Source organism: Sminthopsis crassicaudata, chromosome 5 (assembly GCF_048593235.1).
Source record: "Sminthopsis crassicaudata isolate SCR6 chromosome 5, ASM4859323v1, whole genome shotgun sequence".
Classification (NCBI taxonomy): domain Eukaryota; kingdom Metazoa; phylum Chordata; class Mammalia; order Dasyuromorphia; family Dasyuridae; genus Sminthopsis; species Sminthopsis crassicaudata.
This window is the reverse complement of record NC_133621.1, coordinates 36,986,887-37,058,975: the sequence shown is the minus strand read 5'-3', so window position 1 is coordinate 37,058,975 and position 72,089 is coordinate 36,986,887. Positions and strand designations below refer to the sequence as shown.

The 72,089-nt window shown below is 40.6% G+C and overlaps 8 pseudogenes; all 8 read left to right on the top strand.

Moving 5' to 3' along the window:
• Positions 1-3,650: 3,650 nt before the first annotated feature.
• On the top strand, positions 3,651-7,294 carry LOC141543813 (RNA polymerase II elongation factor ELL2 pseudogene; annotated as a pseudogene).
• A 6,220-nt stretch (positions 7,295-13,514) lies between these two features.
• On the top strand, positions 13,515-15,488 carry LOC141543812 (RNA polymerase II elongation factor ELL2 pseudogene; annotated as a pseudogene).
• Positions 15,489-21,753: 6,265 nt separating this feature from the next.
• LOC141543810 (RNA polymerase II elongation factor ELL2 pseudogene) lies at positions 21,754-23,703 on the top strand (annotated as a pseudogene).
• A 6,254-nt stretch (positions 23,704-29,957) lies between these two features.
• Positions 29,958-31,913, top strand: LOC141543809 (RNA polymerase II elongation factor ELL2 pseudogene; annotated as a pseudogene).
• Positions 31,914-38,144: 6,231 nt separating this feature from the next.
• Positions 38,145-40,097, top strand: LOC141543808 (RNA polymerase II elongation factor ELL2 pseudogene; annotated as a pseudogene).
• A 4,524-nt stretch (positions 40,098-44,621) lies between these two features.
• LOC141543807 (RNA polymerase II elongation factor ELL2 pseudogene) lies at positions 44,622-48,265 on the top strand (annotated as a pseudogene).
• A 6,219-nt stretch (positions 48,266-54,484) lies between these two features.
• Positions 54,485-56,461, top strand: LOC141543806 (RNA polymerase II elongation factor ELL2 pseudogene; annotated as a pseudogene).
• A 14,449-nt stretch (positions 56,462-70,910) lies between these two features.
• The window catches only part of LOC141543805 (RNA polymerase II elongation factor ELL2 pseudogene), a 1,950-nt pseudogene continuing 771 nt past the window's right edge, over positions 70,911-72,089 (top strand).

The window sequence follows — 72,089 nt, the reverse complement described above, 5'->3', positions numbered from 1 at the left end:
ATTCTTTCACAACTCCACCAGCAAGGCCTCAGTGTCCCAGTTTTCCCGCATTCCCTCCAACATTCATTATGATCTTTTCCTGTCATCTTAGCCAAAATGACAGAAGTGTAGTGGTATCTCAGAGTAGTCTTAATTGGTATTTCTTTGATCAAGAGTGATTTGGAACACTCTTTCATATGAATGGAAGTCGTTTCACTTTCATCATCTGAAAATTTTCTGTTCCTATCCTTTGACCATTTATCAATTGGGGAATGGTTTGATTTCTTATAAATTAGAGTCCGTTCTCTATATATTTTGGAAATGAGACCTTTATCAAAATCTTCATCTGTAAACATATTTTCCCAATTTGTTACTTCCCTTCTAATCTTGTTTGCATTAGTTTTTTTTTGTTTTGTTTTTGTTTTGTTTTTTTTGTACAAAAGTTTTTTAATTTCATGTAATCAAAATCTTCTATTTTGTGATCAATAATGATCTCTAGTTCTCCATTGGTCCTAAATTCCTTCCTTTTCCACAAGTCTGAGAGGTAAACTATCCTATATTCCTCTAATCTATTTATGATCTCATTCTTTATGCATAAATCATGGACTCATTTTGATCTTACCTTGGTATATGGTGTTAAGTGTGAGTCCATATCTAATTTCTGCCATACTAATTTCCATTTTTCCCAACAGCTTTTTTCAAATAATGAATTCTTATCCCAAAAGTTGGTATCTTTGGGTTTGTCAAACTCTAGATTGCTATAGTTGTACACTATTTTGTCCTGTGAACCTAAGGTGTTCCAATGATCCACTAATCTATTTCTTAGCCAATAGCAAATTATTCCCTTAATCTGTTTCACGACTTTTATTGCCGAGGCTAGCATTTCTAATACATTATTGAATAGTAATGGTGATAGTGGGAAACCTTGTTTCACTTCTGATCTTACTGGGAAAGGTTCCAGGTTATCCCCATTACATATGATGCTTACTGATAGTTTTAAATATATGCTCCTGACTATTTTAAAGAATAGTCCATTTATTCCTATACCCTCAAGTGTTTTTAATAGGAATGGATGTTGTCTTTGGGGGATAAAGAAATATTTGATCCTGATTATTCTAAGGAATAGTCCATTTATTCCTATACTCTCAAGTGTTTTTTAGTAGGAATGGATGTTGTATTTTATCAAATGTTTTTTCTGCATCTCCTGACAAAGTCATATGGTTTTTATTAATTTGATTATTAATATGGTTAATTATACTAATAGTTATCCTAATATTAAACCAGCCTTGTATTGCTCGTGTGAATCCTACTTGATCATAGTGTATTATCCTGCGGATGATTTTCTGAAGTCTTTTTGCTAATATCTTATTTAAGATTTTAGCATCAATATTCATTAAGGAGATTGGTCTATTGTTTTCTTTCTGTTTTCAACCTTCCTTCATCCCCTCTTTTCCCAAATAGTTTATATAACATTGGGCTAATTGTTCTTTAAATGTTTGGTAGAAGTCACATGACAAAAACTGCTGAGAAAACTGGAAATTAGTATGGCAGAAACTAGGCATGGACCCACATTGAACACCCCATACTAAGATAAGAACAAAATGGGTCCGAGATTTAGGCATAAAGAACGAAATCATAAATAAAATGGAGGAACATGGGATGGTTTCCCTCTCGGACTTGTGGAGGAGGAAAGAGTTGTTGTCCAAGGGAGAACTAGAGACCAGTATTGATCACAAAATAGAAAATTTTGATGACGCCAAATTAAAAAGTTGCTGCACAAGCAAAACTAATGCCAACAAGATTAGAAGGGAAGTAACAAATTGGGTAAACATTTTTACAGTTAAAGGTTCTGATAAAGGGCTCATCTCCAAATTATACAGAGAATTGACTTGACTTTATAGGAAATCAAGCCATTCTCCAATTGATAAATGGTCAAAGGATATGAACAGACAATTTTCAGATGATGAAATTAAAACTATTTCCACTCATATGAAAGAGTGTTCCAAACCACGATTGGTCAGAGAAATGCAAATTAAGACAACTCTGAGATATCATTGGACACCTGTCAGATTGGCTAAGATGACAGGAACTAATAACGATGAACGTTGGAGGGGCTGTGGGAAAACTGGGACACTGATGCATTGTCGGTGGAGTTGTGAAAGAATCCAACCATTCTGGAGAGCAATGTGGAATTATGCCCAAAAAGTTATCACAATGTGCATACCCTTTGACCCAGCACTGCTACTACTGGGCTTATATCCCAAGGATATACTAAAGAAGGGAAAGGTGTGCCAAAATGTTTCTGGCAGCCCTTGTCATAGTGGCTAAACCTGGAAAATGAATGGATGTCCATCAATTGGAGAATGGTTGGGTAAATTATGGTATATGAATGTTATGGAATATTATTGTTCTGTAAGAAATGACCAACTGGAGGAATACGGAGAGGCTTGGAGAGACTTATATCAACTGATGCTGAGTGAAACGAGTAAAACGAGGGGATCATTATAAACTTCAACAATGATACTGAATGAGGATGTATTCTGATGGAAGTGGATATCTTCAACATAGAGAAGAGCTGATCCAATTCCAATTGGTCAATGATGGACAGAATCAGCTACACCCAGAGAAGGGACACTGGGAAATGAGTGTAAACTAGGAGCATTGGTTTTTGGTTTGGTTTGGTCTGGTTTGGTTTGGTTTCTCTTCCCAGATTATTTATACCTTGAGAATACAATCCTTCCTTTGCAACAACAACAGAATGGGGTTCTGCACATATATATTGTACCTAGGATATACTATAAGATATTTAAGATGTATGGGAATGCCTGCCATCTAGGGGAGAGGGTGGAGGGAAGGAGGGGGAAACCCGGAAGAAAAGGTAGGACAGGGGATAAGGTTGTAAAAAAAAAATTACCTATGCATATGTACTGTCAAAAATGTTATACTTATAAAAACTTAAGAAACAAAAAAGAAGATGAAGATCTTCTTGATCTTGAAAAAAAAATAAATAAACCCATATTCTGGCTGGGCACTTAGGGTAAGGGGAATAGAGAGATTAGCATAATGGCTCCTTCCCTCAAGGAACTTGCATCTAATAGGAGAAATAAGCCTGAATAGCACAACTTGTTGGGAATAGGGTGAAGAGAATTCCTATTCTGGTAACAGTATGACTTAATGCCCTATAAGAACCCTTGTACTGAGATCTGGGGATTTTGTAAAGTTCAGATCATCTCATACATGCCATTTTTGACAAGTGGATGCCACTCATCAATTCAACGTGTATATACTAAGGACATACTTGTGTGCTAAGATTTGGCAACCCAAATTGAACATTTATCAAAAGTCTTCTAGCATCACATAGCATCACAAAGTTCTTTAAGCCCGGAGGGAATTGGAACAGCAAACAGCAGTGAAGCAAACTGCCTCTTTATTGGCACTTCATTGTGGAGCTAGCACATTTCCTTTTCTGTTCAGTTAGCCTAGTCCAAGATATGTCTTGTGAGAAAACTTTACTCAGTCAAGGGAATTGGGGGAAATCTCATTGCATTGTCTGAATCTAGACCTGCATGATCAGGAAACTAGATTATTAAGCCTAGACCTTAACTGAAAAGGTCGGTTATGTTGACCAGGGAACCTGGCCCATCACAGATTTATGCAAGGACTTTTCTCACATGGGTTCATCTTCATCAACCGGTATGTTTTATCTGAAAACTGGCCCCAATCTGGTCAGTCAGTTATCATTTCCATGTTTTTTGACTGTTCACAAACACTTGGAAGGGAGGAAGAGGACATCTCTTTTTCTGATTTTAGGGAATTGTATTTGTTAAATATCCCCCCCACAAATTGGAACATCCTTACTCTTTACTCCAATTAGAAATCTGATTGCCTAATTTTGTATCCTGGTTAAGTGTTTAGTTTTTTTTTTTTATTAATTCATCTTATTTGATTAATTGTTTTTAATCTGTCTCACTCTGTATTCAGGATCTATGGGCTGACTGATCAGTGGGGGATCCACTGACCTATTTATCATGCCTCATTTTATTTGGCTAATAAATCATACAGCTCAGCTTGACCCCTCAGCTATTTAATTAGCTTTCATAGACAGTTAAACATTTTCAGGTGTGGCCCACAATTACGACTGTCTGTTCCCTTCCTTTGAAGCACAGAAGAAAATATTGGCCAAAAATCATTTTATAATAGCAAAGAATTAGAAATTGAGGGGATGCCCTTTAGTTGCGGAATGGCTGAACAAGATGTAGTATAGGGTTGTGACAGAATACTATAGTGCTAGAAGAAATGACAAACACATTAGTTTGCAGATAACTTGGAAAGACTTCTATGACCTCATACAAAGTGAAGTGACTAAATTCAAGAGATCATTGTACACAGTAACAGCAATATCATGAAAAAAGATCAGCTGGAAAAGATTTAGCTATTCTTGAAGAAAATTGTTTTTGTACATTTTGTAACATTCCTTTAAAAAAATGGAGTCGTAATTCTCTTCCTCTTTCTAAACCCTCCCCCACCTGTTGTGTTATCGATTATATATGTAACGTCATAGAATACCTATTAACCGTGTTGCCTCCCCCCAAAAGAAAAGGCAAGTATAATAATAAAGTAAAACTAAACATACTTTAATCTTCACTCAGAGGTGGATAACATTTTCCTGAGGGGATCTTCATAGTCCTCTTTGATCATTGGATTGATTAGGGATCAATGATAAAAATGATTTTAAAAAAAGATTATCTATTTCTTTCATTGTTGACCATTCTGGCAATAATGCTTACTATGGATAATTTCTTCAGGTTCTGCTCATTTCATTTTTCCTTCCTTCATATCAGAGTGATTCATACAATGAGCGCTATCTCCTCCCTCTATTTCCCGTTAGGTTCCTTCCTGGGGGCTAAGTCAGTACTTAACAGTTCTCTAGCTCAGAGTTGACACCTTTAGTTGCCACCTCTAAAGGAGTTGACACCTTCGCAAGAGCTTGCTGATTGGTCTGTAAGCCCATTCTCCGGGAGTATTTAAGGAGCCAGGATTCCGGAAGAAGGGAATTGCAGATTCTGCGGTGGAGCTGACTGGGGACGCTTGGACAAGAGAAGATTCGCAAGAACGGAAGGAAAAGCAGAGAAAAATCCTCCTCCCAGAGAAGGCTTATAATTGAGAGCAGACAGGACACTCCAATTTAGCGCCCAACGCGGGGAGCTGTGCTGGAGGCAGCAGCAGCAGCAGAGGCAGCAGCAGCAGCAGCAGCAGCAGCAACAGCGGCCTCAGAAGCAGCGGCAGCAGCAGCACTAGCAGAAGCGGCAGCGGCAGCAGCAGCCTCCTGAGGAGCTTAACATGGCGACGGGGGGGGCCGGCGGCGGGGGGTCTGCGCGAGCAGCGGCGCTACGGCTTATCTGGCGGGAGCCTGGGCCAGGACAATCTCACCGTGGTGCACGTGAAGCTCACGGACACGGCGATCCGGGCGCTGGAGACCTACCAGAGCCACAAGCATGGAACTCCTTCCAGACCTTCCATTCAGTTCCAGGGATTCGAGGGGCTGCTCAGAATTCCCAAAAAGGATCGTCCAAAGGAAGTGCAGAACTTTAGCTTCTCCCTGTCAACCCCTGGCAAAGATCACCCTCAGGAAAGCTTTGAGTGCGTCCGCCAAACTGTCTCCACTTCTGGGGCCTCACAGCTCCACTGCCTGGGAGTTATTCAAGATCAAGTTACAGTCAGGGCAACAAAGGACTCCTCTCAAGTGCCAAGAGAAGGCAGGAGGCAGGCAGGAGAGGAATCCCGGAACCCAGGGACAAACGTTAGCAAAGCCGGCGGACCCATTGCAGGAAGAAGAGAAGAAATTGGGAAAGCGCCTCCAGCTGGGCCACAGGCAGCCCCCGAGAGAAAAAGGGCAGCTCCTATTGAGCCTGCACCTACCCTCCGGAAGACCCAGCTGAAGGACAGTGTTTCTGGGCGGCCCTACAGGGCCAGGGTGATTCACCTCCTGGCCCTGAAGACTTACAAGAAACCAGAACTCTTGGCTCGATTACAGAGAGATGGCGTTTCTCCAAAAGACAAGGACTCCCTCGGAGCCATCCTTCAACAGGTGGCCAAGCTGAATCCCAAGGACCTCTCTTATTCCTTAAAGGATTCTGTATTTCAAGAGCTCCAAAAAGATTGGCCGGGATACAATGAGACAGAGAGAGAGTCCCTGGAGTTAGTGCTATCGAGAAAATTGAATCCATCTCCCCAGAATGACTCGAGCACCAGCGCTTCAGAAGCTCCTCAACGTTCTAGGAAAGAGGCTGCGCCTTCTGCTTCTCAGAAACGCCTCTTGGATTCAGATTTCATAGATCCTTTAAGGAATAAAAAACCTCGGATATCTCACCTGACAAAGAGAGCTCCTCCAACATGCAACGGTCATTTGAATTCTACCCTTCAAAAAAATGCTGGGGCTCCACCCCCACCCCCATCACCTCCTCCCTCTCCTCCTCCTCCTCCTCCTCCTACTCCTCCTCCTCCTCCTCCTCCTCCAACTGCTGCCAGCGCAACTCCACCACCTCTTCCTTCAACCCACCTTCCAGTTTCAAATCCTCCTCAGACTGCAAAGTCTAGCTCCAAGTCCCCTAGCACTCCAGAAGGCAGGGGGACTCAAGATCTACCTATGGACAGCTGTAGTCCAAATGGTAGCATCTTTGAGCGCCAGCAGGACAAAGATACCTCTAGGACTTCTTTGGAAATCCCACCCCCTGATTCAATCCTGTCGAAGGGTGCAAAGCCCATGGAAGACAAGCATTCAATGGCACATAAAAAATCTAAAGAAAAATCTAAAAAACATAAGGAAAAGGACCCAATTCAAAAACAGCCCATTGAGGAAAAGGGGAAAGACCTTAAGACGAAAGAGGAAATTGCCAAGCTAAATAGCTCTAGTCTGGATTCAAATGATGGAGTTAAAGAGGTTGGCCCTACCTCCACTGACCCTTCATCAACTATTGAACTGCCAGATTACTTAATAAAATATATTGCTATTGGCTCACATGAGCAACGCCAGAATTATACAGATGACTTCAATACAGAGTATGATGAGTATAGAACTTTGCATGCCAGAATGGAGACGGTGGCCACAAGGTTTAGGAAACTTGATGCAAAACGTCAGCGTCTTTCTCCAGGCTCCAAAGAGTATCAGACTCTTCATGAAGAGGTCTTAAAAGAATATCAGAAGCTCAACCAGGCTAGTCCCAATTACCACGAAGAAAAATCCAGATGTGATTATCTTCATAACAAGTTGGCTCACATCAAAAGACTAATAGGTGAATTCGACCAACAGCACTAGACCTCTGCTTAGACCAGAAGATGTGAATAAACTTAAGCTTATTTATTTAAAATTTCAAATGAATTGCTGGAAGATTCTAAAATATTGAAACTTGGCCATTTGAAAGTTTCACTATTAGCAAACTTTGGGTTACGTTTTTTTTTTTTTTTAATTTTGTAATTTTTTTTCCACAATATTTCTTGTATTCATTTTTTCCAAATTTCCCCCTCTCTCCCTCTACTCCCTCCCCTAGATGACAGGCAATCCCACACATGTTAAATGTGTTAACAGCATATCCTAGATACAATATATGTGTGGAAAACCAAACTTCTTCTTGCACAGTAAGAATTGTATTCTGAAGGAACAAGTAACCTGGGTGGAAAGACAATAGTGCAAACAGTTTACACTCAACTCCCAGTGTTCCTTCTCTGGGTGTAGCTGTTTCTGTCCATCATTGCTCAACTGGAACTGAATCAGATCTTCTCTTTGTTGAAGATATCCACTTCAATCAGAATATTTCTCCATACAGTAGTATTGCTGTAGTGTACAGTGATCTCCTGGTTCTGCTCATTTCACTCAGCATCAGTTCATTGGAAGTCTTTCCAAGCCTCTCTATATTCACCCTGCTGGTCATTTCCTACAGAGCAATACTATTCCATAACATTCATATAGCATAATTCACCCAACTATTCTCCAATTGATGGGCATCCATTCAATTTCCATTTTCTACCCACTACAAATAGGGCTGCCACAAACATTTTGGCACATACAGGTCCCTTTCCATTCTTTAGTATTTCTTTGGGATATAAGCCCAGTAGTAGGACTGCTGAATCAAAGGGTATATACACACTTTCATAACTTTTGGGGCATAGTTCCAAATTGCTTTCCAGAATGGCTGGATTCTTTCACAACTCCACCAGCAAGGCCTCAGTGTCCCAGTTTTCCCGCATTCCCTCCAACATTCATTATGATCTTTTCCTGTCATCTTAGCCAAAATGACAGAAGTGTAGTGGTATCTCAGAGTAGTCTTAATTGGTATTTCTTTGATCAAGAGTGATTTGGAACACTCTTTCATATGAATGGAAGTCGTTTCACTTTCATCATCTAAAAATTTTCTGTTCCTATCCTTTCACCATTTATCAATTGGGGAATGGTTTGATTTCTTATAAATTAGAGTCCGTTCTCTATATATTTTGGAAATGAGACCTTTATCAAAATCTTCATCGGTAAACATATTTTCCCAATTTGTTACTTCCCTTCTAATCTTGTTTGCATTAGTTTTTTTGTTTTGTTTTTTTGTTTTTGTTTTTTTTTGTTTTTTTTGTACAAAAGTTTTTTAATTTCATGTAATCAAAATCTTCTATTTTGTGATCAATAATGATCTCTAGTTCTCCATTGGTCCTAAATTCCTTCCTTTTCCACAAGTCTGAGAGGTAAACTATCCTATATTCCTCTAATCTATTTATGATCTCATTCTTTATGCATAAATCATGGACTCATTTTGATCTTACCTTGGTATATGGTGTTAAGTGTGAGTCCATATCTAATTTCTGCCATACTAATTTCCATTTTTCCCAACAGCTTTTTTCAAATAATGAATTCTTATCCCAAAAGTTGGTATCTTTGGGTTTGTCAAACTCTAGATTGCTATAGTTGTACACTATTTTGTCCTGTGAACCTAAGGTGTTCCAATGATCCACTAATCTATTTCTTAGCCAATAGCAAATTATTCCCTTAATCTGTTTCACGACTTTTATTGCCGAGGCTAGCATTTCTAATACATTATTGAATAGTAATGGTGATAGTGGGCAACCTTGTTTCACTTCTGATCTTACTGGGAAAGGTTCCAGGTTATCCCCATTACATATGATGCTTACTGATAGTTTTAAATATATGCTCCTGACTATTTTAAAGAATAGTCCATTTATTCCTATACCCTCAAGTGTTTTTAATAGGAAAGGATGTTGTCTTTTGGGGATAAAGACATATTTGATCCTGATTATTCTAAGGAATAGTCCATTTATTCCTATACTCTCAAGTGTTTTTTAGTAGGAATGGATGTTGTATTTTATCAAATGTTTTTTCTGCATCTCCTGACAAAGTCATATGGTTTTTATTAATTTGATTATTAATATGGTTAATTATACTAATAGTTATCCTAATATTAAACCAGCCCTGTATTCCTCGTGTGAATCCTACTTGATCATAGTGTATTATCCTGCGGATGATTTTCTGAAGTCTTTTTGCTAATATCTTATTTAAGATTTTAGCATCAATATTCATTAAGGAGATTGGTCTATTGTTTTCTTTCTGTTTTCAACCTTCCTTCATCCCCTCTTTTCCCAAATAGTTTATATAACATTGGGCTAATTGTTCTTTAAATGTTTGGTAGAAGTCACATGACAAAAACTGCTGAGAAAACTGGAAATTAGTATGGCAGAAACTAGGCATGGACCCACATTGAACACCCCATACTAAGATAAGAACAAAATGGGTCCGAGATTTAGGCATAAAGAACGAAATCATAAATAAAATGGAGGAACATGGGATGGTTTCCCTCTCGGACTTGTGGAGGAGGAAGGAGCTGTTGTCCAAGGGAGAACTAGAGACCAGTATTGATCACAAAATAGAATATTTTGATGACGCCAAATTAAAAAGTTGCTGCACAAGCAAAACTAATGCCAACAAGATTAGAAGGGAAGTAACAAATTGGGTAAACATTTTTACAGTTAAAGGTTCTGATAAAGGGCTCATCTCCAAATTATACAGAGAATTGACTTGACTTTATAGGAAATCAAGCCATTCTCCAATTGATAAATGGTCAAAGGATATGAACAGACAATTTTCAGATGATGAAATTAAAACTATTTCCACTCATATGAAAGAGTGTTCCAAACCACGATTGGTCAGAGAAATGCAAATTAAGACAACTCTGAGATATCATTGGACACCTGTCAGATTGGCTAAGATGACAGGAACTAATAACGATGAACGTTGGAGGGGCTGTGGGAAAACTGGGACACTGATGCATTGTCGGTGGAGTTGTGAAAGAATCCAACCATTCTGGAGAGCAATGTGGAATTATGCCCAAAAAGTTATCACAATGTGCATACCCTTTGACCCAGCACTGCTACTACTGGGCTTATATCCCAAGGATATACTAAAGAAGGGAAAGGTGTGCCAAAATGTTTCTGGCAGCCCTTGTCATAGTGGCTAAACCTGGAAAATGAATGGATGTCCATCAATTGGAGAATGGTTGGGTAAATTATGGTATATGAATGTTATGGAATATTATTGTTCTGTAAGAAATGACCAACTGGAGGAATACGGAGAGGCTTGGAGAGACTTATATCAACTGATGCTGAGTGAAACGAGTAAAACGAGGGGATCATTATAAACTTCAACAATGATACTGAATGAGGATGTATTCTGATGGAAGTGGATATCTTCAACATAGAGAAGAGCTGATCCAATTCCAATTGGTCAATGATGGACAGAATCAGCTACACCCAGAGAAGGGACACTGGGAAATGAGTGTAAACTAGGAGCATTGGTTTTTGGTTTGGTTTGGTCTGGTTTGGTTTGGTTTCTCTTCCCAGATTATTTATACCTTGAGAATACAATCCTTCCTTTGCAACAACAACAGAATGGGGTTCTGCACATATATATTGTACCTAGGATATACTATAAGATATTTAAGATGTATGGGAATGCCTGCCATCTAGGGGAGAGGGTGGAGGGAAGGAGGGGGAAACCCGGAAGAAAAGGTAGGACAGGGGATAAGGTTGTAAAAAAAAAATTACCTATGCATATGTACTGTCAAAAATGTTATACTTATACAAACTTAAGAAACAAAAAAGAAGATGAAGATCTTCTTGATCTTGAAAAAAAATAAATAAACCCATATTCTGGCTGGGCACTTAGGGTAAGGGGAATAGAGAGATTAGCATAATGGCTCCTTCCCTCAAGGAACTTGCATCTAATAGGAGAAATAAGCCTGAATAGGACAACTTGTTGGGAATAGGGTGAAGAGAATTCCTATTCTGGTAACAGTATGACTTAATGCCCTATAAGAACCCTTGTACTGAGATCTGGGGATTTTGTAAAGTTCAGATCATCTCATACATGCCATTTTTGACAAGTGGATGCCACTCATCAATTCAACGTGTATATACTAAGGACATACTTGTGTGCTAAGATTTGGCAACCCAAATTGAACATTTATCAAAAGTCTTCTAGCATCACATAGCATCACAAAGTTCTTTAAGCCCGGAGGGAATTGGAACAGCAAACAGCAGTGAAGCAAACTGCCTCTTTATTGGCACTTCATTGTGGAGCTAGCACATTTCCTTTTCTGTTCAGTTAGCCTAGTCCAAGATATGTCTTGTGAGAAAACTTTACTCAGTCAAGGGAATTGGGGGAAATCTCATTGCATTGTCTGAATCTAGACCTGCATGATCAGGAAACTAGATTATTAAGCCTAGACCTTAACTGAAAAGGTCGGTTATGTTGACCAGGGAACCTGGCCCATCACAGATTTATGCAAGGACTTTTCTCACATGGGTTCATCTTCATCAACCGGTATGTTTTATCTGAAAACTGGCCCCAATCTGGTCAGTTATCATTTCCATGTTTTTTGACTGTTCACAAACACTTGGAAGGGAGGAAGAGGACATCTCTTTTTCTTATTTTAGGGAATTGTATTTGTTTAATATCCCCCCCAAAAAATTTGGAACATCCTTAATCTTTACTCCAATTAGAAATCTGATTGCCTCATTTTGTATCCTGGTTAAGTGTTTAGTTTTTTTTTTTTTTTTTTATTAATTCATCTTATTTGATTAATTGTTTTTAATCTGTCTCACTCTGTATTCAGGATCTATGGGCTGACTGATCAGTGGGGGATCCACTGACCTATTTATCATGCCTCATTTTATTTGGCTAATAAATCATACAGCTCAGCTTGACCCCTCAGCTATTTAATTAGCTTTCATAGACAGTTAAACATTTTCAGGTGTGGCCCACAATTACGACTGTCTGTTCCCTTCCTTTGAAGCACAGAAGAAAATATTGGCCAAAAATCATTTTATAATAGCAAAGAATTAGAAATTGAGGGGATGCCCTTTAGTTGGGGAATGGCTGAACAAGATGTAGTATAGGGTTGTGACAGAATACTATAGTGCTAGAAGAAATGACAAACACATTAGTTTGCAGATAACTTGGAAAGACTTCTATGACCTCATACAAAGTGAAGTGACTAAATTCAAGAGATCATTGTACACAGTAACAGCAATATCATGAAAAAAGATCAGCTGGAAAAGATTTAGCTATTCTTGAAGAAAATTGTTTTTGTACATTTTGTAACATTCCTTTAAAAAAATGGAGTCGTAATTCTCTTCCTCTTTCTAAACCCTCCCCCACCTGTTGTGTTATCGATTATATATGTAAGGTCATGGAATACCTATTAACCGTGTTGCCTCCCCCCAAAAGAAAAGGCAAGTATAATAATAAAGTAAAACTAAACATACTTTAATCTTCACTCAGAGGTGGATAACATTTTCCTGAGGGGATCTTCATAGTCCTCTTTGATCATTGGATTGATTAGGGATCAATGATAAAAATGATTTTAAAAAAAGATTATCTATTTCTTTCATTGTTGACCATTCTGGCAATAATGCTTACTATGGATAATTTCTTCAGGTTCTGCTCATTTCATTTTTCCTTCCTTCATATCAGAGTGATTCATACAATGAGCGCTATCTCCTCCCTCTATTTCCCGTTAGGTTCCTTCCTGGGGGCTAAGTCAGTACTTAACAGTTCTCTAGCTCAGAGTTGACACCTTTAGTTGCCACCTCTAAAGGAGTTGACACCTTCGCAAGAGCTTGCTGATTGGTCTGTAAGCCCATTCTCCGTGAGTATTTAAGGAGCCAGGATTCCGGAAGAAGGGAATTGCAGATTCTGCGGTGGAGCTGACTGGGGACGCTTGGACAAGAGAAGATTCGCAAGAACGGAAGGAAAAGCAGAGAAAAATCCTCCTCCCAGAGAAGGCTTATAATTGAGAGCAGACAGGACACTCCAATTTAGCGCCCAACGCGGGGAGCTGTGCTGGAGGCAGCAGCAGCAGCAGCAGCAGCAGCAGCAGCAGCAGCAGCAGCAGCACCAACAGCGGCCTCAGAAGCAGCGGCAGCAGCAGCAACAGCGGCCTCAGAAGCAGCGGCAGCAGCAGCCTCCTGAGGAGCTTAACATGGCGACGGGGGGGCCGGCGGCGGGGGGTCTGCGCGAGCAGCGGCGCTACGGCTTATCTGGCGGGAGCCTGGGCCAGGACAATCTCACCGTGGTGCACGTGAAGCTCACGGACACGGCGATCCGGGCGCTGGAGACCTACCAGAGCCACAAGCATGGAACTCCTTCCAGACCTTCCATTCAGTTCCAGGGATTCGAGGGGCTGCTCAGAATTCCCAAAAAGGATCGTCCAAAGGAAGTGCAGAACTTTAGCTTCTCCCTGTCAACCCCTGGCAAAGATCACCCTCAGGAAAGCTTTGAGTGCGTCCGCCAAACTGTCTCCACTTCTGGGGCCTCACAGCTCCACTGCCTGGGAGTTATTCAAGATCAAGTTACAGTCAGGGCAACAAAGGACTCCTCTCAAGTGCCAAGAGAAGGCAGGAGGCAGGCAGGAGAGGAATCCCGGAACCCAGGGACAAACGTTAGCAAAGCCGGAGGACCCATTGCAGGAAGAAGAGAAGAAATTGGGAAAGCGCCTCCAGCTGGGCCACAGGCAGCCCCCGAGAGAAAAAGGGCAGCTCCTATTGAGCCTGCACCTACCCTCCGGAAGACCCAGCTGAAGGACAGTGTTTCTGGGCGGCCCTACAGGGCCAGGGTGATTCACCTCCTGGCCCTGAAGACTTACAAGAAACCAGAACTCTTGGCTCGATTACAGAGAGATGGCGTTTCTCCAAAAGACAAGGACTCCCTCGGAGCCATCCTTCAACGGGTGGCCAAGCTGAATCCCAAGGACCTCTCTTATTCCTTAAAGGATTCTGTATTTCAAGAGCTCCAAAAAGATTGGCCGGGATACAATGAGACAGAGAGAGAGTCCCTGGAGTTAGTGCTATCGAGAAAATTGAATCCATCTCCCCAGAATGACTCGAGCACCAGCGCTTCAGAAGCTCCTCAACGTTCTAGGAAAGAGGCTGCGCCTTCTGCTTCTCAGAAACGCCTCTTGGATTCAGATTTCATAGATCCTTTAAGGAATAAAAAACCTCGGATATCTCACCTGACAAAGAGAGCTCCTCCAACATGCAACGGTCATTTGAATTCTACCCTTCAAAAAAATGCTGGGGCTCCACCCCCACCCCCATCACCTCCTCCCTCTCCTCCTCCTCCTCCTCCTCCTACTCCTCCTCCTCCTCCTCCTCCTCCAACTGCTGCCAGCGCAACTCCACCACCTCTTCCTTCAACCCACCTTCCAGTTTCAAATCCTCCTCAGACTGCAAAGTCTAGCTCCAAGTCCCCTAGCACTCCAGAAGGCAGGGGGACTCAAGATCTACCTATGGACAGCTGTAGTCCAAATGGTAGCATCTTTGAGCGCCAGCAGGACAAAGATACCTCTAGGACTTCTTTGGAAATCCCACCCCCTGATTCAATCCTGTCGAAGGGTGCAAAGCCCATGGAAGACAAGCATTCAATGGCACATAAAAAATCTAAAGAAAAATCTAAAAAACATAAGGAAAAGGACCCAATTCAAAAACAGCCCATTGAGGAAAAGGGGAAAGACCTTAAGACGAAAGAGGAAATTGCCAAGCTAAATAGCTCTAGTCTGGATTCAAATGATGGAGTTAAAGAGGTTGGCCCTACCTCCACTGACCCTTCATCAACTATTGAACTGCCAGATTACTTAATAAAATATATTGCTATTGGCTCACATGAGCAACGCCAGAATTATACAGATGACTTCAATACAGAGTATGATGAGTATAGAACTTTGCATGCCAGAATGGAGACGGTGGCCACAAGGTTTAGGAAACTTGATGCAAAACGTCAGCGTCTTTCTCCAGGCTCCAAAGAGTATCAGACTCTTCATGAAGAGGTCTTAAAAGAATATCAGAAGCTCAACCAGGCTAGTCCCAATTACCACGAAGAAAAATCCAGATGTGATTATCTTCATAACAAGTTGGCTCACATCAAAAGACTAATAGGTGAATTCGACCAACAGCACTAGACCTCTGCTTAGACCAGAAGATGTGAATAAACTTAAGCTTATTTATTTAAAATTTCAAATGAATTGCTGGAAGATTCTAAAATATTGAAACTTGGCCATTTGAAAGTTTCACTATTAGCAAACTTTGGGTTACGTTTTTTTTTTTTTTTTTAATTTTGTAATTTTTTTACCACAATATTTCTTGTATTCATTTTTTCCAAATTTCCCCCTCTCTCCCTCTACTCCCTCCCCTAGATGACAGGCAATCCCACACATGTTAAATGTGTTAACAGCATATCCTAGATACAATATATGTGTGGAAAACCAAACTTCTTCTTGCACAGTAAGAATTGTATTCTGAAGGAACAAGTAACCTGGGTGGAAAGACAATAGTGCAAACAGTTTACACTCAACTCCCAGTGTTCCTTCTCTGGGTGTAGCTGTTTCTGTCCATCATTGCTCAACTGGAACTGAATCAGATCTTCTCTTTGTTGAAGATATCCACTTCAATCAGAATATTTCTCCATACAGTAGTATTGCTGTAGTGTACAGTGATCTCCTGGTTCTGCTCATTTCACTCAGCATCAGTTCATTGGAAGTCTTTCCAAGCCTCTCTATATTCACCCTGCTGGTCATTTCCTACAGAGCAATACTATTCCATAACATTCATATAGCATAATTCACCCAACTATTCTCCAATTGATGGGCATCCATTCAATTTCCATTTTCTACCCACTACAAATAGGGCTGCCACAAACATTTTGGCACATACAGGTCCCTTTCCATTCTTTAGTATTTCTTTGGGATATAAGCCCAGTAGTAGGACTGCTGAATCAAAGGGTATATACACACTTTCATAACTTTTTGGGCATAGTTCCAAATTGCTTTCCAGAATGGCTGGATTCTTTCACAACTCCACCAGCAAGGCCTCAGTGTCCCAGTTTTCCGCATTCCCTCCAACATTCATTATGATCTTTTCCTGTCATCTTAGCCAAAATGACAGAAGTGTAGTGGTATCTCAGAGTAGTCTTAATTGGTATTTCTTTGATCAAGAGTGATTTGGAACACTCTTTCATATGAATGGAAGTCGTTTCACTTTCATCATCTAAAAATTTTCTGTTCCTATCCTTTCACCATTTATCAATTGGGGAATGGTTTGATTTCTTATAAATTAGAGTCCGTTCTCTATATATTTTGGAAATGAGACCTTTATCAAAATCTTCATCGGTAAACATATTTTCCCAATTTGTTACTTCCCTTCTAATCTTGTTTGCATTAGTTTTTTTGTTTTGTTTTTTTGTTTTTGTTTTTTTTTGTTTTTTTTGTACAAAAGTTTTTTAATTTCATGTAATCAAAATCTTCTATTTTGTGATCAATAATGATCTCTAGTTCTCCATTGGTCCTAAATTCCTTCCTTTTCCACAAGTCTGAGAGGTAAACTATCCTATATTCCTCTAATCTATTTATGATCTCATTCTTTATGCATAAATCATGGACTCATTTTGATCTTACCTTGGTATATGGTGTTAAGTGTGAGTCCATATCTAATTTCTGCCATACTAATTTCCATTTTTCCCAACAGCTTTTTTCAAATAATGAATTCTTATCCCAAAAGTTGGTATCTTTGGGTTTGTCAAACTCTAGATTGCTATAGTTGTACACTATTTTGTCCTGTGAACCTAAGGTGTTCCAATGATCCACTAATCTATTTCTTAGCCAATAGCAAATTATTCCCTTAATCTGTTTCACGACTTTTATTGCCGAGGCTAGCATTTCTAATACATTATTGAATAGTAATGGTGATAGTGGGCAACCTTGTTTCACTTCTGATCTTACTGGGAAAGGTTCCAGGTTATCCCCATTACATATGATGCTTACTGATAGTTTTAAATATATGCTCCTGACTATTTTAAAGAATAGTCCATTTATTCCTATACCCTCAAGTGTTTTTAATAGGAAAGGATGTTGTCTTTTGGGGATAAAGAAATATTTGATCCTGATTATTCTAAGGAATAGTCCATTTATTCCTATACTCTCAAGTGTTTTTTAGTAGGAATGGATGTTGTATTTTATCAAATGTTTTTTCTGCATCTCCTGACAAAGTCATATGGTTTTTATTAATTTGATTATTAATATGGTTAATTATACTAATAGTTATCCTAATATTAAACCAGCCCTGTATTCCTCGTGTGAATCCTACTTGATCATAGTGTATTATCCTGCGGATGATTTTCTGAAGTCTTTTTGCTAATATCTTATTTAAGATTTTAGCATCAATATTCATTAAGGAGATTGGTCTATTGTTTTCTTTCTGTTTTCAACCTTCCTTCATCCCCTCTTTTCCCAAATAGTTTATATAACATTGGGCTAATTGTTCTTTAAATGTTTGGTAGAAGTCACATGACAAAAACTGCTGAGAAAACTGGAAATTAGTATGGCAGAAACTAGGCATGGACCCACATTGAACACCCCATACTAAGATAAGAACAAAATGGGTCCGAGATTTAGGCATAAAGAACGAAATCATAAATAAAATGGAGGAACATGGGATGGTTTCCCTCTCGGACTTGTGGAGGAGGAAGGAGCTGTTGTCCAAGGGAGAACTAGAGACCAGTATTGATCACAAAATAGAATATTTTGATGACGCCAAATTAAAAAGTTGCTGCACAAGCAAAACTAATGCCAACAAGATTAGAAGGGAAGTAACAAATTGGGTAAACATTTTTACAGTTAAAGGTTCTGATAAAGGGCTCATCTCCAAATTATACAGAGAATTGACTTGACTTTATAGGAAATCAAGCCATTCTCCAATTGATAAATGGTCAAAGGATATGAACAGACAATTTTCAGATGATGAAATTAAAACTATTTCCACTCATATGAAAGAGTGTTCCAAACCACGATTGGTCAGAGAAATGCAAATTAAGACAACTCTGAGATATCATTGGACACCTGTCAGATTGGCTAAGATGACAGGAACTAATAACGATGAACGTTGGAGGGGCTGTGGGAAAACTGGGACACTGATGCATTGTCGGTGGAGTTGTGAAAGAATCCAACCATTCTGGAGAGCAATGTGGAATTATGCCCAAAAAGTTATCACAATGTGCATACCCTTTGACCCAGCACTGCTACTACTGGGCTTATATCCCAAGGATATACTAAAGAAGGGAAAGGTGTGCCAAAATGTTTCTGGCAGCCCTTGTCATAGTGGCTAAACCTGGAAAATGAATGGATGTCCATCAATTGGAGAATGGTTGGGTAAATTATGGTATATGAATGTTATGGAATATTATTGTTCTGTAAGAAATGACCAACTGGAGGAATACGGAGAGGCTTGGAGAGACTTATATCAACTGATGCTGAGTGAAACGAGTAAAACGAGGGGATCATTATAAACTTCAACAATGATACTGAATGAGGATGTATTCTGATGGAAGTGGATATCTTCAACATAGAGAAGAGCTGATCCAATTCCAATTGGTCAATGATGGACAGAATCAGCTACACCCAGAGAAGGGACACTGGGAAATGAGTGTAAACTAGGAGCATTGGTTTTTGGTTTGGTTTGGTCTGGTTTGGTTTGGTTTCTCTTCCCAGATTATTTATACCTTGAGAATACAATCCTTCCTTTGCAACAACAACAGAATGGGGTTCTGCACATATATATTGTACCTAGGATATACTATAAGATATTTAAGATGTATGGGAATGCCTGCCATCTAGGGGAGAGGGTGGAGGGAAGGAGGGGGAAACCCGGAAGAAAAGGTAGGACAGGGGATAAGGTTGTAAAAAAAAAAAATTACCTATGCATATGTACTGTCAAAAATGTTATACTTATACAAACTTAAGAAACAAAAAAGAAGATGAAGATCTTCTTGATCTTGAAAAAAAAAAATAAACCCATATTCTGGCTGGGCACTTAGGGTAAGGGGAATAGAGAGATTACCATAATGGCTCCTTCCCTCGAGGAACTTGCATCTAATAGGAGAAATAAGCCTGAATAGGACAACTTGTTGGGAATAGGGTGAAGAGAATTCCTATTCTGGTAACAGTATGACTTAATGCCCTATAAGAACCCTTGTACTGAGATCTGGGGATTTTGTAAAGTTCAGATCATCTCATACATGCCATTTTTGACAAGTGGATGCCACTCATCAATTCAACGTGTATATACTAAGGACATACTTGTGTGCTAAGATTTGGCAACCCAAATTGAACATTTATCAAAAGTCTTCTAGCATCACATAGCATCACAAAGTTCTTTAAGCCCGGAGGGAATTGGAACAGCAAACAGCAGTGAAGCAAACTGCCTCTTTATTGGCACTTCATTGTGGAGCTAGCACATTTCCTTTTCTGTTCAGTTAGCCTAGTCCAAGATATGTCTTGTGAGAAAACTTTACTCAGTCAAGGGAATTGGGGGAAATCTCATTGCATTGTCTGAATCTAGACCTGCATGATCAGGAAACTAGATTATTAAGCCTAGACCTTAACTGAAAAGGTCGGTTATGTTGACCAGGGAACCTGGCCCATCACAGATTTATGCAAGGACTTTTCTCACATGGGTTCATCTTCATCAACCGGTATGTTTTATCTGAAAACTGGCCCCAATCTGGTCAGTCAGTTATCATTTCCATGTTTTTTGACTGTTCACAAACACTTGGAAGGGAGGAAGAGGACATCTCTTTTTCTTATTTTAGGGAATTGTATTTGTTTAATATCCCCCCCAAAAAATTTGGAACATCCTGAATCTTTACTCCAATTAGAAATCTGATTGCCTCATTTTGTATCCTGGTTAAGTGTTTATTTATTTTTTTTTATTAATTCATCTTATTTGATTAATTGTTTTTAATCTGTCTCACTCTGTATTCAGGATCTATGGGCTGACTGATCAGTGGGGGATCCACTGACCTATTTATCATGCCTCATTTTATTTGGCTAATAAATCATACAGCTCAGCTTGACCCCTCAGCTATTTAATTAGCTTTCATAGACAGTTAAACATTTTCAGGTGTGGCCCACAATTACGACTGTCTGTTCCCTTCCTTTGAAGCACAGAAGAAAATATTGGCCAAAAATCATTTTATAATAGCAAAGAATTAGAAATTGAGGGGATGCCCTTTAGTTGGGGAATGGCTGAACAAGATGTAGTATAGGGTTGTGATAGAATACTATAGTGCTAGAAGAAATGACAAACACATTAGTTTGCAGATAACTTGGAAAGACTTCTATGACCTCATACAAAGTGAAGTGACTAAATTCAAGAGATCATTGTACACAGTAACAGCAATATCATGAAAAAAGATCAGCTGGAAAAGATTTAGCTATTCTTGAAGAAAATTGTTTTTGTACATTTTGTAACATTCCTTTAAAAAAATGGAGTCGTAATTCTCTTCCTCTTTCTAAACCCTCCCCCACCTGTTGTGTTATCGATTATATATGTAAGGTCATGGAATACCTATTAACCGTGTTGCCTCCCCCCAAAAGAAAAGGCAAGTATAATAATAAAGTAAAACTAAACATACTTTAATCTTCACTCAGAGGTGGATAACATTTTCCTGAGGGGATCTTCATAGTCCTCTTTGATCATTGGATTGATTAGGGATCAATGATAAAAATGATTTTAAAAAAAGATTATCTATTTCTTTCATTGTTGACCATTCTGGCAATAATGCTTACTATGGATAATTTCTTCAGGTTCTGCTCATTTCATTTTTCCTTCCTTCATATCAGAGTGATTCATACAATGAGCGCTATCTCCTCCCTCTATTTCCCGTTAGGTTCCTTCCTGGGGGCTAAGTCAGTACTTAACAGTTCTCTAGCTCAGAGTTGACACCTTTAGTTGCCACCTCTAAAGGAGTTGACACCTTCGCAAGAGCTTGCTGATTGGTCTGTAAGCCCATTCTCCGTGAGTATTTAAGGAGCCAGGATTCCGGAAGAAGGGAATTGCAGATTCTGCGGTGGAGCTGACTGGGGACGCTTGGACAAGAGAAGATTCGCAAGAACGGAAGGAAAAGCAGAGAAAAATCCTCCTCCCAGAGAAGGCTTATAATTGAGAGCAGACAGGACACTCCAATTTAGCGCCCAACGCGGGGAGCTGTGCTGGAGGCAGCAGCAGCAGCAGAGGCAGCAGCAGCAGCAGCAGCAGCAGCGGCCTCAGAAGCAGCAGCAGCAGCAGCAGCGGCCTCAGAAGCAGCGGCAGCAGCAGCAGCGGCCTCAGAAGCAGCGGCAGCAGCAGCACTAGCAGAAGCGGCAGCGGCAGCAGCAGCCTCCTGAGGAGCTTAACATGGCGACGGGGGGGCCGGCGGCGGGGGGTCTGCGCGAGCAGCGGCGCTACGGCTTATCTGGCGGGAGCCTGGGCCAGGACAATCTCACCGTGGTGCACGTGAAGCTCACGGACACGGCGATCCGGGCGCTGGAGACCTACCAGAGCCACAAGCATGGAACTCCTTCCAGACCTTCCATTCAGTTCCAGGGATTCGAGGGGCTGCTCAGAATTCCCAAAAAGGATCGTCCAAAGGAAGTGCAGAACTTTGGCTTCTCCCTGTCCACCCCTGGCAAAGATCACCCTCAGGAAAGCTTTGAGTGCGTCCGCCAAACTGTCTCCCCTTCTGGGGCCTCACAGCTCCACTGCCTGGGAGTTATTCAAGATCAAGTTACAGTCAGGGCAACAAAGGACTCCTCTCAAGTGCCAAGAGAAGGCAGGAGGCAGGCAGAAGAGGAATCCCGGAACCCAGGGACAAACGTTAGCAAAGCCGGCGGACCCATTGCAGGAAGAAGAGAAGAAATTGGGAAAGCGCCTCCAGCTGGGCCACAGGCAGCCCCCGAGAGAAAAAGGGCAGCTCCTATTGAGCCTGCACCTACCCTCCGGAAGACCCAACTGAAGGACAGTGTTTCTGGGCGGCCCTACAGGGCCAGGGTGATTCACCTCCTGGCCCTGAAGACTTACAAGAAACCAGAACTCTTGGCTCGATTACAGAGAGATGGCGTTTCTCCAAAAGACAAGGACTCCCTCGGAGCCATCCTTCAACAGGTGGCCAAGCTGAATCCCAAGGACCTCTCTTATTCCTTAAAGGATTCTGTATTTCAAGAGCTCCAAAAAGATTGGCCGGGATACAATGAGACAGAGAGAGAGTCCCTGGAGTTAGTGCTATCGAGAAAATTGAATCCATCTCCCCAGAATGACTCGAGCACCAGCGCTTCAGAAGCTCCTCAACGTTCTAGGAAAGAGGCTGCGCCTTCTGCTTCTCAGAAACGCCTCTTGGATTCAGATTTCATAGATCCTTTAAGGAATAAAAAACCTCGGATATCTCACCTGACAAAGAGAGCTCATCCAACATGCAACGGTCATTTGAATTCTACCCTTCAAAAAAATGCTGGGGCTCCACCCCCACCCCCATCACCTCCTCCCTCTCCTCCTCCTCCTCCTCCTCCTCCAACTGCTGCCAGCCCAACTCCACCACCTCTTCCTTCAACCCACCTTCCAGTTTCAAATCCTCCTCAGACTGCAAAGTCTAGCTCCAAGTCCCCTAGCACTCCAGAAGGCAGGGGGACTCAAGATCTACCTATGGACAGCTGTAGTCCAAATGGTAGCATCTTTGAGCGCCAGCAGGACAAAGATACCTCTAGGACTTCTTTGGAAATCCCACCCCCTGATTCAATCCTGTCGAAGGGTGCAAAGCCCATGGAAGACAAGCATTCAATGGCACATAAAAAATCTAAAGAAAAATCTAAAAAACATAAGGAAAAGGACCCAATTCAAAAACAGCCCATTGAGGAAAAGGGGAAAGACCTTAAGACGAAAGAGGAAATTGCCAAGCTAAATAGCTCTAGTCTGGATTCAAATGATGGAGTTAAAGAGGTTGGCCCTACCTCCACTGACCCTTCATCAACTATTGAACTGCCAGATTACTTAATAAAATATATTGCTATTGGCTCACATGAGCAACGCCAGAATTATACAGATGACTTCAATACAGAGTATGATGAGTATAGAACTTTGCATGCCAGAATGGAGACGGTGGCCACAAGGTTTAGGAAACTTGATGCAAAACGTCAGCGTCTTTCTCCAGGCTCCAAAGAGTATCAGACTCTTCATGAAGAGGTCTTAAAAGAATATCAGAAGCTCAACCAGGCTAGTCCCAATTACCACGAAGAAAAATCCAGATGTGATTATCTTCATAACAAGTTGGCTCACATCAAAAGACTAATAGGTGAATTCGACCAACAGCACTAGACCTCTGCTTAGACCAGAAGATGTGAATAAACTTAAGCTTATTTATTTAAAATTTCAAATGAATTGCTGGAAGATTCTAAAATATTGAAACTTGGCCATTTGAAAGTTTCACTATTAGCAAACTTTGGGTTACGTTTTTTTTTTTTTTTTAATTTTGTAATTTTTTTACCACAATATTTCTTGTATTCATTTTTTCCAAATTTCCCCCTCTCTCCCTCTACTCCCTCCCCTAGATGACAGGCAATCCCACACATGTTAAATGTGTTAACAGCATATCCTAGATACAATATATGTGTGGAAAACCAAACTTCTTCTTGCACAGTAAGAATTGTATTCTGAAGGAACAAGTAACCTGGGTGGAAAGACAATAGTGCAAACAGTTTACACTCAACTCCCAGTGTTCCTTCTCTGGGTGTAGCTGTTTCTGTCCATCATTGCTCAACTGGAACTGAATCAGATCTTCTCTTTGTTGAAGATATCCACTTCAATCAGAATATTTCTCCATACAGTAGTATTGCTGTAGTGTACAGTGATCTCCTGGTTCTGCTCATTTCACTCAGCATCAGTTCATTGGAAGTCTTTCCAAGCCTCTCTATATTCACCCTGCTGGTCATTTCCTACAGAGCAATACTATTCCATAACATTCATATAGCATAATTCACCCAACTATTCTCCAATTGATGGGCATCCATTCAATTTCCATTTTCTACCCACTACAAATAGGGCTGCCACAAACATTTTGGCACATACAGGTCCCTTTCCATTCTTTAGTATTTCTTTGGGATATAAGCCCAGTAGTAGGACTGCTGAATCAAAGGGTATATACACACTTTCATAACTTTTGGGGCATAGTTCCAAATTGCTTTCCAGAATGGCTGGATTCTTTCACAACTCCACCAGCAAGGCCTCAGTGTCCCAGTTTTCCCGCATTCCCTCCAACATTCATTATGATCTTTTCCTGTCATCTTAGCCAAAATGACAGAAGTGTAGTGGTATCTCAGAGTAGTCTTAATTGGTATTTCTTTGATCAAGAGTGATTTGGAACACTCTTTCATATGAATGGAAGTCGTTTCACTTTCATCATCTGAAAATTTTCTGTTCCTATCCTTTGACCATTTATCAATTGGGGAATGGTTTGATTTCTTATAAATTAGAGTCCGTTCTCTATATATTTTGGAAATGAGACCTTTATCAAAATCTTCATCTGTAAACATATTTTCCCAATTTGTTACTTCCCTTCTAATCTTGTTTGCATTAGTTTTTTTGTTTTGTTTTTTTGTTTTTGTTTTTTTTTGGTTTTTGTGTACAAAAGTTTTTTTAATTTCATGTAATCAAAATCTTCTATTTTGTGATCAATAATGATCTCTAGTTCTCCATTGGTCCTAAATTCCTTCCTTTTCCACAAGTCTGAGAGGTAAACTATCCTATATTCCTCTAATCTATTTATGATCTCATTCTTTATGCATAAATCATGGACTCATTTTGATCTTACCTTGGTATATGGTGTTAAGTGTGAGTCCATATCTAATTTCTGCCATACTAATTTCCATTTTTCCCAACAGCTTTTTTCAAATAATGAATTCTTATCCCAAAAGTTGGTATCTTTGGGTTTGTCAAACTCTAGATTGCTATAGTTGTACACTATTTTGTCCTGTGAACCTAAGGTGTTCCAATGATCCACTAATCTATTTCTTAGCCAATAGCAAATTATTCCCTTAATCTGTTTCACGACTTTTATTGCCGAGGCTAGCATTTCTAATACATTATTGAATAGTAATGGTGATAGTGGGCAACCTTGTTTCACTTCTGATCTTACTGGGAAAGGTTCCAGGTTATCCCCATTACATATGATGCTTACTGATAGTTTTAAATATATGCTCCTGACTATTTTAAAGAATAGTCCATTTATTCCTATACCCTCAAGTGTTTTTAATAGGAATGGATGTTGTCTTTTGGGGATAAAGAAATATTTGATCCTGATTATTCTAAGGAATAGTCCATTTATTCCTATACTCTCAAGTGTTTTTTAGTAGGAATGGATGTTGTATTTTATCAAATGTTTTTTCTGCATCTCCTGACAAAGTCATATGGTTTTTATTAATTTGATTATTAATATGGTTAATTATACTAATAGTTATCCTAATATTAAACCAGCCCTGTATTCCTCGTGTGAATCCTACTTGATCATAGGGTATTATCCTGCGGATGATTTTCTGAAGTCTTTTTGCTAATATCTTATTTAAGATTTTAGCATCAATATTCATTAAGGAGATTGGTCTATTGTTTTCTTTCTGTTTTCAACCTTCCTTCATCCCCTCTTTTCCCAAATAGTTTATATAACATTGGGCTAATTGTTCTTTAAATGTTTGGTAGAAGTCACATGACAAAAACTGCTGAGAAAACTGGAAATTAGTATGGCAGAAACTAGGCATGGACCCACATTGAACACCCCATACTAAGATAAGAACAAAATGGGTCCGAGATTTAGGCATAAAGAACGAAATCATAAATAAAATGGAGGAACATGGGATGGTTTCCCTCTCGGACTTGTGGAGGAGGAAGGAGCTGTTGTCCAAGGGAGAACTAGAGACCAGTATTGATCACAAAATAGAAAATTTTGATGACGCCAAATTAAAAAGTTGCTGCACAAGCAAAACTAATGCCAACAAGATTAGAAGGGAAGTAACAAATTGGGTAAACATTTTTACAGTTAAAGGTTCTGATAAAGGGCTCATCTCCAAATTATACAGAGAATTGACTTGACTTTATAAGAAATCAAGCCATTCTCCAATTGATAAATGGTCAAAGGATATGAACAGACAATTTTCAGATGATGAAATTAAAACTATTTCCACTCATATGAAAGAGTGTTCCAAACCACGATTGGTCAGAGAAATGCAAATTAAGACAACTCTGAGATATCATTGGACACCTGTCAGATTGGCTAAGATGACAGGAACTAATAACGATGAACGTTGGAGGGGCTGTGGGAAAACTGGGACACTGATGCATTGTCGGTGGAGTTGTGAAAGAATCCAACCATTCTGGAGAGCAATGTGGAATTATGCCCAAAAAGTTATCACAATGTGCATACCCTTTGACCCAGCACTGCTACTACTGGGCTTATATCCCAAGGATATACTAAAGAAGGGAAAGGTGTGCCAAAATGTTTCTGGCAGCCCTTGTCATAGTGGCTAAACCTGGAAAATGAATGGATGTCCATCAATTGGAGAATGGTTGGGTAAATTATGGTATATGAATGTTATGGAATATTATTGTTCTGTAAGAAATGACCAACTGGAGGAATACGGAGAGGCTTGGAGAGACTTATATCAACTGATGCTGAGTGAAACGAGTAAAACGAGGGGATCATTATAAACTTCAACAATGATACTGAATGAGGATGTATTCTGATGGAAGTGGATATCTTCAACATAGAGAAGAGCTGATCCAATTCCAATTGGTCAATGATGGACAGAATCAGCTACACCCAGAGAAGGGACACTGGGAAATGAGTGTAAACTAGGAGCATTGGTTTTTGGTTTGGTTTGGTCTGGTTTGGTTTGGTTTCTCTTCCCAGATTATTTATACCTTGAGAATACAATCCTTCCTTTGCAACAACAACAGAATGGGGTTCTGCACATATATATTGTACCTAGGATATACTATAAGATATTTAAGATGTATGGGAATGCCTGCCATCTAGGGGAGAGGGTGGAGGGAAGGAGGGGGAAACCCGGAAGAAAAGGTAGGACAGGGGATAAGGTTGTAAAAAAAAAAATTACCTATGCATATGTACTGTCAAAAATGTTATACTTATACAAACTTAAGAAACAAAAAAGAAGATGAAGATCTTCTTGATCTTGAAAAAAAAATAAATAAACCCATATTCTGGCTGGGCACTTAGGGTAAGGGGAATAGAGAGATTAGCATAATGGCTCCTTCCCTCGAGGAACTTGCATCTAATAGGAGAAATAAGCCTGAATAGGACAACTTGTTGGGAATGGGGTGAAGAGAATTCCTATTCTGGTAACAGTATGACTTAATGCCCTATAAGAACCCTTGTACTGAGATCTGGGGATTTTGTAAAGTTCAGATCATCTCATACATGCCATTTTTGACAAGTGGATGCCACTCATCAATTCAACGTGTATATACTAAGGACATACTTGTGTGCTAAGATTTGGCAACCCAAATTGAACATTTATCAAAAGTCTTCTAGCATCACATAGCATCACAAAGTTCTTTAAGCCCGGAGGGAATTGGAACAGCAAACAGCAGTGAAGCAAACTGCCTCTTTATTGGCACTTCATTGTGGAGCTAGCACATTTCCTTTTCTGTTCAGTTAGCCTAGTCCAAGATATGTCTTGTGAGAAAACTTTACTCAGTCAAGGGAATTGGGGGAAATCTCATTGCATTGTCTGAATCTAGACCTGCATGATCAGGAAACTAGATTATTAAGCCTAGACCTTAACTGAAAAGGTCGGTTATGTTGACCAGGGAACCTGGCCCATCACAGATTTATGCAAGGACTTTTCTCACATGGGTTCATCTTCATCAACCGGTATGTTTTATCTGAAAACTGGCCCCAATCTGGTCAGTTATCATTTCCATGGTTTTTGACTGTTCATAAACACTTGGAAGGGAGGAAGAGGACATCTCTTTTTCTTATTTTAGGGAATTGTATTTGTTTAATATCCCCCCCAAAAAATTTGGAACATCCTGAATCTTTACTCCAATTAGAAATCTGATTGCCTAATTTTGTATCCTGGTTAAGTGTTTAGTTTTTTTTTTTTTTTTTTAATTCATCTTATTTGATTAATTGTTTTTAATCTGTCTCACTCTGTATTCAGGATCTATGGGCTGACTGATCAGTGGGGGATCCACTGACCTATTTATCATGCCTCATTTTATTTGGCTAATAAATCATACAGCTCAGCTTGACCCCTCAGCTATTTAATTAGCTTTCATAGACAGTTAAACATTTTCAGGTGTGGCCCACAATTACGACTGTCTGTTCCCTTCCTTTGAAGCACAGAAGAAAATATTGGCCAAAAATCATTTTATAATAGCAAAGAATTAGAAATTGAGGGGATGCCCTTTAGTTGGGGAATGGCTGAACAAGATGTAGTATAGGGTTGTGACAGAATACTATAGTGCTAGAAGAAATGACAAACACATTAGTTTGCAGATAACTTGGAAAGACTTCTATGACCTCATACAAAGTGAAGTGACTAAATTCAAGAGATCATTGTACACAGTAACAGCAATATCATGAAAAAAGATCAGCTGGAAAAGATTTAGCTATTCTTGAAGAAAATTGTTTTTTGTACATTTTGTAACATTCCTTTAAAAAAATGGAGTCGTAATTCTCTTCCTCTTTCTAAACCCTCCCCCACCTGTTGTGTTATCGATTATATATGTAAGGTCATGGAATACCTATTAACCGTGTTGCCTCCCCCCAAAAGAAAAGGCAAGTATAATAATAAAGTAAAACTAAACATACTTTAATCTTCACTCAGAGGTGGATAACATTTTCCTGAGGGGATCTTCATAGTCCTCTTTGATCATTGGATTGATTAGGGATCAATGATAAAAATGATTTTAAAAAAAGATTATCTATTTCTTTCATTGTTGACCATTCTGGCAATAATGCTTACTATGGATAATTTCTTCAGGTTCTGCTCATTTCATTTTTCCTTCCCTTCATATCAGAGTGATTCATACAATGAGCGCTATCTCCTCCCTCTATTTCCCGTTAGGTTCCTTCCTGGGGGCTAAGTCAGTACTTAACAGTTCTCTAGCTCAGAGTTGACACCTTCAGTTGCCACCTCTAAAGGAGTTGACACCTTCGCAAGAGCTTGCTGATTGGTCTGTAAGCCCATTCTCCGGGAGTATTTAAGGAGCCAGGATTCCGGAAGAAGGGGAATTGCAGATTCTGCAGTGGAGCTGACTGGGGACGCTTGGACAAGAGAAGATTCGCAAGAACGGAAGGAAAAGCAGAGAAAAATCCTCCTCCCAGAGAAGGCTTATAATTGAGAGCAGACAGGACACTCCAATTTAGCGCCCAACGCGGGGAGCTGTGCTGGAGGCAGCAGCAGCAGCAGAGGCAGCAGCAGCAGCAGCAGCAGCGGCCTCAGAAGCAGCGGCAGCAGCAGCAGCAGCAGCAGCAGCAACAGCGGCCTCAGAAGCAGCGGCAGCAGCAGCACTAGCAGAAGCGGCAGCGGCAGCAGCAGCCTCCTGAGGAGCTTAACATGGCGACGGGGGGGCCGGCGGCGGGGGGTCTGCGCGAGCAGCGGCGCTACGGCTTATCTGGCGGGAGCCTGGGCCAGGACAATCTCACCGTGGTGCACGTGAAGCTCACGGACACGGCGATCCGGGCGCTGGAGACCTACCAGAGCCACAAGCATGGAACTCCTTCCAGACCTTCCATTCAGTTCCAGGGATTCGAGGGGGCTGCTCAGAATTCCCAAAAAGGATCGTCCAAAGGAAGTGCAGAACTTTAGCTTCTCCCTGTCCACCCCTGGCAAAGATCACCCTCAGGAAAGCTTTGAGTGCGTCCGCCAAATTGTCTCCACTTCTGGGGCCTCACAGCTCCACTGCCTGGGAGTTATTCAAGATCAAGTTACAGTCAGGGCAACAAAGGACTCCTCTCAAGTGCCAAGAGAAGGCAGGAGGCAGGCAGAAGAGGAATCCCGGAACCCAGGGACAAACGTTAGCAAAGCCGGCGGACCCATTGCAGGAAGAAGAGAAGAAATTGGGAAAGCGCCTCCAGCTGGGCCACAGGCAGCCCCCGAGAGAAAAAGGGCAGCTCCTATTGAGCCTGCACCTACCCTCCGGAAGACCCAGCTGAAGGACAGTGTTTCTGGGGCGGCCCCTACAGGGCCAGGGTGATTCACCTCCTGGCCCTGAAGACTTACAAGAAACCAGAACTCTTGGCTCGATTACAGAGAGATGGCGTTTCTCCAAAAGACAAGGACTCCCTCGGAGCCATCCTTCAACAGGTGGCCAAGCTGAATCCCAAGGACCTCTCTTATTCCTTAAAGGATTCTGTATTTCAAGAGCTCCAAAAAGATTGGCCGGGATACAATGAGACAGAGAGAGAGTCCCTGGAGTTAGTGCTATCGAGAAAATTGAATCCATCTCCCCAGAATGACTCGAGCACCAGCGCTTCAGAAGCTCCTCAACGTTCTAGGAAAGAGGCTGCGCCTTCTGCTTCTCAGAAACGCCTCTTGGATTCAGATTTCATAGATCCTTTAAGGAATAAAAAACCTCGGATATCTCACCTGACAAAGAGAGCTCCTCCAACATGCAACGGTCATTTGAATTCTACCCTTCAAAAAAATGCTGGGGCTCCACCCCCACCCCCATCACCTCCTCCCTCTCCTCCTCCTCCTCCTCCTCCTCCTCCAACTGCTGCCAGCCCAACTCCACCACCTCTTCCTTCAACCCACCTTCCAGTTTCAAATCCTCCTCAGACTGCAAAGTCTAGCTCCAAGTCCCCTAGCACTCCAGAAGGCAGGGGGACTCAAGATCTACCTATGGACAGCTGTAGTCCAAATGGTAGCATCTTTGAGCGCCAGCAGGACAAAGATACCTCTAGGACTTCTTTGGAAATCCCACCCCCTGATTCAATCCTGTCGAAGGGTGCAAAGCCCATGGAAGACAAGCATTCAATGGCACATAAAAAATCTAAAGAAAAATCTAAAAAACATAAGGAAAAGGACCCAATTCAAAAACAGCCCATTGAGGAAAAGGGGAAAGACCTTAAGACGAAAGAGGAAATTGCCAAGCTAAATAGCTCTAGTCTGGATTCAAATGATGGAGTTAAAGAGGTTGGCCCTACCTCCACTGACCCTTCATCAACTATTGAACTGCCAGATTACTTAATAAAATATATTGCTATTGGCTCACATGAGCAACGCCAGAATTATACAGATGACTTCAATACAGAGTATGATGAGTATAGAACTTTGCATGCCAGAATGGAGACGGTGGCCACAAGGTTTAGGAAACTTGATGCAAAACGTCAGCGTCTTTCTCCAGGCTCCAAAGAGTATCAGACTCTTCATGAAGAGGTCTTAAAAGAATATCAGAAGCTCAATCAGGCTAGTCCCAATTACCACGAAGAAAAATCCAGATGTGATTATCTTCATAACAAGTTGGCTCACATCAAAAGACTAATAGGTGAATTCGACCAACAGCACTAGACCTCTGCTTAGACCAGAAGATGTGAATAAACTTAAGCTTATTTATTTAAAATTTCAAATGAATTGCTGGAAGATTCTAAAATATTGAAACTTGGCCATTTGAAAGTTTCACTATTAGCAAACTTTGGGTTACGTTTTTTTTTTTAATTTTGTAATTTTTTTACCACAATATTTCTTGTATTCATTTTTTCCAAATTTCCCCCTCTCTCCCTCTACTCCCTCCCCTAGATGACAGGCAATCCCACACATGTTAAATGTGTTAACAGCATATCCTAGATACAATATATGTGTGGAAAACCAAACTTCTTCTTGCACAGTAAGAATTGTATTCTGAAGGAACAAGTAACCTGGGTGGAAAGACAACAGTGCAAACAGTTTACACTCAATTCCCAGTGTTCCTTCTCTGGGTGTAGCTGTTTCTGTCCATCATTGCTCAACTGGAACTGAATCAGATCTTCTCTTTGTTGAAGATATCCACTTCAATCAGAATATTTCTCCATACAGTAGTATTGCTGTAGTGTACAGTGATCTCCTGGTTCTGCTCATTTCACTCAGCATCAGTTCATTGGAAGTCTTTCCAAGCCTCTCTATATTCACCCTGCTGGTCATTTCCTACAGAGCAATACTATTCCATAACATTCATATAGCATAATTCACCCAACTATTCTCCAATTGATGGGCATCCATTCAATTTCCATTTTCTACCCACTACAAATAGGGCTGCCACAAACATTTTGGCACATACAGGTCCCTTTCCATTCTTTAGTATTTCTTTGGGATATAAGCCCAGTAGTAGGACTGCTGAATCAAAGGGTATATACACACTTTCATAACTTTTTGGGCATAGTTCCAAATTGCTTTCCAGAATGGCTGGATTCTTTCACAACTCCACCAGCAAGGCCTCAGTGTCCCAGTTTTCTTGCATTCCCTCCAACATTCATTATGATCTTTTCCTGTCATCTTAGCCAAAATGACAGAAGTGTAGTGGTATCTCAGAGTAGTCTTAATTGGTATTTCTTTGATCAAGAGTGATTTGGAACACTCTTTCATATGAATGGAAGTCGTTTCACTTTCATCATCTGAAAATTTTCTGTTCCTATCCTTTGACCATTTATCAATTGGGGAATGGTTTGATTTCTTATAAATTAGAGTCCGTTCTCTATATATTTTGGAAATGAGACCTTTATCAAAATCTTCATCTGTAAACATATTTTCCCAATTTGTTACTTCCCTTCTAATCTTGTTTGCATTAGTTTTTTTGTTTTGTGTTTTTGTTTTTGTTTTTTTTTTGTTTTTTTTTGTACAAAAGTTTTTTAATTTCATGTAATCAAAATCTTCTATTTTGTGATCAATAATGATCTCTAGTTCTCCATTGGTCCTAAATTCCTTCCTTTTCCACAAGTCTGAGAGGTAAACTATCCTATATTCCTCTAATCTATTTATGATCTCATTCTTTATGCATAAATCATGGACTCATTTTGATCTTTCCTTGGTATATGGTGTTAAGTGTGAGTCCATATCTAATTTCTGCCATACTAATTTCCATTTTTCCCAACAGCTTTTTTCAAATAATGAATTCTTATCCCAAAAGTTGGTATCTTTGGGTTTGTCAAACTCTAGATTGCTATAGTTGTACACTATTTTGTCCTGTGAACCTAAGGTGTTCCAATGATCCACTAATCTATTTCTTAGCCAATAGCAAATTATTCCCTTAATCTGTTTCACGACTTTTATTGCCGAGGCTAGCATTTCTAATACATTATTGAATAGTAATGGTGATAGTGGGCAACCTTGTTTCACTTCTGATCTTACTGGGAAAGGTTCCAGGTTATCCCCATTACATATGATGCTTACTGATAGTTTTAAATATATGCTCCTGACTATTTTAAAGAATAGTCCATTTATTCCTATACCCTCAAGTGTTTTTAATAGGAATGGTTGTTGTCTTTGGGGGATAAAGAAATATTTGATCCTGATTATTCTAAGGAATAGTCCATTTATTCCTATACTCTCAAGTGTTTTTTAGTAGGAATGGATGTTGTATTTTATCAAATGTTTTTTCTGCATCTCCTGACAAAGTCATATGGTTTTTATTAATTTGATTATTAATATGGTTAATTATACTAATAGTTATCCTAATATTAAACCAGCCCTGTATTCCTCGTGTGAATCCTACTTGATCATAGTGTATTATCCTGCGGATGATTTTCTGAAGTCTTTTTGCTAATATCTTATTTAAGATTTTAGCATCAATATTCATTAAGGAGATTGGTCTATTGTTTTCTTTCTGTTTTCAACCTTCCTTCATCCCCTCTTTTCCCAAATAGTTTATATAACATTTGGCTAATTGTTCTTTAAATGTTTGGTAGAAGTCACATGACAAAAACTGCTGAGAAAACTGGAAATTAGTATGGCAGAAACTAGGCATGGACCCACATTGAACACCCCATACTAAGATAAGAACAAAATGGGTCCGAGATTTAGGCATAAAGAACGAAATCATAAATAAAATGGAGGAACATGGGATGGTTTCCCTCTCGGACTTGTGGAGGAGGAAGGAGCTGTTGTCCAAGGGAGAACTAGAGACCAGTATTGATCACAAAATAGAATATTTTGATGACGCCAAATTAAAAAGTTGCTGCACAAGCAAAACTAATGCCAACAAGATTAGAAGGGAAGTAACAAATTGGGTAAACATTTTTACAGTTAAAGGTTCTGATAAAGGGCTCATCTCCAAATTATACAGAGAATTGACTTGACTTTATAGGAAATCAAGCCATTCTCCAATTGATAAATGGTCAAAGGATATGAACAGACAATTTTCAGATGATGAAATTAAAACTATTTCCACTCATATGAAAGAGTGTTCCAAACCACGATTGGTCAGAGAAATGCAAATTAAGACAACTCTGAGATATCATTGGACACCTGTCAGATTGGCTAAGATGACAGGAACTAATAACGATGAACGTTGGAGGGGCTGTGGGAAAACTGGGACACTGATGCATTGTCGGTGGAGTTGTGAAAGAATCCAACCATTCTGGAGAGCAATGTGGAATTATGCCCAAAAAGTTATCACAATGTGCATACCCTTTGACCCAGCACTGCTACTACTGGGCTTATATCCCAAGGATATACTAAAGAAGGGAAAGGTGTGCCAAAATGTTTCTGGCAGCCCTTGTCATAGTGGCTAAACCTGGAAAATGAATGGATGTCCATCAATTGGAGAATGGTTGGGTAAATTATGGTATATGAATGTTATGGAATATTATTGTTCTGTAAGAAATGACCAACTGGAGGAATACGGAGAGGCTTGGAGAGACTTATATCAACTGATGCTGAGTGAAACGAGTAAAACGAGGGGATCATTATAAACTTCAACAATGATACTGAATGAGGATGTATTCTGATGGAAGTGGATATCTTCAACATAGAGAAGAGCTGATCCAATTCCAATTGGTCAATGATGGACAGAATCAGCTACACCCAGAGAAGGGACACTGGGAAATGAGTGTAAACTAGGAGCATTGGTTTTTGGTTTGGTTTGGTCTGGTTTGGTTTGGTTTCTCTTCCCAGATTATTTATACCTTGAGAATACAATCCTTCCTTTGCAACAACAACAGAATGGGGTTCTGCACATATATATTGTACCTAGGATATACTATAAGATATTTAAGATGTATGGGAATGCCTGCCATCTAGGGGAGAGGGTGGAGGGAAGGAGGGGGAAACCCGGAAGAAAAGGTAGGACAGGGGATAAGGTTGTAAAAAAAAAAAATTACCTATGCATATGTACTGTCAAAAATGTTATACTTATACAAACTTAAGAAACAAAAAAGAAGATGAAGATCTTCTTGATCTTGAAAAAAAAAAATAAACCCATATTCTGGCTGGGCACTTAGGGTAAGGGGAATAGAGAGATTAGCATAATGGCTCCTTCCCTCGAGGAACTTGCATCTAATAGGAGAAATAAGCCTGAATAGGACAACTTGTTGGGAATAGGGTGAAGAGAATTCCTATTCTGGTAACAGTATGACTTAATGCCCTATAAGAACCCTTGTACTGAGATCTGGGGATTTTGTAAAGTTCAGATCATCTCATACATGCCATTTTTGACAAGTGGATGCCACTCATCAATTCAACGTGTATATACTAAGGACATACTTGTGTGCTAAGATTTGGCAACCCAAATTGAACATTTATCAAAAGTCTTCTAGCATCACATAGCATCACAAAGTTCTTTAAGCCCGGAGGGAATTGGAACAGCAAACAGCAGTGAAGCAAACTGCCTCTTTATTGGCACTTCATTGTGGAGCTAGCACATTTCCTTTTCTGTTCAGTTAGCCTAGTCCAAGATATGTCTTGTGAGAAAACTTTACTCAGTCAAGGGAATTGGGGGAAATCTCATTGCATTGTCTGAATCTAGACCTGCATGATCAGGAAACTAGATTATTAAGCCTAGACCTTAACTGAAAAGGTCGGTTATGATGACCAGGGAACCTGGCCCATCACAGATTTATGCAAGGACTTTTCTCACATGGGTTCATCTTCATCAACCGGTATGTTTTATCTGAAAACTGGCCCCAATCTGGTCAGTTATCATTTCCATGGTTTTTGACTGTTCATAAACACTTGGAAGGGAGGAAGAGGACATCTCTTTTTCTTATTTTAGGGAATTGTATTTGTTTAATATCCCCCCCCAAAAATTTGGAACATCCTGAATCTTTACTCCAATTAGAAATCTGATTGCCTAATTTTGTATCCTGGTTAAGTGTTTAGTTTTTTTTTTTTTTTTTATTAATTCATCTTATTTGATTAATTGTTTTTAATCTGTCTCACTCTGTATTCAGGATCTATGGGCTGACTGATCAGTGGGGGATCCACTGACCTATTTATCATGCCTCATTTTATTTGGCTAATAAATCATACAGCTCAGCTTGACCCCTCAGCTATTTAATTAGCTTTCATAGACAGTTAAACATTTTCAGGTGTGGCCCACAATTACGACTGTCTGTTCCCTTCCTTTGAAGCACAGAAGAAAATATTGGCCAAAAATCATTTTATAATAGCAAAGAATTAGAAATTGAGGGGATGCCCTTTAGTTGGGGAATGGCTGAACAAGATGTAGTATAGGGTTGTGACAGAATACTATAGTGCTAGAAGAAATGACAAACACATTAGTTTGCAGATAACTTGGAAAGACTTCTATGACCTCATACAAAGTGAAGTGACTAAATTCAAGAGATCATTGTACACAGTAACAGCAATATCATGAAAAAAGATCAGCTGGAAAAGATTTAGCTATTCTTGAAGAAAATTGTTTTTGTACATTTTGTAACATTCCTTTAAAAAAAATGGAGTCGTAATTCTCTTCCTCTTTCTAAACCCTCCCCCACCTGTTGTGTTATCGATTATATATGTAAGGTCATGGAATACCTATTAACCGTGTTGCCTCCCCCCAAAAGAAAAGGCAAGTATAATAATAAAGTAAAACTAAACATACTTTAATCTTCACTCAGAGGTGGATAACATTTTCCTGAGGGGATCTTCATAGTCCTCTTTGATCATTGGATTGATTAGGGATCAATGATAAAAATGATTTTAAAAAAAGATTATCTATTTCTTTCATTGTTGACCATTCTGGCAATAATGCTTACTATGGATAATTTCTTCAGGTTCTGCTCATTTCATTTTTCCTTCCTTCATATCAGAGTGATTCATACAATGAGCGCTATCTCCTCCCTCTATTTCCCGTTAGGTTCCTTCCTGGGGGCTAAGTCAGTACTTAACAGTTCTCTAGCTCAGAGTTGACACCTTTAGTTGCCACCTCTAAAGGAGTTGACACCTTCGCAAGAGCTTGCTGATTGGTCTGTAAGCCCATTCTCCGGGAGTATTTAAGGAGCCAGGATTCCGGAAGAAGGGAATTGCAGATTCTGCGGTGGAGCTGACTGGGGACGCTTGGACAAGAGAAGATTCGCAAGAACGGAAGGAAAAGCAGAGAAAAATCCTCCTCCCAGAGAAGGCTTATAATTGAGAGCAGACAGGACACTCCAATTTAGCGCCCAACGCGGGGAGCTGTGCTGGAGGCAGCAGCAGCAGCAGAGGCAGCAGCAGCAGCAGCGGCCTCAGAAGCAGCGGCAGCAGCAGCAGCAGCAGCGGCCTCAGAAGCAGCGGCAGCAGCAGCACTAGCAGAAGCGGCAGCGGCAGCAGCAGCCTCCTGAGGAGCTTAACATGGCGACGGGGGGGCCGGCGGCGGGGGGTCTGCGCGAGCAGCGGCGCTACGGCTTATCTGGCGGGAGCCTGGGCCAGGACAATCTCACCGTGGTGCACGTGAAGCTCACGGACACGGCGATCCGGGCGCTGGAGACCTACCAGAGCCACAAGCATGGAACTCCTTCCAGACCTTCCATTCAGTTCCAGGGATTCGAGGGGCTGCTCAGAATTCCCAAAAAGGATCGTCCAAAGGAAGTGCAGAACTTTAGCTTCTCCCTGTCCACCCCTGGCAAAGATCACCCTCAGGAAAGCTTTGAGTGCGTCCGCCAAACTGTCTCCACTTCTGGGGCCTCACAGCTCCACTGCCTGGGAGTTATGCAAGATCAAGTTACAGTCAGGGCAACAAAGGACTCCTCTCAAGTGCCAAGAGAAGGCAGGAGGCAGGCAGAAGAGGAATCCCGGAACCCAGGGACAAACGTTAGCAAAGCCGGCGGACCCATTGCAGGAAGAAGAGAAGAAATTGGGAAAGCGCCTCCAGCTGGGCCACAGGCAGCCCCCGAGAGAAAAAGGGCAGCTCCTATTGAGCCTGCACCTACCCTCCGGAAGACCCAACTGAAGGACAGTGTTTCTGGGCGGCCCTACAGGGCCAGGGTGATTCACCTCCTGGCCCTGAAGACTTACAAGAAACCAGAACTCTTGGCTCGATTACAGAGAGATGGCGTTTCTCCAAAAGACAAGGACTCCCTCGGAGCCATCCTTCAACAGGTGGCCAAGCTGAATCCCAAGGACCTCTCTTATTCCTTAAAGGATTCTGTATTTCAAGAGCTCCAAAAAGATTGGCCGGGATACAATGAGACAGAGAGAGAGTCCCTGGAGTTAGTGCTATCGAGAAAATTGAATCCATCTCCCCAGAATGACTCGAGCACCAGCGCTTCAGAAGCTCCTCAACGTTCTAGGAAAGAGGCTGCGCCTTCTGCTTCTCAGAAACGCCTCTTGGATTCAGATTTCATAGATCCTTTAAGGAATAAAAAACCTCGGATATCTCACCTGACAAATAGAGCTCATCCAACATGCAACGGTCATTTGAATTCTACCCTTCAAAAAAATGCTGGGGCTCCACCCCCACCCCCATCACCTCCTCCCTCTCCTCCTCCTCCTCCTCCTCCTCCTCCAACTGCTGCCAGCCCAACTCCACCACCTCTTCCTTCAACCCACCTTCCAGTTTCAAATCCTCCTCAGACTGCAAAGTCTAGCTCCAAGTCCCCTAGCACTCCAGAAGGCAGGGGGACTCAAGATCTACCTATGGACAGCTGTAGTCCAAATGGTAGCATCTTTGAGCGCCAGCAGGACAAAGATACCTCTAGGACTTCTTTGGAAATCCCACCCCCTGATTCAATCCTGTCGAAGGGTGCAAAGCCCATGGAAGACAAGCATTCAATGGCACATAAAAAATCTAAAGAAAAATCTAAAAAACATAAGGAAAAGGACCCAATTCAAAAACAGCCCATTGAGGAAAAGGGGAAAGACCTTAAGACGAAAGAGGAAATTGCCAAGCTAAATAGCTCTAGTCTGGATTCAAATGACGGAGTTAAAGAGGTTGGCCCTACCTCCACTGACCCTTCATCAACTATTGAACTGCCAGATTACTTAATAAAATATATTGCTATTGGCTCACATGAGCAACGCCAGAATTATACAGATGACTTCAATACAGAGTATGATGAGTATAGAACTTTGCATGCCAGAATGGAGACGGTGGCCACAAGGTTTAGGAAACTTGATGCAAAACGTCAGCGTCTTTCTCCAGGCTCCAAAGAGTATCAGACTCTTCATGAAGAGGTCTTAAAAGAATATCAGAAGCTCAATCAGGCTAGTCCCAATTACCATGAAGAAAAATCCAGATGTGATTATCTTCATAACAAGTTGGCTCACATCAAAAGACTAATAGGTGAATTCGACCAACAGCACTAGACCTCTGCTTAGACCAGAAGATGTGAATAAACTTAAGCTTATTTATTTAAAATTTCAAATGAATTGCTGGAAGATTCTAAAATATTGAAACTTGGCCATTTGAAAGTTTCACTATTAGCAAACTTTGGGTTACGTTTTTTTTTTTTATTTTGTAATTTTTTTACCACAATATTTCTTGTATTCTTTTTTTCCAAATTTCCCCCTCTCTCCCTCTACTCCCTCCCCTAGATGACAGGCAATCCCACACATGTTAAATGTGTTAACAGCATATCCTAGATACAATATATGTGTGGAAAACCAAACTTCTTCTTGCACAGTAAGAATTGTATTCTGAAGGAACAAGTAACCTGGGTGGAAAGACAATAGTGCAAACAGTTTACACTCAACTCCCAGTGTTCCTTCTCTGGGTGTAGCTGTTTCTGTCCATCATTGCTCAACTGGAACTGAATCAGATCTTCTCTTTGTTGAAGATATCCACTTCAATCAGAATATTTCTCCATACAGTAGTATTGCTGTAGTGTACAGTGATCTCCTGGTTCTGCTCATTTCACTCAGCATCAGTTCATTGGAAGTCTTTCCAAGCCTCTCTATATTCACCCTGCTGATCATTTCCTACAGAGCAATACTATTCCATAACATTCATATAGCATAATTCACCCAACTATTTTCCAATTGATGGGCATCCATTCAATTTCCATTTTCTACCCACTTCAAATAGGGCTGCCACAAACATTTTGGCACATACAGGTCCCTTTCCATTCTTTAGTATTTCTTTGGGATATAAGCCCAGTAGTAGGACTGCTGAATCAAAGGGTATATACACACTTTCATAACTTTTTGGGCATAGTTCCAAATTGCTTTCCAGAATGGCTGGATTCTTTCACAACTCCACCAGCAAGGCCTCAGTGTCCCAGTTTTCCCGCATTCCCTCCAACATTCATTATGATCTTTTCCTGTCATCTTAGCCAAAATGACAGAAGTGTAGTGGTATCTCAGAGTAGTCTTAATTGGTATTTCTTTGATCAAGAGTGATTTGGAACACTCTTTCATATGAATGGAAGTCGTTTCACTTTCATCATCTGAAAATTTTCTGTTCCTATCCTTTGACCATTTATCAATTGGGGAATGGTTTGATTTCTTATAAATTAGAGTCCGTTCTCTATATATTTTGGAAATGAGACCTTTATCAAAATCTTCATCTGTAAACATATTTTCCCAATTTGTTACTTCCCTTCTAATCTTGTTTGCATTAGTTTTTTTTTGTTTTGTTTTTGTTTTGTTTTTTTTGTACAAAAGTTTTTTAATTTCATGTAATCAAAATCTTCTATTTTGTGATCAATAATGATCTCTAGTTCTCCATTGGTCCTAAATTCCTTCCTTTTCCACAAGTCTGAGAGGTAAACTATCCTATATTCCTCTAATCTATTTATGATCTCATTCTTTATGCATAAATCATGGACTCATTTTGATCTTACCTTGGTATATGGTGTTAAGTGTGAGTCCATATCTAATTTCTGCCATACTAATTTCCATTTTTCCCAACAGCTTTTTTCAAATAATGAATTCTTATCCCAAAAGTTGGTATCTTTGGGTTTGTCAAACTCTAGATTGCTATAGTTGTACACTATTTTGTCCTGTGAACCTAAGGTGTTCCAATGATCCACTAATCTATTTCTTAGCCAATAGCAAATTATTCCCTTAATCTGTTTCACGACTTTTATTGCCGAGGCTAGCATTTCTAATACATTATTGAATAGTAATGGTGATAGTGGGAAACCTTGTTTCACTTCTGATCTTACTGGGAAAGGTTCCAGGTTATCCCCATTACATATGATGCTTACTGATAGTTTTAAATATATGCTCCTGACTATTTTAAAGAATAGTCCATTTATTCCTATACCCTCAAGTGTTTTTAATAGGAATGGATGTTGTCTTTGGGGGATAAAGAAATATTTGATCCTGATTATTCTAAGGAATAGTCCATTTATTCCTATACTCTCAAGTGTTTTTTAGTAGGAATGGATGTTGTATTTTATCAAATGTTTTTTCTGCATCTCCTGACAAAGTCATATGGTTTTTATTAATTTGATTATTAATATGGTTAATTATACTAATAGTTATCCTAATATTAAACCAGCCTTGTATTGCTCGTGTGAATCCTACTTGATCATAGTGTATTATCCTGCGGATGATTTTCTGAAGTCTTTTTGCTAATATCTTATTTAAGATTTTAGCATCAATATTCATTAAGGAGATTGGTCTATTGTTTTCTTTCTGTTTTCAACCTTCCTTCATCCCCTCTTTTCCCAAATAGTTTATATAACATTGGGCTAATTGTTCTTTAAATGTTTGGTAGAAGTCACATGACAAAAACTGCTGAGAAAACTGGAAATTAGTATGGCAGAAACTAGGCATGGACCCACATTGAACACCCCATACTAAGATAAGAACAAAATGGGTCCGAGATTTAGGCATAAAGAACGAAATCATAAATAAAATGGAGGAACATGGGATGGTTTCCCTCTCGGACTTGTGGAGGAGGAAAGAGTTGTTGTCCAAGGGAGAACTAGAGACCAGTATTGATCACAAAATAGAAAATTTTGATGACGCCAAATTAAAAAGTTGCTGCACAAGCAAAACTAATGCCAACAAGATTAGAAGGGAAGTAACAAATTGGGTAAACATTTTTACAGTTAAAGGTTCTGATAAAGGGCTCATCTCCAAATTATACAGAGAATTGACTTGACTTTATAGGAAATCAAGCCATTCTCCAATTGATAAATGGTCAAAGGATATGAACAGACAATTTTCAGATGATGAAATTAAAACTATTTCCACTCATATGAAAGAGTGTTCCAAACCACGATTGGTCAGAGAAATGCAAATTAAGACAACTCTGAGATATCATTGGACACCTGTCAGATTGGCTAAGATGACAGGAACTAATAACGATGAACATTGGAGGGGCTGTGGGAAAACTGGGACACTGATGCATTGTCGGTGGAGTTGTGAAAGAATCCAACCATTCTGGAGAGCAATGTGGAATTATGCCCAAAAAGTTATCACAATGTGCATACCCTTTGACCCAGCACTGCTACTACTGGGCTTATATCCCAAGGATATACTAAAGAAGGGAAAGGTGTGCCAAAATGTTTCTGGCAGCCCTTGTCATAGTGGCTAAACCTGGAAAATGAATGGATGTCCATCAATTGGAGAATGGTTGGGTAAATTATGGTATATGAATGTTATGGAATATTATTGTTCTGTAAGAAATGACCAACTGGAGGAATACGGAGAGGCTTGGAGAGACTTATATCAACTGATGCTGAGTGAAACGAGTAAAACGAGGGGATCATTATAAACTTCAACAATGATACTGAATGAGGATGTATTCTGATGGAAGTGGATATCTTCAACATAGAGAAGAGCTGATCCAATTCCAATTGGTCAATGATGGACAGAATCAGCTACACCCAGAGAAGGGACACTGGGAAATGAGTGTAAACTAGGAGCATTGGTTTTTGGTTTGGTTTGGTCTGGTTTGGTTTGGTTTCTCTTCCCAGATTATTTATACCTTGAGAATACAATCCTTCCTTTGCAACAACAACAGAATGGGGTTCTGCACATATATATTGTACCTAGGATATACTATAAGATATTTAAGATGTATGGGAATGCCTGCCATCTAGGGGAGAGGGTGGAGGGAAGGAGGGGGAAACCCGGAAGAAAAGGTAGGACAGGGGATAAGGTTGTAAAAAAAAAATTACCTATGCATATGTACTGTCAAAAATGTTATACTTATAAAAACTTAAGAAACAAAAAAGAAGATGAAGATCTTCTTGATCTTGAAAAAAAAATAAATAAACCCATATTCTGGCTGGGCACTTAGGGTAAGGGGAATAGAGAGATTAGCATAATGGCTCCTTCCCTCAAGGAACTTGCATCTAATAGGAGAAATAAGCCTGAATAGCACAACTTGTTGGGAATAGGGTGAAGAGAATTCCTATTCTGGTAACAGTATGACTTAATGCCCTATAAGAACCCTTGTACTGAGATCTGGGGATTTTGTAAAGTTCAGATCATCTCATACATGCCATTTTTGACAAGTGGATGCCACTCATCAATTCAACGTGTATATACTAAGGACATACTTGTGTGCTAAGATTTGGCAACCCAAATTGAACATTTATCAAAAGTCTTCTAGCATCACATAGCATCACAAAGTTCTTTAAGCCCGGAGGGAATTGGAACAGCAAACAGCAGTGAAGCAAACTGCCTCTTTATTGGCACTTCATTGTGGAGCTAGCACATTTCCTTTTCTGTTCAGTTAGCCTAGTCCAAGATATGTCTTGTGAGAAAACTTTACTCAGTCAAGGGAATTGGGGGAAATCTCATTGCATTGTCTGAATCTAGACCTGCATGATCAGGAAACTAGATTATTAAGCCTAGACCTTAACTGAAAAGGTCGGTTATGTTGACCAGGGAACCTGGCCCATCACAGATTTATGCAAGGACTTTTCTCACATGGGTTCATCTTCATCAACCGGTATGTTTTATCTGAAAACTGGCCCCAATCTGGTCAGTCAGTTATCATTTCCATGTTTTTTGACTGTTCACAAACACTTGGAAGGGAGGAAGAGGACATCTCTTTTTCTGATTTTAGGGAATTGTATTTGTTAAATATCCCCCCCACAAATTGGAACATCCTTACTCTTTACTCCAATTAGAAATCTGATTGCCTAATTTTGTATCCTGGTTAAGTGTTTAGTTTTTTTTTTTTATTAATTCATCTTATTTGATTAATTGTTTTTAATCTGTCTCACTCTGTATTCAGGATCTATGGGCTGACTGATCAGTGGGGGATCCACTGACCTATTTATCATGCCTCATTTTATTTGGCTAATAAATCATACAGCTCAGCTTGACCCCTCAGCTATTTAATTAGCTTTCATAGACAGTTAAACATTTTCAGGTGTGGCCCACAATTACGACTGTCTGTTCCCTTCCTTTGAAGCACAGAAGAAAATATTGGCCAAAAATCATTTTATAATAGCAAAGAATTAGAAATTGAGGGGATGCCCTTTAGTTGCGGAATGGCTGAACAAGATGTAGTATAGGGTTGTGACAGAATACTATAGTGCTAGAAGAAATGACAAACACATTAGTTTGCAGATAACTTGGAAAGACTTCTATGACCTCATACAAAGTGAAGTGACTAAATTCAAGAGATCATTGTACACAGTAACAGCAATATCATGAAAAAAGATCAGCTGGAAAAGATTTAGCTATTCTTGAAGAAAATTGTTTTTGTACATTTTGTAACATTCCTTTAAAAAAATGGAGTCGTAATTCTCTTCCTCTTTCTAAACCCTCCCCCACCTGTTGTGTTATCGATTATATATGTAACGTCATAGAATACCTATTAACCGTGTTGCCTCCCCCCAAAAGAAAAGGCAAGTATAATAATAAAGTAAAACTAAACATACTTTAATCTTCACTCAGAGGTGGATAACATTTTCCTGAGGGGATCTTCATAGTCCTCTTTGATCATTGGATTGATTAGGGATCAATGATAAAAATGATTTTAAAAAAAGATTATCTATTTCTTTCATTGTTGACCATTCTGGCAATAATGCTTACTATGGATAATTTCTTCAGGTTCTGCTCATTTCATTTTTCCTTCCTTCATATCAGAGTGATTCATACAATGAGCGCTATCTCCTCCCTCTATTTCCCGTTAGGTTCCTTCCTGGGGGCTAAGTCAGTACTTAACAGTTCTCTAGCTCAGAGTTGACACCTTTAGTTGCCACCTCTAAAGGAGTTGACACCTTCGCAAGAGCTTGCTGATTGGTCTGTAAGCCCATTCTCCGGGAGTATTTAAGGAGCCAGGATTCCGGAAGAAGGGAATTGCAGATTCTGCGGTGGAGCTGACTGGGGACGCTTGGACAAGAGAAGATTCGCAAGAACGGAAGGAAAAGCAGAGAAAAATCCTCCTCCCAGAGAAGGCTTATAATTGAGAGCAGACAGGACACTCCAATTTAGCGCCCAACGCGGGGAGCTGTGCTGGAGGCAGCAGCAGCAGCAGAGGCAGCAGCAGCAGCAGCAGCAGCAGCAACAGCGGCCTCAGAAGCAGCGGCAGCAGCAGCACTAGCAGAAGCGGCAGCGGCAGCAGCAGCCTCCTGAGGAGCTTAACATGGCGACGGGGGGGGCCGGCGGCGGGGGGTCTGCGCGAGCAGCGGCGCTACGGCTTATCTGGCGGGAGCCTGGGCCAGGACAATCTCACCGTGGTGCACGTGAAGCTCACGGACACGGCGATCCGGGCGCTGGAGACCTACCAGAGCCACAAGCATGGAACTCCTTCCAGACCTTCCATTCAGTTCCAGGGATTCGAGGGGCTGCTCAGAATTCCCAAAAAGGATCGTCCAAAGGAAGTGCAGAACTTTAGCTTCTCCCTGTCAACCCCTGGCAAAGATCACCCTCAGGAAAGCTTTGAGTGCGTCCGCCAAACTGTCTCCACTTCTGGGGCCTCACAGCTCCACTGCCTGGGAGTTATTCAAGATCAAGTTACAGTCAGGGCAACAAAGGACTCCTCTCAAGTGCCAAGAGAAGGCAGGAGGCAGGCAGGAGAGGAATCCCGGAACCCAGGGACAAACGTTAGCAAAGCCGGCGGACCCATTGCAGGAAGAAGAGAAGAAATTGGGAAAGCGCCTCCAGCTGGGCCACAGGCAGCCCCCGAGAGAAAAAGGGCAGCTCCTATTGAGCCTGCACCTACCCTCCGGAAGACCCAGCTGAAGGACAGTGTTTCTGGGCGGCCCTACAGGGCCAGGGTGATTCACCTCCTGGCCCTGAAGACTTACAAGAAACCAGAACTCTTGGCTCGATTACAGAGAGATGGCGTTTCTCCAAAAGACAAGGACTCCCTCGGAGCCATCCTTCAACAGGTGGCCAAGCTGAATCCCAAGGACCTCTCTTATTCCTTAAAGGATTCTGTATTTCAAGAGCTCCAAAAAGATTGGCCGGGATACAATGAGACAGAGAGAGAGTCCCTGGAGTTAGTGCTATCGAGAAAATTGAATCCATCTCCCCAGAATGACTCGAGCACCAGCGCTTCAGAAGCTCCTCAACGTTCTAGGAAAGAGGCTGCGCCTTCTGCTTCTCAGAAACGCCTCTTGGATTCAGATTTCATAGATCCTTTAAGGAATAAAAAACCTCGGATATCTCACCTGACAAAGAGAGCTCCTCCAACATGCAACGGTCATTTGAATTCTACCCTTCAAAAAAATGCTGGGGCTCCACCCCCACCCCCATCACCTCCTCCCTCTCCTCCTCCTCCTCCTCCTCCTACTCCTCCTCCTCCTCCTCCTCCTCCAACTGCTGCCAGCGCAACTCCACCACCTCTTCCTTCAACCCACCTTCCAGTTTCAAATCCTCCTCAGACTGCAAAGTCTAGCTCCAAGTCCCCTAGCACTCCAGAAGGCAGGGGGACTCAAGATCTACCTATGGACAGCTGTAGTCCAAATGGTAGCATCTTTGAGCGCCAGCAGGACAAAGATACCTCTAGGACTTCTTTGGAAATCCCACCCCCTGATTCAATCCTGTCGAAGGGTGCAAAGCCCATGGAAGACAAGCATTCAATGGCACATAAAAAATCTAAAGAAAAATCTAAAAAACATAAGGAAAAGGACCCAATTCAAAAACAGCCCATTGAGGAAAAGGGGAAAGACCTTAAGACGAAAGAGGAAATTGCCAAGCTAAATAGCTCTAGTCTGGATTCAAATGATGGAGTTAAAGAGGTTGGCCCTACCTCCACTGACCCTTCATCAACTATTGAACTGCCAGATTACTTAATAAAATATATTGCTATTGGCTCACATGAGCAACGCCAGAATTATACAGATGACTTCAATACAGAGTATGATGAGTATAGAACTTTGCATGCCAGAATGGAGACGGTGGCCACAAGGTTTAGGAAACTTGATGCAAAACGTCAGCGTCTTTCTCCAGGCTCCAAAGAGTATCAGACTCTTCATGAAGAGGTCTTAAAAGAATATCAGAAGCTCAACCAGGCTAGTCCCAATTACCACGAAGAAAAATCCAGATGTGATTATCTTCATAACAAGTTGGCTCACATCAAAAGACTAATAGGTGAATTCGACCAACAGCACTAGACCTCTGCTTAGACCAGAAGATGTGAATAAACTTAAGCTTATTTATTTAAAATTTCAAATGAATTGCTGGAAGATTCTAAAATATTGAAACTTGGCCATTTGAAAGTTTCACTATTAGCAAACTTTGGGTTACGTTTTTTTTTTTTTTTAATTTTGTAATTTTTTTACCACAATATTTCTTGTATTCATTTTTTCCAAATTTCCCCCTCTCTCCCTCTACTCCCTCCCCTAGATGACAGGCAATCCCACACATGTTAAATGTGTTAACAGCATATCCTAGATACAATATATGTGTGGAAAACCAAACTTCTTCTTGCACAGTAAGAATTGTATTCTGAAGGAACAAGTAACCTGGGTGGAAAGACAATAGTGCAAACAGTTTACACTCAACTCCCAGTGTTCCTTCTCTGGGTGTAGCTGTTTCTGTCCATCATTGCTCAACTGGAACTGAATCAGATCTTCTCTTTGTTGAAGATATCCACTTCAATCAGAATATTTCTCCATACAGTAGTATTGCTGTAGTGTACAGTGATCTCCTGGTTCTGCTCATTTCACTCAGCATCAGTTCATTGGAAGTCTTTCCAAGCCTCTCTATATTCACCCTGCTGGTCATTTCCTACAGAGCAATACTATTCCATAACATTCATATAGCATAATTCACCCAACTATTCTCCAATTGATGGGCATCCATTCAATTTCCATTTTCTACCCACTACAAATAGGGCTGCCACAAACATTTTGGCACATACAGGTCCCTTTCCATTCTTTAGTATTTCTTTGGGATATAAGCCCAGTAGTAGGACTGCTGAATCAAAGGGTATATACACACTTTCATAACTTTTGGGGCATAGTTCCAAATTGCTTTCCAGAATGGCTGGATTCTTTCACAACTCCACCAGCAAGGCCTCAGTGTCCCAGTTTTCCCGCATTCCCTCCAACATTCATTATGATCTTTTCCTGTCATCTTAGCCAAAATGACAGAAGTGTAGTGGTATCTCAGAGTAGTCTTAATTGGTATTTCTTTGATCAAGAGTGATTTGGAACACTCTTTCATATGAATGGAAGTCGTTTCACTTTCATCATCTAAAAATTTTCTGTTCCTATCCTTTCACCATTTATCAATTGGGGAATGGTTTGATTTCTTATAAATTAGAGTCCGTTCTCTATATATTTTGGAAATGAGACCTTTATCAAAATCTTCATCGGTAAACATATTTTCCCAATTTGTTACTTCCCTTCTAATCTTGTTTGCATTAGTTTTTTTGTTTTGTTTTTTTGTTTTTGTTTTTTTTTGTTTTTTTTGTACAAAAGTTTTTTAATTTCATGTAATCAAAATCTTCTATTTTGTGATCAATAATGATCTCTAGTTCTCCATTGGTCCTAAATTCCTTCCTTTTCCACAAGTCTGAGAGGTAAACTATCCTATATTCCTCTAATCTATTTATGATCTCATTCTTTATGCATAAATCATGGACTCATTTTGATCTTACCTTGGTATATGGTGTTAAGTGTGAGTCCATATCTAATTTCTGCCATACTAATTTCCATTTTTCCCAACAGCTTTTTTCAAATAATGAATTCTTATCCCAAAAGTTGGTATCTTTGGGTTTGTCAAACTCTAGATTGCTATAGTTGTACACTATTTTGTCCTGTGAACCTAAGGTGTTCCAATGATCCACTAATCTATTTCTTAGCCAATAGCAAATTATTCCCTTAATCTGTTTCACGACTTTTATTGCCGAGGCTAGCATTTCTAATACATTATTGAATAGTAATGGTGATAGTGGGCAACCTTGTTTCACTTCTGATCTTACTGGGAAAGGTTCCAGGTTATCCCCATTACATATGATGCTTACTGATAGTTTTAAATATATGCTCCTGACTATTTTAAAGAATAGTCCATTTATTCCTATACCCTCAAGTGTTTTTAATAGGAAAGGATGTTGTCTTTTGGGGATAAAGACATATTTGATCCTGATTATTCTAAGGAATAGTCCATTTATTCCTATACTCTCAAGTGTTTTTTAGTAGGAATGGATGTTGTATTTTATCAAATGTTTTTTCTGCATCTCCTGACAAAGTCATATGGTTTTTATTAATTTGATTATTAATATGGTTAATTATACTAATAGTTATCCTAATATTAAACCAGCCCTGTATTCCTCGTGTGAATCCTACTTGATCATAGTGTATTATCCTGCGGATGATTTTCTGAAGTCTTTTTGCTAATATCTTATTTAAGATTTTAGCATCAATATTCATTAAGGAGATTGGTCTATTGTTTTCTTTCTGTTTTCAACCTTCCTTCATCCCCTCTTTTCCCAAATAGTTTATATAACATTGGGCTAATTGTTCTTTAAATGTTTGGTAGAAGTCACATGACAAAAACTGCTGAGAAAACTGGAAATTAGTATGGCAGAAACTAGGCATGGACCCACATTGAACACCCCATACTAAGATAAGAACAAAATGGGTCCGAGATTTAGGCATAAAGAACGAAATCATAAATAAAATGGAGGAACATGGGATGGTTTCCCTCTCGGACTTGTGGAGGAGGAAGGAGCTGTTGTCCAAGGGAGAACTAGAGACCAGTATTGATCACAAAATAGAATATTTTGATGACGCCAAATTAAAAAGTTGCTGCACAAGCAAAACTAATGCCAACAAGATTAGAAGGGAAGTAACAAATTGGGTAAACATTTTTACAGTTAAAGGTTCTGATAAAGGGCTCATCTCCAAATTATACAGAGAATTGACTTGACTTTATAGGAAATCAAGCCATTCTCCAATTGATAAATGGTCAAAGGATATGAACAGACAATTTTCAGATGATGAAATTAAAACTATTTCCACTCATATGAAAGAGTGTTCCAAACCACGATTGGTCAGAGAAATGCAAATTAAGACAACTCTGAGATATCATTGGACACCTGTCAGATTGGCTAAGATGACAGGAACTAATAACGATGAACGTTGGAGGGGCTGTGGGAAAACTGGGACACTGATGCATTGTCGGTGGAGTTGTGAAAGAATCCAACCATTCTGGAGAGCAATGTGGAATTATGCCCAAAAAGTTATCACAATGTGCATACCCTTTGACCCAGCACTGCTACTACTGGGCTTATATCCCAAGGATATACTAAAGAAGGGAAAGGTGTGCCAAAATGTTTCTGGCAGCCCTTGTCATAGTGGCTAAACCTGGAAAATGAATGGATGTCCATCAATTGGAGAATGGTTGGGTAAATTATGGTATATGAATGTTATGGAATATTATTGTTCTGTAAGAAATGACCAACTGGAGGAATACGGAGAGGCTTGGAGAGACTTATATCAACTGATGCTGAGTGAAACGAGTAAAACGAGGGGATCATTATAAACTTCAACAATGATACTGAATGAGGATGTATTCTGATGGAAGTGGATATCTTCAACATAGAGAAGAGCTGATCCAATTCCAATTGGTCAATGATGGACAGAATCAGCTACACCCAGAGAAGGGACACTGGGAAATGAGTGTAAACTAGGAGCATTGGTTTTTGGTTTGGTTTGGTCTGGTTTGGTTTGGTTTCTCTTCCCAGATTATTTATACCTTGAGAATACAATCCTTCCTTTGCAACAACAACAGAATGGGGTTCTGCACATATATATTGTACCTAGGATATACTATAAGATATTTAAGATGTATGGGAATGCCTGCCATCTAGGGGAGAGGGTGGAGGGAAGGAGGGGGAAACCCGGAAGAAAAGGTAGGACAGGGGATAAGGTTGTAAAAAAAAAATTACCTATGCATATGTACTGTCAAAAATGTTATACTTATAAAAACTTAAGAAACAAAAAAGAAGATGAAGATCTTCTTGATCTTGAAAAAAAATAAATAAACCCATATTCTGGCTGGGCACTTAGGGTAAGGGGAATAGAGAGATTAGCATAATGGCTCCTTCCCTCAAGGAACTTGCATCTAATAGGAGAAATAAGCCTGAATAGGACAACTTGTTGGGAATAGGGTGAAGAGAATTCCTATTCTGGTAACAGTATGACTTAATGCCCTATAAGAACCCTTGTACTGAGATCTGGGGATTTTGTAAAGTTCAGATCATCTCATACATGCCATTTTTGACAAGTGGATGCCACTCATCAATTCAACGTGTATATACTAAGGACATACTTGTGTGCTAAGATTTGGCAACCCAAATTGAACATTTATCAAAAGTCTTCTAGCATCACATAGCATCACAAAGTTCTTTAAGCCCGGAGGGAATTGGAACAGCAAACAGCAGTGAAGCAAACTGCCTCTTTATTGGCACTTCATTGTGGAGCTAGCACATTTCCTTTTCTGTTCAGTTAGCCTAGTCCAAGATATGTCTTGTGAGAAAACTTTACTCAGTCAAGGGAATTGGGGGAAATCTCATTGCATTGTCTGAATCTAGACCTGCATGATCAGGAAACTAGATTATTAAGCCTAGACCTTAACTGAAAAGGTCGGTTATGTTGACCAGGGAACCTGGCCCATCACAGATTTATGCAAGGACTTTTCTCACATGGGTTCATCTTCATCAACCGGTATGTTTTATCTGAAAACTGGCCCCAATCTGGTCAGTTATCATTTCCATGTTTTTTGACTGTTCACAAACACTTGGAAGGGAGGAAGAGGACATCTCTTTTTCTTATTTTAGGGAATTGTATTTGTTTAATATCCCCCCCAAAAAATTTGGAACATCCTTAATCTTTACTCCAATTAGAAATCTGATTGCCTCATTTTGTATCCTGGTTAAGTGTTTAGTTTTTTTTTTTTTTTTTATTAATTCATCTTATTTGATTAATTGTTTTTAATCTGTCTCACTCTGTATTCAGGATCTATGGGCTGACTGATCAGTGGGGGATCCACTGACCTATTTATCATGCCTCATTTTATTTGGCTAATAAATCATACAGCTCAGCTTGACCCCTCAGCTATTTAATTAGCTTTCATAGACAGTTAAACATTTTCAGGTGTGGCCCACAATTACGACTGTCTGTTCCCTTCCTTTGAAGCACAGAAGAAAATATTGGCCAAAAATCATTTTATAATAGCAAAGAATTAGAAATTGAGGGGATGCCCTTTAGTTGGGGAATGGCTGAACAAGATGTAGTATAGGGTTGTGACAGAATACTATAGTGCTAGAAGAAATGACAAACACATTAGTTTGCAGATAACTTGGAAAGACTTCTATGACCTCATACAAAGTGAAGTGACTAAATTCAAGAGATCATTGTACACAGTAACAGCAATATCATGAAAAAAGATCAGCTGGAAAAGATTTAGCTATTCTTGAAGAAAATTGTTTTTGTACATTTTGTAACATTCCTTTAAAAAAATGGAGTCGTAATTCTCTTCCTCTTTCTAAACCCTCCCCCACCTGTTGTGTTATCGATTATATATGTAAGGTCATGGAATACCTATTAACCGTGTTGCCTCCCCCCAAAAGAAAAGGCAAGTATAATAATAAAGTAAAACTAAACATACTTTAATCTTCACTCAGAGGTGGATAACATTTTCCTGAGGGGATCTTCATAGTCCTCTTTGATCATTGGATTGATTAGGGATCAATGATAAAAATGATTTTAAAAAAAGATTATCTATTTCTTTCATTGTTGACCATTCTGGCAATAATGCTTACTATGGATAATTTCTTCAGGTTCTGCTCATTTCATTTTTCCTTCCTTCATATCAGAGTGATTCATACAATGAGCGCTATCTCCTCCCTCTATTTCCCGTTAGGTTCCTTCCTGGGGGCTAAGTCAGTACTTAACAGTTCTCTAGCTCAGAGTTGACACCTTTAGTTGCCACCTCTAAAGGAGTTGACACCTTCGCAAGAGCTTGCTGATTGGTCTGTAAGCCCATTCTCCGGGAGTATTTAAGGAGCCAGGATTCCGGAAGAAGGGAATTGCAGATTCTGCGGTGGAGCTGACTGGGGACGCTTGGACAAGAGAAGATTCGCAAGAACGGAAGGAAAAGCAGAGAAAAATCCTCCTCCCAGAGAAGGCTTATAATTGAGAGCAGACAGGACACTCCAATTTAGCGCCCAACGCGGGGAGCTGTGCTGGAGGCAGCAGCAGCAGCAGCAGCAGCAGCAGCAGCAGCAGCAGCAGCAGCAGCAACAGCGGCCTCAGAAGCAGCGGCAGCAGCAGCAACAGCGGCCTCAGAAGCAGCGGCAGCAGCAGCCTCCTGAGGAGCTTAACATGGCGACGGGGGGGCCGGCGGCGGGGGGTCTGCGCGAGCAGCGGCGCTACGGCTTATCTGGCGGGAGCCTGGGCCAGGACAATCTCACCGTGGTGCACGTGAAGCTCACGGACACGGCGATCCGGGCGCTGGAGACCTACCAGAGCCACAAGCATGGAACTCCTTCCAGACCTTCCATTCAGTTCCAGGGATTCGAGGGGCTGCTCAGAATTCCCAAAAAGGATCGTCCAAAGGAAGTGCAGAACTTTAGCTTCTCCCTGTCAACCCCTGGCAAAGATCACCCTCAGGAAAGCTTTGAGTGCGTCCGCCAAACTGTCTCCACTTCTGGGGCCTCACAGCTCCACTGCCTGGGAGTTATTCAAGATCAAGTTACAGTCAGGGCAACAAAGGACTCCTCTCAAGTGCCAAGAGAAGGCAGGAGGCAGGCAGGAGAGGAATCCCGGAACCCAGGGACAAACGTTAGCAAAGCCGGCGGACCCATTGCAGGAAGAAGAGAAGAAATTGGGAAAGCGCCTCCAGCTGGGCCACAGGCAGCCCCCGAGAGAAAAAGGGCAGCTCCTATTGAGCCTGCACCTACCCTCCGGAAGACCCAGCTGAAGGACAGTGTTTCTGGGCGGCCCTACAGGGCCAGGGTGATTCACCTCCTGGCCCTGAAGACTTACAAGAAACCAGAACTCTTGGCTCGATTACAGAGAGATGGCGTTTCTCCAAAAGACAAGGACTCCCTCGGAGCCATCCTTCAACAGGTGGCCAAGCTGAATCCCAAGGACCTCTCTTATTCCTTAAAGGATTCTGTATTTCAAGAGCTCCAAAAAGATTGGCCGGGATACAATGAGACAGAGAGAGAGTCCCTGGAGTTAGTGCTATCGAGAAAATTGAATCCATCTCCCCAGAATGACTCGAGCACCAGCGCTTCAGAAGCTCCTCAACGTTCTAGGAAAGAGGCTGCGCCTTCTGCTTCTCAGAAACGCCTCTTGGATTCAGATTTCATAGATCCTTTAAGGAATAAAAAACCTCGGATATCTCACCTGACAAAGAGAGCTCCTCCAACATGCAACGGTCATTTGAATTCTACCCTTCAAAAAAATGCTGGGGCTCCACCCCCACCCCCATCACCTCCTCCCTCTCCTCCTCCTCCTCCTCCTCCTACTCCTCCTCCTCCTCCTCCTCCTCCTCCAACTGCTGCCAGCCCAACTCCACCACCTCTTCCTTCAACCCACCTTCCAGTTTCAAATCCTCCTCAGACTGCAAAGTCTAGCTCCAAGTCCCCTAGCACTCCAGAAGGCAGGGGGACTCAAGATCTACCTATGGACAGCTGTAGTCCAAATGGTAGCATCTTTGAGCGCCAGCAGGACAAAGATACCTCTAGGACTTCTTTGGAAATCCCACCCCCTGATTCAATCCTGTCGAAGGGTGCAAAGCCCATGGAAGACAAGCATTCAATGGCACATAAAAAATCTAAAGAAAAATCTAAAAAACATAAGGAAAAGGACCCAATTCAAAAACAGCCCATTGAGGAAAAGGGGAAAGACCTTAAGACGAAAGAGGAAATTGCCAAGCTAAATAGCTCTAGTCTGGATTCAAATGATGGAGTTAAAGAGGTTGGCCCTACCTCCACTGACCCTTCATCAACTATTGAACTGCCAGATTACTTAATAAAATATATTGCTATTGGCTCACATGAGCAACGCCAGAATTATACAGATGACTTCAATACAGAGTATGATGAGTATAGAACTTTGCATGCCAGAATGGAGACGGTGGCCACAAGGTTTAGGAAACTTGATGCAAAACGTCAGCGTCTTTCTCCAGGCTCCAAAGAGTATCAGACTCTTCATGAAGAGGTCTTAAAAGAATATCAGAAGCTCAACCAGGCTAGTCCCAATTACCACGAAGAAAAATCCAGATGTGATTATCTTCATAACAAGTTGGCTCACATCAAAAGACTAATAGGTGAATTCGACCAACAGCACTAGACCTCTGCTTAGACCAGAAGATGTGAATAAACTTAAGCTTATTTATTTAAAATTTCAAATGAATTGCTGGAAGATTCTAAAATATTGAAACTTGGCCATTTGAAAGTTTCACTATTAGCAAACTTTGGGTTACGTTTTTTTTTTTTTTTTAATTTTGTAATTTTTTTACCACAATATTTCTTGTATTCATTTTTTCCAAATTTCCCCCTCTCTCCCTCTACTCCCTCCCCTAGATGACAGGCAATCCCACACATGTTAAATGTGTTAACAGCATATCCTAGATACAATATATGTGTGGAAAACCAAACTTCTTCTTGCACAGTAAGAATTGTATTCTGAAGGAACAAGTAACCTGGGTGGAAAGACAATAGTGCAAACAGTTTACACTCAACTCCCAGTGTTCCTTCTCTGGGTGTAGCTGTTTCTGTCCATCATTGCTCAACTGGAACTGAATCAGATCTTCTCTTTGTTGAAGATATCCACTTCAATCAGAATATTTCTCCATACAGTAGTATTGCTGTAGTGTACAGTGATCTCCTGGTTCTGCTCATTTCACTCAGCATCAGTTCATTGGAAGTCTTTCCAAGCCTCTCTATATTCACCCTGCTGGTCATTTCCTACAGAGCAATACTATTCCATAACATTCATATAGCATAATTCACCCAACTATTCTCCAATTGATGGGCATCCATTCAATTTCCATTTTCTACCCACTACAAATAGGGCTGCCACAAACATTTTGGCACATACAGGTCCCTTTCCATTCTTTAGTATTTCTTTGGGATATAAGCCCAGTAGTAGGACTGCTGAATCAAAGGGTATATACACACTTTCATAACTTTTTGGGCATAGTTCCAAATTGCTTTCCAGAATGGCTGGATTCTTTCACAACTCCACCAGCAAGGCCTCAGTGTCCCAGTTTTCCCGCATTCCCTCCAACATTCATTATGATCTTTTCCTGTCATCTTAGCCAAAATGACAGAAGTGTAGTGGTATCTCAGAGTAGTCTTAATTGGTATTTCTTTGATCAAGAGTGATTTGGAACACTCTTTCATATGAATGGAAGTCGTTTCACTTTCATCATCTAAAAATTTTCTGTTCCTATCCTTTCACCATTTATCAATTGGGGAATGGTTTGATTTCTTATAAATTAGAGTCCGTTCTCTATATATTTTGGAAATGAGACCTTTATCAAAATCTTCATCGGTAAACATATTTTCCCAATTTGTTACTTCCCTTCTAATCTTGTTTGCATTAGTTTTTTTGTTTTGTTTTTTTGTTTTTGTTTTTTTTTGTTTTTTTTGTACAAAAGTTTTTTAATTTCATGTAATCAAAATCTTCTATTTTGTGATCAATAATGATCTCTAGTTCTCCATTGGTCCTAAATTCCTTCCTTTTCCACAAGTCTGAGAGGTAAACTATCCTATATTCCTCTAATCTATTTATGATCTCATTCTTTATGCATAAATCATGGACTCATTTTGATCTTACCTTGGTATATGGTGTTAAGTGTGAGTCCATATCTAATTTCTGCCATACTAATTTCCATTTTTCCCAACAGCTTTTTTCAAATAATGAATTCTTATCCCAAAAGTTGGTATCTTTGGGTTTGTCAAACTCTAGATTGCTATAGTTGTACACTATTTTGTCCTGTGAACCTAAGGTGTTCCAATGATCCACTAATCTATTTCTTAGCCAATAGCAAATTATTCCCTTAATCTGTTTCACGACTTTTTATTGCCGAGGCTAGCATTTCTAATACATTATTGAATAGTAATGGTGATAGTGGGCAACCTTGTTTCACTTCTGATCTTACTGGGAAAGGTTCCAGGTTATCCCCATTACATATGATGCTTACTGATAGTTTTAAATATATGCTCCTGACTATTTTAAAGAATAGTCCATTTATTCCTATACCCTCAAGTGTTTTTAATAGGAAAGGATGTTGTCTTTTGGGGATAAAGAAATATTTGATCCTGATTATTCTAAGGAATAGTCCATTTATTCCTATACTCTCAAGTGTTTTTTAGTAGGAATGGATGTTGTATTTTATCAAATGTTTTTTCTGCATCTCCTGACAAAGTCATATGGTTTTTATTAATTTGATTATTAATATGGTTAATTATACTAATAGTTATCCTAATATTAAACCAGCCCTGTATTCCTCGTGTGAATCCTACTTGATCATAGTGTATTATCCTGCGGATGATTTTCTGAAGTCTTTTTGCTAATATCTTATTTAAGATTTTAGCATCAATATTCATTAAGGAGATTGGTCTATTGTTTTCTTTCTGTTTTCAACCTTCCTTCATCCCCTCTTTTCCCAAATAGTTTATATAACATTGGGCTAATTGTTCTTTAAATGTTTGGTAGAAGTCACATGACAAAAACTGCTGAGAAAACTGGAAATTAGTATGGCAGAAACTAGGCATGGACCCCACATTGAACACCCCATACTAAGATAAGAACAAAATGGGTCCGAGATTTAGGCATAAAGAACGAAATCATAAATAAAATGGAGGAACATGGGATGGTTTCCCTCTCGGACTTGTGGAGGAGGAAGGAGCTGTTGTCCAAGGGAGAACTAGAGACCAGTATTGATCACAAAATAGAAAATTTTGATGACGCCAAATTAAAAAGTTGCTGCACAAGCAAAACTAATGCCAACAAGATTAGAAGGGAAGTAACAAATTGGGTAAACATTTTTACAGTTAAAGGTTCTGATAAAGGGCTCATCTCCAAATTATACAGAGAATTGACTTGACTTTATAAGAAATCAAGCCATTCTCCAATTGATAAATGGTCAAAGGATATGAACAGACAATTTTCAGATGATGAAATTAAAACTATTTCCACTCATATGAAAGAGTGTTCCAAACCACGATTGGTCAGAGAAATGCAAATTAAGACAACTCTGAGATATCATTGGACACCTGTCAGATTGGCTAAGATGACAGGAACTAATAACGATGAACGTTGGAGGGGCTGTGGGAAAACTGGGACACTGATGCATTGTCGGTGGAGTTGTGAAAGAATCCAACCATTCTGGAGAGCAATGTGGAATTATGCCCAAAAAGTTATCACAATGTGCATACCCTTTGACCCAGCACTGCTACTACTGGGCTTATATCCCAAGGATATACTAAAGAAGGGAAAGGTGTGCCAAAATGTTTCTGGCAGCCTTGTCATAGTGGCTAAACCTGGAAAATGAATGGATGTCCATCAATTGGAGAATGGTTGGGTAAATTATGGTATATGAATGTTATGGAATATTATTGTTCTGTAAGAAATGACCAACTGGAGGAATACGGAGAGGCTTGGAGAGACTTATATCAACTGATGCTGAGTGAAACGAGTAAAACGAGGGGATCATTATAAACTTCAACAATGATACTGAATGAGGATGTATTCTGATGGAAGTGGATATCTTCAACATAGAGAAGAGCTGATCCAATTCCAATTGGTCAATGATGGACAGAATCAGCTACACCCAGAGAAGGGACACTGGGAAATGAGTGTAAACTAGGAGCATTGGTTTTTGGTTTGGTTTGGTCTGGTTTGGTTTGGTTTCTCTTCCCAGATTATTTATACCTTGAGAATACAATCCTTCCTTTGCAACAACAACAGAATGGGGTTCTGCACATATATATTGTACCTAGGATATACTATAAGATATTTAAGATGTATGGGAATGCCTGCCATCTAGGGGAGAGGGTGGAGGGAAGGAGGGGGAAACCCGGAAGAAAAGGTAGGACAGGGGATAAGGTTGTAAAAAAAAAATTACCTATGCATATGTACTGTCAAAAATGTTATACTTATAAAAACTTAAGAAACAAAAAAGAAGATGAAGATCTTCTTGATCTTGAAAAAAAATAAATAAACCCATATTCTGGCTGGGCACTTAGGGTAAGGGGAATAGAGAGATTAGCATAATGGCTCCTTCCCTCAAGGAACTTGCATCTAATAGGAGAAATAAGCCTGAATAGGACAACTTGTTGGAATAGGGTGAAGAGAATTCCTATTCTGGTAACAGTATGACTTAATGCCCTATAAGAACCCTTGTACTGAGATCTGGGGATTTTGTAAAGTCAGATCATCTCATACATGCCATTTTTGACAAGTGGATGCCACTCATCAATTCAACGTGTATATACTAAGGACATACTTGTGTGCTAAGATTTGGCACCCAAATTGAACATTTATCAAAAGTCTTCTAGCATCACATAGCATCACAAAGTTCTTTAAGCCCGGAGGGAATTGGAACAGCAAACAGCAGTGAAGCAAACTGCCTCTTTATTGGCACTTCATTGTGGAGCTAGCACATTTCCTTTTCTGTTCAGTTAGCCTAGTCCAAGATATGTCTTGTGAGAAAACTTTACTCAGTCAAGGGAATTGGGGGAAATCTCATTGCATTGTCTGAATCTAGACCTGCATGATCAGGAAACTAGATTATTAAGCCTAGACCTTAACTGAAAAGGTCGGTTATGTTGACCAGGGAACCTGGCCCATCACAGATTTATGCAAGGACTTTTCTCACATGGGTTCATCTTCATCAACCGGTATGTTTTATCTGAAAACTGGCCCCAATCTGGTCAGTTATCATTTCCATGTTTTTTGACTGTTCACAAACACTTGGAAGGGAGGAAGAGGACATCTCTTTTTCTTATTTTAGGGAATTGTATTTGTTTAATATCCCCCCCAAAAAATTTGGAACATCCTTAATCTTTACTCCAATTAGAAATCTGATTGCCTCATTTTGTATCCTGGTTAAGTGTTTAGTTTTTTTTTTTTTTTTTATTAATTCATCTTATTTGATTAATTGTTTTTAATCTGTCTCACTCTGTATTCAGGATCTATGGGCTGACTGATCAGTGGGGGATCCACTGACCTATTTATCATGCCTCATTTTATTTGGCTAATAAATCATACAGCTCAGCTTGACCCCTCAGCTATTTAATTAGCTTTCATAGACAGTTAAACATTTTCAGGTGTGGCCCACAATTACGACTGTCTGTTCCCTTCCTTTGAAGCACAGAAGAAAATATTGGCCAAAAATCATTTTATAATAGCAAAGAATTAGAAATTGAGGGGATGCCCTTTAGTTGGGGAATGGCTGAACAAGATGTAGTATAGGGTTGTGACAGAATACTATAGTGCTAGAAGAAATGACAAACACATTAGTTTGCAGATAACTTGGAAAGACTTCTATGACCTCATACAAAGTGAAGTGACTAAATTCAAGAGATCATTGTACACAGTAACAGCAATATCATGAAAAAAGATCAGCTGGAAAAGATTTAGCTATTCTTGAAGAAAATTGTTTTTGTACATTTTGTAACATTCCTTTAAAAAAATGGAGTCGTAATTCTCTTCCTCTTTCTAAACCCTCCCCCACCTGTTGTGTTATCGATTATATATGTAAGGTCATGGAATACCTATTAACCGTGTTGCCTCCCCCCAAAAGAAAAGGCAAGTATAATAATAAAGTAAAACTAAACATACTTTAATCTTCACTCAGAGGTGGATAACATTTTCCTGAGGGGATCTTCATAGTCCTCTTTGATCATTGGATTGATTAGGGATCAATGATAAAAATGATTTTAAAAAAAGATTATCTATTTCTTTCATTGTTGACCATTCTGGCAATAATGCTTACTATGGATAATTTCTTCAGGTTCTGCTCATTTCATTTTTCCTTCCTTCATATCAGAGTGATTCATACAATGAGCGCTATCTCCTCCCTCTATTTCCCGTTAGGTTCCTTCCTGGGGGCTAAGTCAGTACTTAACAGTTCTCTAGCTCAGAGTTGACACCTTTAGTTGCCACCTCTAAAGGAGTTGACACCTTCGCAAGAGCTTGCTGATTGGTCTGTAAGCCCATTCTCCGGGAGTATTTAAGGAGCCAGGATTCCGGAAGAAGGGAATTGCAGATTCTGCGGTGGAGCTGACTGGGGACGCTTGGACAAGAGAAGATTCGCAAGAACGGAAGGAAAAGCAGAGAAAAATCCTCCTCCCAGAGAAGGCTTATAATTGAGAGCAGACAGGACACTCCAATTTAGCGCCCAACGCGGGGAGCTGTGCTGGAGGCAGCAGCAGCAGCAGCAGCAGCAGCAGCAGCAGCAGCAGCAGCAGCAGCAACAGCGGCCTCAGAAGCAGCGGCAGCAGCAGCAACAGCGGCCTCAGAAGCAGCGGCAGCAGCAGCCTCCTGAGGAGCTTAACATGGCGACGGGGGGGCCGGCGGCGGGGGGTCTGCGCGAGCAGCGGCGCTACGGCTTATCTGGCGGGAGCCTGGGCCAGGACAATCTCACCGTGGTGCACGTGAAGCTCACGGACACGGCGATCCGGGCGCTGGAGACCTACCAGAGCCACAAGCATGGAACTCCTTCCAGACCTTCCATTCAGTTCCAGGGATTCGAGGGGCTGCTCAGAATTCCCAAAAAGGATCGTCCAAAGGAAGTGCAGAACTTTAGCTTCTCCCTGTCAACCCCTGGCAAAGATCACCCTCAGGAAAGCTTTGAGTGCGTCCGCCAAACTGTCTCCACTTCTGGGGCCTCACAGCTCCACTGCCTGGGAGTTATTCAAGATCAAGTTACAGTCAGGGCAACAAAGGACTCCTCTCAAGTGCCAAGAGAAGGCAGGAGGCAGGCAGGAGAGGAATCCCGGAACCCAGGGACAAACGTTAGCAAAGCCGGCGGACCCATTGCAGGAAGAAGAGAAGAAATTGGGAAAGCGCCTCCAGCTGGGCCACAGGCAGCCCCCGAGAGAAAAAGGGCAGCTCCTATTGAGCCTGCACCTACCCTCCGGAAGACCCAGCTGAAGGACAGTGTTTCTGGGCGGCCTACAGGGCCAGGGTGATTCACCTCCTGGCCCTGAAGACTTACAAGAAACCAGAACTCTTGGCTCGATTACAGAGAGATGGCGTTTCTCCAAAAGACAAGGACTCCCTCGGAGCCATCCTTCAACAGGTGGCCAAGCTGAATCCCAAGGACCTCTCTTATTCCTTAAAGGATTCTGTATTTCAAGAGCTCCAAAAAGATTGGCCGGGATACAATGAGACAGAGAGAGAGTCCCTGGAGTTAGTGCTATCGAGAAAATTGAATCCATCTCCCCAGAATGACTCGAGCACCAGCGCTTCAGAAGCTCCTCAACGTTCTAGGAAAGAGGCTGCGCCTTCTGCTTCTCAGAAACGCCTCTTGGATTCAGATTTCATAGATCCTTTAAGGAATAAAAAACCTCGATATCTCACCTGACAAATAGAGCTCCTCCAACATGCAACGGTCATTTGAATTCTACCTTCAAAAAAATGCTGGGGCTCCACCCCCACCCCCATCACCTCCTCCCTCTCCTCCTCCTCCTCCTCCTCCTACTCCTCCTCCTCCTCCTCCTCCTCCAACTGCTGCCAGCGCAACTCCACCACCTCTTCCTTCAACCCACCTTCCAGTTTCAAATCCTCCTCATACTGCAAAGTCTAGCTCCAAGTCCCCTAGCACTCCAGAAGGCAGGGGGACTCAAGATCTACCTATGGACAGCTGTAGTCCAAATGGTAGCATCTTTGAGCGCCAGCAGGACAAAGATACCTCTAGGACTTCTTTGGAATCCCACCCCCTGATTCAATCCTGTCGAAGGGTGCAAAGCCCATGGAAGACAAGCATTCAATGGCACATAAAAAATCTAAAGAAAAATCTAAAAAACATAAGGAAAAGGACCCAATTCAAAAACAGCCCATTGAGGAAAAGGGGAAAGACCTTAAGACGAAAGAGGAAATTGCCAAGCTAAATAGCTCTAGTCTGGATTCAAATGATGGAGTTAAAGAGGTTGGCCCTACCTCCACTGACCCTTCATCAACTATTGAACTGCCAGATTACTTAATAAAATATATTGCTATTGGCTCACATGAGCAACGCCAGAATTATACAGATGACTTCAATACAGAGTATGATGAGTATAGAACTTTGCATGCCAGAATGGAGACGGTGGCCACAAGGTTTAGGAAACTTGATGCAAAACGTCAGCGTCTTTCTCCAGGCTCCAAAGAGTATCAGACTCTTCATGAAGAGGTCTTAAAAGAATATCAGAAGCTCAACCAGGCTAGTCCCAATTACCACGAAGAAAAATCCAGATGTGATTATCTTCATAACAAGTTGGCTCACATCAAAAGACTAATAGGTGAATTCGACCAACAGCACTAGACCTCTGCTTAGACCAGAAGATGTGAATAAACTTAAGCTTATTTATTTAAAATTTCAAATGAATTGCTGGAAGATTCTAAAATATTGAAACTTGGCCATTTGAAAGTTTCACTATTAGCAAACTTTGGGTTACGTTTTTTTTTTTTTTTTTAATTTTGTAATTTTTTTACCACAATATTTCTTGTATTCATTTTTTCCAAATTTCCCCCTCTCTCCCTCTACTCCCTCCCCTAGATGACAGGCAATCCCACACATGTTAAATGTGTTAACAGCATATCCTAGATACAATATATGTGTGGAAAACCAAACTTCTTCTTGCACAGTAAGAATTGTATTCTGAAGGAACAAGTAACCTGGGTGGAAAGACAATAGTGCAAACAGTTTACACTCAACTCCCAGTGTTCCTTCTCTGGGTGTAGCTGTTTCTGTCCATCATTGCTCAACTGGAACTGAATCAGATCTTCTCTTTGTTGAAGATATCCACTTCAATCAGAATATTTCTCCATACAGTAGTATTGCTGTAGTGTACAGTGATCTCCTGGTTCTGCTCATTTCACTCAGCATCAGTTCATTGGAAGTCTTTCCAAGCCTCTCTATATTCACCCTGCTGGTCATTTCCTACAGAGCAATACTATTCCATAACATTCATATAGCATAATTCACCCAACTATTCTCCAATTGATGGGCATCCATTCAATTTCCATTTTCTACCCACTACAAATAGGGCTGCCACAAACATTTTGGCACATACAGGTCCCTTTCCATTCTTTAGTATTTCTTTGGGATATAAGCCCAGTAGTAGGACTGCTGAATCAAAGGGTATATACACACTTTCATAACTTTTTGGGCATAGTTCCAAATTGCTTTCCAGAATGGCTGGATTCTTTCACAACTCCACCAGCAAGGCCTCAGTGTCCCAGTTTTCCCGCATTCCCTCCAACATTCATTATGATCTTTTCCTGTCATCTTAGCCAAAATGACAGAAGTGTAGTGGTATCTCAGAGTAGTCTTAATTGGTATTTCTTTGATCAAGAGTGATTTGGAACACTCTTTCATATGAATGGAAGTCGTTTCACTTTCATCATCTAAAAATTTTCTGTTCCTATCCTTTCACCATTTATCAATTGGGGAATGGTTTGATTTCTTATAAATTAGAGTCCGTTCTCTATATATTTTGGAAATGAGACCTTTATCAAAATCTTCATCGGTAAACATATTTTCCCAATTTGTTACTTCCCTTCTAATCTTGTTTGCATTAGTTTTTTTGTTTTGTTTTTTTGTTTTTGTTTTTTTTTGTTTTTTTTGTACAAAAGTTTTTTAATTTCATGTAATCAAAATCTTCTATTTTGTGATCAATAATGATCTCTAGTTCTCCATTGGTCCTAAATTCCTTCCTTTTCCACAAGTCTGAGAGGTAAACTATCCTATATTCCTCTAATCTATTTATGATCTCATTCTTTATGCATAAATCATGGACTCATTTTGATCTTACCTTGGTATATGGTGTTAAGTGTGAGTCCATATCTAATTTCTGCCATACTAATTTCCATTTTTCCCAACAGCTTTTTTCAAATAATGAATTCTTATCCCAAAAGTTGGTATCTTTGGGTTTGTCAAACTCTAGATTGCTATAGTTGTACACTATTTTGTCCTGTGAACCTAAGGTGTTCCAATGATCCACTAATCTATTTCTTAGCCAATAGCAAATTATTCCCTTAATCTGTTTCACGACTTTTATTGCCGAGGCTAGCATTTCTAATACATTATTGAATAGTAATGGTGATAGTGGGCAACCTTGTTTCACTTCTGATCTTACTGGGAAAGGTTCCAGGTTATCCCCATTACATATGATGCTTACTGATAGTTTTAAATATATGCTCCTGACTATTTTAAAGAATAGTCCATTTATTCCTATACCCTCAAGTGTTTTTAATAGGAAAGGATGTTGTCTTTTGGGGATAAAGAAATATTTGATCCTGATTATTCTAAGGAATAGTCCATTTATTCCTATACTCTCAAGTGTTTTTTAGTAGGAATGGATGTTGTATTTTATCAAATGTTTTTTCTGCATCTCCTGACAAAGTCATATGGTTTTTATTAATTTGATTATTAATATGGTTAATTATACTAATAGTTATCCTAATATTAAACCAGCCCTGTATTCCTCGTGTGAATCCTACTTGATCATAGGGTATTATCCTGCGGATGATTTTCTGAAGTCTTTTTGCTAATATCTTATTTAAGATTTTAGCATCAATATTCATTAAGGAGATTGGTCTATTGTTTTCTTTCTGTTTTCAACCTTCCTTCATCCCCTCTTTTCCCAAATAGTTTATATAACATTGGGCTAATTGTTCTTTAAATGTTTGGTAGAAGTCACATGACAAAAACTGCTGAGAAAACTGGAAATTAGTATGGCAGAAACTAGGCATGGACCCACATTGAACACCCCATACTAAGATAAGAACAAAATGGGTCCGAGATTTAGGCATAAAGAACGAAATCATAAATAAAATGGAGGAACATGGGATGGTTTCCCTCTCGGACTTGTGGAGGAGGAAGGAGCTGTTGTCCAAGGGAGAACTAGAGACCAGTATTGATCACAAAATAGAAAATTTTGATGACGCCAAATTAAAAAGTTGCTGCACAAGCAAAACTAATGCCAACAAGATTAGAAGGGAAGTAACAAATTGGGTAAACATTTTTACAGTTAAAGGTTCTGATAAAGGGCTCATCTCCAAATTATACAGAGAATTGACTTGACTTTATAAGAAATCAAGCCATTCTCCAATTGATAAATGGTCAAAGGATATGAACAGACAATTTTCAGATGATGAAATTAAAACTATTTCCACTCATATGAAAGAGTGTTCCAAACCACGATTGGTCAGAGAAATGCAAATTAAGACAACTCTGAGATATCATTGGACACCTGTCAGATTGGCTAAGATGACAGGAACTAATAACGATGAACGTTGGAGGGGCTGTGGGAAAACTGGGACACTGATGCATTGTCGGTGGAGTTGTGAAAGAATCCAACCATTCTGGAGAGCAATGTGGAATTATGCCCAAAAAGTTATCACAATGTGCATACCCTTTGACCCAGCACTGCTACTACTGGGCTTATATCCCAAGGATATACTAAAGAAGGGAAAGGTGTGCCAAAATGTTTCTGGCAGCCCTTGTCATAGTGGCTAAACCTGGAAAATGAATGGATGTCCATCAATTGGAGAATGGTTGGGTAAATTATGGTATATGAATGTTATGGAATATTATTGTTCTGTAAGAAATGACCAACTGGAGGAATACGGAGAGGCTTGGAGAGACTTATATCAACTGATGCTGAGTGAAACGAGTAAAACGAGGGGATCATTATAAACTTCAACAATGATACTGAATGAGGATGTATTCTGATGGAAGTGGATATCTTCAACATAGAGAAGAGCTGATCCAATTCCAATTGGTCAATGATGGACAGAATCAGCTACACCCAGAGAAGGGACACTGGGAAATGAGTGTAAACTAGGAGCATTGGTTTTTGGTTTGGTTTGGTCTGGTTTGGTTTGGTTTCTCTTCCCAGATTATTTATACCTTGAGAATACAATCCTTCCTTTGCAACAACAACAGAATGGGGTTCTGCACATATATATTGTACCTAGGATATACTATAAGATATTTAAGATGTATGGGAATGCCTGCCATCTAGGGGAGAGGGTGGAGGGAAGGAGGGGGAAACCCGGAAGAAAAGGTAGGACAGGGGATAAGGTTGTAAAAAAAAAAAATTACCTATGCATATGTACTGTCAAAAATGTTATACTTATACAAACTTAAGAAACAAAAAAGAAGATGAAGATCTTCTTGATCTTGAAAAAAAAAAATAAACCCATATTCTGGCTGGGCACTTAGGGTAAGGGGAATAGAGAGATTAGCATAATGGCTCCTTCCCTCGAGGAACTTGCATCTAATAGGAGAAATAAGCCTGAATAGGACAACTTGTTGGGAATAGGGTGAAGAGAATTCCTATTCTGGTAACAGTATGACTTAATGCCCTATAAGAACCCTTGTACTGAGATCTGGGGATTTTGTAAAGTTCAGATCATCTCATACATGCCATTTTTGACAAGTGGATGCCACTCATCAATTCAACGTGTATATACTAAGGACATACTTGTGTGCTAAGATTTGGCAACCCAAATTGAACATTTATCAAAAGTCTTCTAGCATCACATAGCATCACAAAGTTCTTTAAGCCCGGAGGGAATTGGAACAGCAAACAGCAGTGAAGCAAACTGCCTCTTTATTGGCACTTCATTGTGGAGCTAGCACATTTCCTTTTCTGTTCAGTTAGCCTAGTCCAAGATATGTCTTGTGAGAAAACTTTACTCAGTCAAGGGAATTGGGGGAAATCTCATTGCATTGTCTGAATCTAGACCTGCATGATCAGGAAACTAGATTATTAAGCCTAGACCTTAACTGAAAAGGTCGGTTATGTTGACCAGGGAACCTGGCCCATCACAGATTTATGCAAGGACTTTTCTCACATGGGTTCATCTTCATCAACCGGTATGTTTTATCTGAAAACTGGCCCCAATCTGGTCAGTTATCATTTCCATGGTTTTTGACTGTTCATAAACACTTGGAAGGGAGGAAGAGGACATCTCTTTTTCTTATTTTAGGGAATTGTATTTGTTTAATATCCCCCCAAAAAATTTGGAACATCCTGAATCTTTACTCCAATTAGAAATCTGATTGCCTCATTTTGTATCCTGGTTAAGTGTTTATTTATTTTTTTTTATTAATTCATCTTATTTGATTAATTGTTTTTAATCTGTCTCACTCTGTATTCAGGATCTATGGGCTGACTGATCAGTGGGGGATCCACTGACCTATTTATCATGCCTCATTTTATTTGGCTAATAAATCATACAGCTCAGCTTGACCCCTCAGCTATTTAATTAGCTTTCATAGACAGTTAAACATTTTCAGGTGTGGCCCACAATTACGACTGTCTGTTCCCTTCCTTTGAAGCACAGAAGAAAATATTGGCCAAAAATCATTTTATAATAGCAAAGAATTAGAAATTGAGGGGATGCCCTTTAGTTGGGGAATGGCTGAACAAGATGTAGTATAGGGTTGTGATAGAATACTATAGTGCTAGAAGAAATGACAAACACATTAGTTTGCAGATAACTTGGAAAGACTTCTATGACCTCATACAAAGTGAAGTGACTAAATTCAAGAGATCATTGTACACAGTAACAGCAATATCATGAAAAAAGATCAGCTGGAAAAGATTTAGCTATTCTTGAAGAAAATTGTTTTTGTACATTTTGTAACATTCCTTTAAAAAAATGGAGTCGTAATTCTCTTCCTCTTTCTAAACCCTCCCCCACCTGTTGTGTTATCGATTATATATGTAAGGTCATGGAATACCTATTAACCGTGTTGCCTCCCCCCAAAAGAAAAGGCAAGTATAATAATAAAGTAAAACTAAACATACTTTAATCTTCACTCAGAGGTGGATAACATTTTCCTGAGGGGATCTTCATAGTCCTCTTTGATCATTGGATTGATTAGGGATCAATGATAAAAATGATTTTAAAAAAAGATTATCTATTTCTTTCATTGTTGACCATTCTGGCAATAATGCTTACTATGGATAATTTCTTCAGGTTCTGCTCATTTCATTTTTCCTTCCTTCATATCAGAGTGATTCATACAATGAGCGCTATCTCCTCCCTCTATTTCCCGTTAGGTTCCTTCCTGGGGGCTAAGTCAGTACTTAACAGTTCTCTAGCTCAGAGTTGACACCTTCAGTTGCCACCTCTAAAGGAGTTGACACCTTCGCAAGAGCTTGCTGATTGGTCTGTAAGCCCATTCTCCGGGAGTATTTAAGGAGCCAGGATTCCGGAAGAAGGGAATTGCAGATTCTGCGGTGGAGCTGACTGGGGACGCTTGGACAAGAGAAGATTCGCAAGAACGGAAGGAAAAGCAGAGAAAAATCCTCCTCCCAGAGAAGGCTTATAATTGAGAGCAGACAGGACACTCCAATTTAGCGCCCAACGCGGGGAGCTGTGCTGGAGGCAGCAGCAGCAGCAGAGGCAGCAGCAGCAGCAGCAGCAGCAGCGGCCTCAGAAGCAGCAGCAGCAGCAGCAGCGGCCTCAGAAGCAGCGGCAGCAGCAGCAGCGATCTCAGAAGCAGCGGCAGCAGCAGCACTAGCAGAAGCGGCAGCGGCAGCAGCAGCCTCCTGAGGAGCTTAACATGGCGACGGGGGGGCCGGCGGCGGGGGGTCTGCGCGAGCAGCGGCGCTACGGCTTATCTGGCGGGAGCCTGGGCCAGGACAATCTCACCGTGGTGCACGTGAAGCTCACGGACACGGCGATCCGGGCGCTGGAGACCTACCAGAGCCACAAGCATGGAACTCCTTCCAGACCTTCCATTCAGTTCCAGGGATTCGAGGGGCTGCTCAGAATTCCCAAAAAGGATCGTCCAAAGGAAGTGCAGAACTTTGGCTTCTCCCTGTCCACCCCTGGCAAAGATCACCCTCAGGAAAGCTTTGAGTGCGTCCGCCAAACTGTCTCCCCTTCTGGGGCCTCACAGCTCCACTGCCTGGGAGTTATTCAAGATCAAGTTACAGTCAGGGCAACAAAGGACTCCTCTCAAGTGCCAAGAGAAGGCAGGAGGCAGGCAGAAGAGGAATCCCGGAACCCAGGGACAAACGTTAGCAAAGCCGGCGGACCCATTGCAGGAAGAAGAGAAGAAATTGGGAAAGCGCCTCCAGCTGGGCCACAGGCAGCCCCCGAGAGAAAAAGGGCAGCTCCTATTGAGCCTGCACCTACCCTCCGGAAGACCCAACTGAAGGACAGTGTTTCTGGGCGGCCCTACAGGGCCAGGGTGATTCACCTCCTGGCCCTGAAGACTTACAAGAAACCAGAACTCTTGGCTCGATTACAGAGAGATGGCGTTTCTCCAAAAGACAAGGACTCCCTCGGAGCCATCCTTCAACAGGTGGCCAAGCTGAATCCCAAGGACCTCTCTTATTCCTTAAAGGATTCTGTATTTCAAGAGCTCCAAAAAGATTGGCCGGGATACAATGAGACAGAGAGAGAGTCCCTGGAGTTAGTGCTATCGAGAAAATTGAATCCATCTCCCCAGAATGACTCGAGCACCAGCGCTTCAGAAGCTCCTCAACGTTCTAGGAAAGAGGCTGCGCCTTCTGCTTCTCAGAAACGCCTCTTGGATTCAGATTTCATAGATCCTTTAAGGAATAAAAAACCTCGGATATCTCACCTGACAAAGAGAGCTCATCCAACATGCAACGGTCATTTGAATTCTACCCTTCAAAAAAATGCTGGGGCTCCACCCCCACCCCCATCACCTCCTCCCTCTCCTCCTCCTCCTCCTCCTCCTCCAACTGCTGCCAGCCCAACTCCACCACCT